The 72,089-nt window shown below is 46.6% G+C and overlaps 2 protein-coding genes across 2 annotated transcripts; one reads left to right on the plus strand and one right to left on the minus strand.

Annotated features, from left to right (window-relative positions):
* Positions 1-43,701: 43,701 nt before the first annotated feature.
* LOC309569151 (uncharacterized protein) lies at positions 43,702-48,798 on the plus strand (the record flags this gene model as incomplete). The annotated part of the gene is made up of 3 exons (XM_082274912.1): positions 43,702-44,609; positions 45,087-45,469; positions 47,868-48,798. Exons 1-3 carry the CDS (start codon positions 43,824-43,826, stop codon positions 48,796-48,798), a joined length of 2,100 nt encoding a protein of 699 aa, XP_082131038.1. The 5' UTR covers positions 43,702-43,823.
* Positions 48,799-53,714: 4,916 nt separating this feature from the next.
* Positions 53,715-55,513, minus strand: LOC309569245 (uncharacterized protein; the record flags this gene model as incomplete). The annotated part of the gene is made up of 2 exons (XM_082274997.1): positions 53,715-54,791; positions 55,361-55,513. The coding sequence occupies 2 exons, from the start codon at positions 55,511-55,513 to the stop codon at positions 53,715-53,717; spliced, it is 1,230 nt and encodes a 409-aa protein (XP_082131123.1).
* Between the last annotated feature and the right edge of the window lie 16,576 nt (positions 55,514-72,089).

Raw genomic sequence — 72,089 nt, forward strand, 5'->3', positions numbered from 1 at the left:
TCCCAGGAGTTTGTTGTTAAGGTCTGGGCCTGTCAAGAGGACATAGTTTAAGGAGATACCCTTGTATTTGGCACTAGAGTCAAACACTACTCTAATTTGACCTGGCTTTTTAGGATGGTACACTCCGAATATAGGGAGATACCAACACTCTTCAGAGTCATTAGGGGTGGGAGCCACCTCGGCATGACCGTTCTCAAAGATCTTCCCCATGAAAGAAAAGCAATGTTCCTTCATCTCTGGCTTTCTTTGTAAATTACGTTTAAGGGAAGCAGTACGTTGTTGTAACGCTTGTTCTTTGTTATTGGGTAAGCGTTGTCTCTGTGGTCTGAAGGGAAGAGGTGCAACCCAGCTGTTTGTGCTGTCTTTGACTAGACCTTGCTCCATTATTTCTAAGAAGAGTTTGTCTTCGATAGACATTGCCACACGATTGTCATCTTTAGTCCTCTGAAAGACTGTGCACCCTAAATGGTCTTGGTCACTGTCACAGGCAAAGTTGTCACTAGTGAAGCTTGTGAAGGGACAAGATGAGTGGGTGGCGTAGGCTGATTCCTTAACAAGGAAATGGTTGTGGCATGGCTGGAAAAGAGAGGGACGTCCATTCTCTAGGGTATTTGTGAGCATGCTGCTAACGGAGTTAGGTTTGTGCACGCTTCCTAGACAGACATCTCCTATGATGACCCATCCGAGGTCTAACTTCTGAGCATAAGGAGCGTTATTGGGACCATTAATCTGAGCTCTTGATTTGTGGGCTTGTAAGATATCTCTCCCAAGGAGTAGGATAATCTGAGCCTGAGGATCAAGTTCTGGTATCAGATGTGCTATGCGTTTCAAGTGTGGGTGATGAGCAGCTACATCTGGTGTAGGAATTTCAGATCTATGATCAGGGATCTGATTGCATTCGATAAGAGTTGGCAAAGACAAGCGAGATCGCCCATCGATGGACTCGATTTGGTAGCCGGATGCTCTCCTACCGGCAGTCTCCACTATTCCTGCACAAGTTTTTAAGGAGTAGGGAATGCTGGGGCCTTTAATGCCGAACATGGCAAAGAAAGTTGAGCTGGCTAATGACTTGTTACTTTGGTCATCCAGGATTACATAAAGCTTAATAGCCTTTTCTTTTTGGCCTGCTGGGTAGACTCTGACTAGGCAGATTTTGGAGCAGGACCTACCACTAGTGATGTCGCGAACCTAAAATTCGCCGTTCGCGAACGGCGAACGCGAACATCGGCAAATGTTCGCGAGCCGGGCGAACCGCCATAGACTTCAATAGGCAGGCGAATTTTAAAACACACAGGGACTCTTTCTGGCCACAATAGTGATGGAAAAGTTGTTTCAAGGGGACTAACACCTGGACTGTGGCATGCCGGAGGGGGATCCATGGCAAAACTCCCATGGAAAATTACGTAGTTGACGCAGAGTCGGGTTTTGATCCATAAAGGGCATAAATCACCTAACATTCCTAAATTGTTTGGAATAACGTGCTTTAAAACATCCAGTGTGTGAATACGATCAGGTATGATGTTTTTTCGGTCAAGTAGTGTAAGGGTTACGCCCGTCGTCCGCTTCACAGTGACAGACCAAACTCTGACAGACCAAACTCCCCGTTTAACAGTCAGTCAGTCCATTTGCACAACCGCAAACTCCCCATTTGCACAAGGTTGGATACCAAGCTAGCCATGTCCCGTTCCTTGTCCTCACTGACATCATTGAAGGTCTCTTCCTCCACCCAGCCACGTACAACACCAAGGGTCCCCGAAAGGTGAGAACAAGCCCCCTGGGACGCCTGCTGTGGCTGGTATTCCACCTCCTCAAAGCCACCTTCCTCCTCTGACTTCTCTTCTTCAGACTCCTCTCTCTGCGTTGCCACAGGTCCAGCAATTGACAACGACAAGGCTGCTTCTGGTGGTGATGGGGACCACAACTCTTCCTCTTCATGCTCATCTACAGCCTGATCCAGTACTCTTCGCAGGGCACGCTCCAGAAAAAACGCATATGGGATGAGGTCGATGATGTTGCCTTGGGTTCGACTGACCACCAGGTTTGTCACCTCCGCAAAAGGACGCATGAGCCTACAGCCATTGTTCATGAGCATTCAGTAACGCGGCCAAAAAATACCCAGCTCCGCAGAAAGAATGAAAGAAAATTAATGTTTTTTCTATGAAAAATTATCCCGCGGATCGCTTTTGGTCTGTTCACAATGAAGCAACGACCTTATCATCTGGGGTGTGCCAACACACTCCTAGAGGTGATCGCTTCATTGTGATACGCAAGCCCCTTCACCACGACAAGGTAACGATCACAAAGGGGAATTGACACATGTATGTGCCTTTTTTTTTGTTTTTTGTTTTTTTGCAGCCACAGTGTAGCACCAGAGACCAGAAAAATTAGGCATGTACACATGCATGAAAAAGTAGGTATTGTTGCAGCCGCTGCTTTAGCAGCGGCCTGAAAAATTGAGGTTTTCAAGGCAGAAAGTGCACTAAAACATTGCGGCTTGAACCGTAGTTGGTGGCGGAGACGTCACGTAAGTCATCCGGCATGCAGAGAATGATTAAGCAGCGTGTGGACCATTTTTAGCCCAAGGCATCTCAGTCATCACCAGGCCTTTTTTAGTCAAATGCATCCCCCACTGTCAGTCCCTTCGGGATCCATGCCTCATTCATCTTAATAAACGTGAGGTAATCAAGACTTTTTTGACCTAGGCGACTTCTCTTCTCAGTGACAATACCTCCTGCTGCGCTGAAGGTCCTTTCTGACAGCACACTTGAAGCGGGGCAGGCCAGAAGTTCAATGGCAAATTGGGATAGCTCAGGCCACAGGTCAAGCCTGCACACCCAGTAGTCAAGGGGTTCATCGCTCCTCAGAGTGTCAATATCTGCAGTTAAGGCAAGGTAGTCTGCTACCTGTCAGTCGAGTCGTTGTCAGGGTACCAATAGCAGGAGGTCTCTAGGACCCAGTATCCGTCAGAATAGGAGAAGGGCTCTAGGACCCAGCAACTCTGTCAGCCCATTATCTGGGCCTTTATAAGGAAGCCAGCCCTTCTCTAAGTGCTGTTTGATCTTCAGCTTCTACCAACATCCTGTTTCCTGTTTCCTGTGATTTCTGGTTCCTTACTCGGCTTGTTACACCTCCATCTCCAGCTTGCTTCCTGACTTTGACCTCGGCTTGTTTAACGGATCTCCTCTGCCTGCTACCTGTCCAGACCTTGGCTACCACTTGACCTTGTCTCCTCCGCTACCCACCTGGCATTGAACCTTGGCTTGAATCAACCACCCTCTGTCTCAGTGATCCCAAGTACCTGCTTCATCTCACAGGTGCCACCTGCCTGCAGTAACCCCGCAGCACCACAGCGGTATTCCTGAACCCTTTTCTGCAAGCAACTCTGCAGGCGACCTGTGCGACTTTGGGCCTAACTCCTCCTGTCTCATCTCCAGGGGAGTTTGGCACTTAGCTGCAAGGGAAGCCCTCTCTCCATTGGCCTCCAGCACTTGATACCTGATAGTATCAAACAGCCAGGATGTCTGAGGCCGAGAGAGGTGCTTCTGCACTTGAAACCCTATGTCAGCAGATGGCGGCTCTGACACAAGCAGTCAAAAATCTGCAGGAAGGTTACTTCCAACTTGAGGGGAGGTTCCATGCCCTCACAGGTTCCATGACTTTCACCGAATCCAACCAAGCCTCTAGCCCCGCCTCTACACCAGCGTCCTCCACATCAGCTATTGCCGCTCCACCCGCTGTGGTACTGCCTCCTCCAGAGCCCAGAGTTCCCACTCCTGAGCGTTTTTCAGGGGACCGGCGGAGGTTCAGAGGTTTCAGGAATGCCTGCGAACTTTACTTTGCCCTGCAACCTAGGACCTTCGCTTCAGAAACTGTCCGAGTGGGGTTCATCATCTCCCTTCTATCTGATGAACCACAATCCTGGGCCCATAACCTCCTAGAACGAAAGGATGAGGTGCTGAACTCAGTCTCCATGTTTTTTGAAGCCATGGCTACTTTATATGATGACCCACAGAAAACTGTCACCGCAGAGTCTGCCCTTCACTCCCTGGTGCAGGGAAGACGACCAGTAGAGGATTACATTGGGGAGTTCCGTAGATGGGCAGCTGATACCGGATGGAATGATGCAGCTTTGAAGTATCAATTCCGTTTAGGCCTATCCGAAACAATCAAGGATGAGCTGGCCAGGTCTGAAGCTCCCGCCACGCTAGAGACTCTGATCCAAACTTCCATCCAGCTAGATAGGCGTCTGCGGGAGCGACGCTTTGAGCGTTCTCAGACCTTTCGGCCAACCTGGGTACTGCCCAAGGTCCCGGCTCCAACACTTCCTGCTGCTGCTCCTCTAAATACCTCCAATATAGAACCAATGCAGATTGGTCTGCTTCGACCCGCTTTAACCCCAGAAGAAAGAGGACGCAGGAGGCAAAACAATCTCTGTCTCTACTGTGGAGCATCAGGACACTACCTTCGCAACTGTTCGATTCGGCCAAGTAAGTCCAGGCACCTGTACCCTACATATCTTCAGCTGTCTGGATCACTATCTACTCACATTATTCTCCCCATCTCTCTGCAGGTGGCTGGAAGGGAGGTCAAACTGCGGGCAATAATTGACTCTGGAGCTTGCAGCTGCTTCCTGGACATCAACCTGGCTAAAGACCTGCACATTCCTCTGACTACCAAGGATCAAAGACTAGAGATACACCTAGCTGATGGAAGTCAACCTAGTTCAGGACCTGTTACCCAAGAAACAGTCCCTATTCTCACAACCACAGACACAGGGCACCAGGAACTTCTCTCTTTTGATGTGATCAGTTCTCCAATTTTTCCAGCTATTCTTGGAATCCCGTGGCTACAAGCCCACAACCCATCAGTGGACTGGTCCCGAGGGGAGGTCACCTTCTCATCCAGCTACTGCCGCCAGCATTGCGGTATCTCCACGCTAACCAACCCCCATACCTGCCTGACCATACAACCAGCAACAGATACCAGTCTAGTAGTCCCTTCAGTCTACCATGACTACCTTGACGTCTTCGACAAAAAGAAAGCCGAAACCTTGCCTCCACACCGATCATATGACTGTCCTATTGAATTGCTCCCTGGAGCGGAAATTCCCTTCGGGCGCATCTTCCCTTTGTCCGAGGTGGAATTGGAGGCTCTCAGACAATACATAGATGAGAACCTAGCCAAAGGTTTCATTCGTCCCTCTTCCTCACCTGCTGGCGCAGGCATCTTCTTTGTTGAAAAAAAAGACCACTCCCTCAGACCCTGCATCGACTACCGGGAGCTCAACAAAATTACCATCAAGAATAGGTACCCTCTTCCCCTCGTTCCGGAGTTGTTCCAGAGGTTTCGAGCGGCCCGGGTATTTACAAAACTGGACTTAAGAGGGGCTTATAATCTAGTTCGCATCAGAGAGGGGGACGAGTGGAAAACGGCCTTTAGAACACGCTTTGGCCACTTCGAATACCTCGTAATGCCATTTGGGTTATGCAACGCCCCCGCAACATTTCAACACCTGGTCAATGATATATTCCGAGAATACCTTGACTTATTTCTGATCGTCTACCTGGATGATATCCTGATCTTCTCCCCCTCTCTCGAGCTCCACCGAATCCACGTCAAGAAGGTATTGAGTACCCTCCGCAGGCACGGTTTGTATGCCAAGGCCGAGAAATGCGATTTTGAAAAACAATCTATTCAATTTTTGGGCCTCGTAATCTCCGTTGGGGGAATCTCTATGGATCCCCAGAAGGTCACAGCAATCCTAGACTGGCCTGCACCTACAGACCGAAAGGGAGTCCAAAGATTCGTAGGCTTTGCCAATTTCTACCGGAGATTTATTAAGGACTTCTCCACCATCATCGCCCCAATTACTCAACTCACACGTCTCCACACCCGTTTCCTCTGGAATCAGGAAGCCCAAGTAGCCTTTGAAAAACTCAAAACCTTGTTTACCTCTGCTCCGGTGCTGCAACACCCGGACCCAGCGCTCCCTTTCGTTCTTGAAGTAGATGCTTCTGAAGTGGCGACGGGAGCCGTGCTTTCTCAGCGGATGGGCCCAAAAGCTCTATTACACCCAGTAGCCTTCTGCTCTAAGAAATTAAACCAGGCTGAGAGAAACTACGACGTAGGTGACCGAGAGCTTCTGGCTATTAAAGTGGCCTTTGAAGAGTGGAGATATCTATTGGAGGGCGCCAATCACCCGATCATGATTTTTACGGACCACAAAAACTTAGAGTATCTGAGGTCCGCCAAACGTCTAAGACCCCGACAAGCTAGATGGGCATTATTCTTCTCACGATTTAACTTCCATTTAACCTATAGACCAGGATCCAAGAACGGTAAGGCAGACGCCTTGTCCCGGATGTTCCCTGAATCCACAGAACCTGCTCCACCAAGCACTATTCTTTCGGCCCAGAACTTTTTATTGATTCAACCCAGCTTGAAATCAGTCATTGAACGAGCCTCTGCTTCATGCCCTGAATCTGAGCAGGTCTCGTTAAGGAAACAAGATGGATTACTCTGGCACCAAGGTAAGGTCTTCGTGCCTCAGGAGGCAAGGCTTCAGGTCTTCAAGACGTACCACGACCACCAGTTAGCCGGCCACTTTGGAGTTCGTAAAACAAGTGAGCTCATCCAAAGGTCCTTCTGGTGGCCCAACCTTAGTCGAGACTGTAGAGCCTATGTTAAATCCTGCTCTGTGTGCCTACGTAGCAAGGGTGACAAGACAAGGCCCTGGGGACTACTGAGACCCTTACCTATTCCTAACCGTCCATGGGAAGGTATCTCGATGGATTTTATTGTGGAGCTTCCGCCCTCGGAGGGTTTTACTGCCATTATGGTAGTGGTGGATCGCCTGTCAAAGATGGCCCATTTTCTACCCTTGGTAGGCACTCCTTCAGCAACTGAGACTGCCCACATTTTCCTCAAGGAAATTGTGAGACTCCACGGCTTTCCCGGAAGCATTGTTTCTGATCGGGGGGTACAATTTACCTCCAAGTTTTGGAGAGCTCTGTGTAACGCCCTGAAAATAGAACTTTGCCTCTCATCAGCATACCATCCTCAGAGCAATGGACAAACAGAGCGTACGAATCAAACCTTGGAGCAGTACCTCCGCTGTTTCTCAGCCTTTTCACAGGATGACTGGGCCTCGTTACTTCCATTTGCGGAGTTTGCTTATAACAATTCACTACACTCAGCCACAAACCAGTCTCCATTCTGGGCCAACTATGGATTCCACCCACTTGCCTTGCCTGACACTATATTCGAATCTGCAGTACCTGCGGTCCAGGACAGACTTGCTTTTATACAGCAAAACTATCAAACCCTGCAAGAATGCATACTGAAGGCTCAAACCGACTACAAAAAATTTTTTGACAAGAAACGCAGGGGGAATCCCTCCTTTAAAATTGGGGATGAGGTATGGCTGTCTACGGCCAATCTGAAACTGCCTTGCCCATCGAAGAAGCTAGGGCCTAAATACATTGGTCCGTTTCCAATTAAACGAGAGGTAAACCCAGTGGCTTTTGAATTATCCCTGCCGGATTCTTATAGGATTCACCCAGTTTTTCATGCCTCTCTCCTAAAAACGGCCATTCCAGATCCATTTCCTGGGAGAGTGGAACTTCCTCCACCATCAGTAACTGTTGGTGAAGAAACAGAATATGAGGTGGAGTCAATATTGGATTGCAGGAAACAAGGCAGGCAAATCCAATATCTGATCAAATGGAAGGGGTATCCACTCGAAGAAAGCTCTTGGGAACCAAAGATCAACATCCATGCCCCTAGACTCCTTCGGGAATTTCATGCCAGATATCCAAGGAAGATGGCTCGGTTGGGCATCCGGAGGCTGCCCATTGGGGGGGGGCACTGTCAGGGTACCAATAGCAGGAGGTCTCTAGGACCCAGTATCCGTCAGAATAGGAGAAGGGCTCTAGGACCCAGCAACTCTGTCAGCCCATTATCTGGGCCTTTATAAGGAAGCCAGCCCTTCTCTAAGTGCTGTTTGATCTTCAGCTTCTACCAACATCCTGTTTCCTGTTTCCTGTGATTTCTGGTTCCTTACTCGGCTTGTTACACCTCCATCTCCAGCTTGCTTCCTGACTTTGACCTCGGCTTGTTTAACGGATCTCCTCTGCCTGCTACCTGTCCAGACCTTGGCTACCACTTGACCTTGTCTCCTCCGCTACCCACCTGGCATTGAACCTTGGCTTGAATCAACCACCCTCTGTCTCAGTGATCCCAAGTACCTGCTTCATCTCACAGGTGCCACCTGCCTGCAGTAACCCCGCAGCACCACAGCGGTATTCCTGAACCCTTTTCTGCAAGCAACTCTGCAGGCGACCTGTGCGACTTTGGGCCTAACTCCTCCTGTCTCATCTCCAGGGGAGTTTGGCACTTAGCTGCAAGGGAAGCCCTCTCTCCATTGGCCTCCAGCACTTGATACCTGATAGTCGTTCTCTGAGGGTGGACCCCGAAGGGCTGTGGCGATGCGTAGGACTAAAAAAGCTCCGCATGTCCTCCATCAACAAGACATCTGTAAAGCGTCCTGTCCTTGCCGGCATGGTTGTGGTGGTAGGAGGAGGATTACTTTCACCTCTTCCCCTGTTGGATTCCCGTTGTGCTGTGACATCACCCTTATATGCTGTGTAAAGCATACTTTTCAACTTATTTTGTAGCTGCTGCATCCTTTGCGCCTGCCGGTAATTAGGTAACATATCAGAGACTTTCTGCTTATACCGGGGGTCTAGTAGCATGGCCACCCAGTACAGGTCGTTCTCCTTCAGCCTTTTTATACGAGGGTCCCTCAACAGGCATGACAGCATGAAAGACCCCATTTGCACAAGGTTGGATGCTGAGCTACTCATGTCCAATTCCTCGTCCTCACTGATGTCATTGAAGGTGTGTTCTTCCCCCCAGCCACGTACAACAACACGGGTACCAGATAGGTGACAACGAGCACCCTGGGATGCCTGCTGTGGTTGGTGTTCCTCCTCTGACTCCTCTTCCTCAGACTCCTCTTCCAGTGTTGCCGCAGGTCCAGCAAGCGATGGTAAGGCTGTTTCTGGTGGTGGTGATGGTGACCACAACTCTTCCTCTTCACGCTCATCTACGGCCTGATCCAGCACTCTTCGCAGGGCACGCTCCAGGAAAAAAACATATGGGATGATGTCACTGATGGTGCCTTTGGTGCGACTGACTAGGTTTGTCACCTCCTCAAAAGGACGCATGAGCCTACAGGCATTGCGCATGAGCGTCCAGTAACGTGGCAAAAAAATACCCAGCTCCGCAGAGGCTGTCCTAGCACCCCGGTCATACAAATACTCGTTGACCGCTTTTTCTTGTTGGAGCAGGCGGTCGAACATTAGCAGTGTTGAATTCCAACGTGTCGGGCTGTCGCAAATCAAGCGCCTCACTGGCATGTTGTTTCGCCGCTGAATATCTGCAAAGTGCGCCATGGCCGTGTAGGGACGCCTGAAATGGCCACACACCTTCCTGGCCTGCTTGAGGACGTCCTGTAAGCCTGGGTACTTCTGCACAAAGCGTTGCACAATCAGATTCAACACATGTGCCATGCACGGCACATGTGTCAACTTGCCCAAATTCAATGCCGCCAACAAATTGCTTCCGTTGTCACACACCACTTTGACGATCTCCAGTTGGTGCGGGGTCAGCCACTGATCCACCTGTGCGTTCAGGGCGGACAGTAGTGCTGGTCCGGTGTGACTCTCTGCTTTCAGGCAAGTCAACCCCAAGACAGCGTGACACTGTCGTATCCGGCATGTGGAATAGCCCCTGGGGAGCTGGGGGGGTGCAGTTGGTGTGGAGCAAGACGCAACAGCAGAAGAGGACTCAGCCGAGGAGGTTAACAAAGAGGATGGAGTAGGAGGAGTAGAGGAGGTGGCAGCAGGCCTGCCTGCAAGTCGTGGCGGTGTCACCAACTCCTCTGCAGCAGAGCCACGCATTCCATGCTTGGCAGCCGCCAGCAGGTTTACCCAATGCGCAGTGTAAGTGATATACCTGCCCTGACCGTGCTTTGCAGACCAGCTATCAGTGGTCAGATGGACCCTTGCCCCAACACTGTGTGCCAGACGTGACATGATTTCCTTTTCCACAATAGAGTACAGGTTGGGGATTGCCTTTTGTGAAAAATAATTTCGGCCGGGTACCTTCCACTGCGGTGTCCCAATAGCGACAAATTTTTGAAGGCCTCAGACTCCACCAGCTTGTATGGTAAAAGCTGGCGGGCTAAGAGTTCCGACAAGCCAGCTGTCAGACGCCGGGCAAGGGGGTGACTCTGTGAGATTGGCTTCTTACGCTCAAACATTTCCTTGACAGACACCTGACTGTGGGCAGATGAGCAGGAACTGCTGAAGGTGAGAGGCGGAGGGGCGGGTTGTTGATAGGGGGCATGGAGGACAGCAGTGGTTGACGTGGCTGAAGATGCTGGACCAGGAGGAGGATGGTGGCTTTCAGTTTGTGTGCTGCTTTTACTCATGTGTTGATCCCATAGGCGTTTGTGATGTGAGATCATGTGCCTTCGCAAAGCAGTTGTACCTAGGTGGGTGCTGGACTTCCCACGACTGAGTTTCTTTTGGCACAGGTTACAAATGGCATCGCTGATATCAGAGGCAGACACACAAAAAAATGCCACACTGCTGAGCTTTGCAAGGACGGCATTCTGGTGGTGGCAACAGCTTGCGTTGATTGGCGTGTTGTCTGGCTGACCCCGGGTGCCGAATCTACATGCTGTCTGACTGCGCCACTAGCTCCTTGCGATGACCTCCTCCCCCTGCTTCCAACTCGTCTCCTCCTCCTCTCTGTCTCCCCATCTGAACTTTCCCCCTCTTCTTCTCCTCTTCGAGCAGGCACCCAGGTGACATCCACAGACACATCGTCATCATCAGCCGCTTCACTTGACAACTCAGCAAAGGCAGCAGCAGCAGGTACAACATCATCATCATCATCACAATGTACGTCCATGTGTATAATGCTGCCTGACTGAGACATATCCCCGTTATCTACATCCTCTGGCACTAATAGTTGCGCATCACTTATTTCTTCCAACTGATGTGAAAATAACTCCTCTGATGGATCAAGTGAAGCGGCTGTGGTGCTAGTGTTGGTGGTGGTGCCGGCGGGCTGGCGAGTGGTAAATTAAGAGGTGCCCGAAGCTGAGCTGGAGGAGGATGGTGCATTAAGGTTCCGAGCGGAAGCTGTAGACGATTGGGTGTCCTGTGTAAGCCAGTCAACTATGTCCTCAGAATTTTTTGAGTTCAGGGTCTGTGGTGGCCTCTGAACACTGGGCATTATTCTACGGCCTAAGGAAATCACAGCACCACGACCACGATGGCCCTTGCGGGGTGGCCTGCCTCTGCCTGTCATTTTTTTTTTTTAATGTGTTGTACTATGAGTGCAAGGTGCTGTGCCACCCTATAGGAGTGTTGGGCAGTGGGTACAGTACACTCTGTGGGCCTGACAGTCACTGGCACCCAGGCAACTGCAATTATAAAAAAATATATATTTTTTTACTTTGCAAGCTGCTGTGCCACCTTATATATCAGTGGTGGGTGGGCAGTGGCACAGTACACTCTCTGTGGACCTGACAGTCACTGGCACCCAGGCAACTGCAATTATAAACAAAATAACGGAATTTTTGTAAAATCTTACCTGTAAAATTCCTTTCTCTGAGTCCTCCGACAGTCGCCGCCTCTTCATATTCGTCACATATGGGGTATTAGACTTTGCTCCGAAGGAGTAGCTAGGCAACAGAATATGTTAACAATAAAGCTTTAACATATCCCACCCTCAAGGGGTGGTCCCCTCAGTCAATACCCTCCTACTTCCTGCAACCATATCTCAGTTTTAGTGGAATAGCAGTAGAGTATACATTCAAACCCCAAAAGAGGGGCGGGGGCGGCGACTGTCGGAGGACTCAGAGAAAGGAATTTTACAGGTAAGATTTTACAAAAATTCCGTTTTCTCTTACGTCCTCCGACAGTCGCCGCCTCTTCATATTCGTCACATATGGGGACGTCCCAAAGCAGTGCAAACATGAGGGGTGGGAAACGCATCCGCGCCGAAAGGCAACGCAGTCTCCACATCAAAGAAAGGAACCTTACCAAAGGAAGGAAACCAGCTGGGCAACAGCAAAAATAAGTGCTCAACAGGAGCAACAACCCAGGAAAAGACAAAAAACCCAGGGGATACAAAAAACAATCCCAACAGCCAGGAGTCCCCAACAAGGGACCCTAGGGAACAGCCGCACTAAGAACCTTGCGGCCAAAGGAAGCATCCGCCGATGCCTGAACATCTACTTTGTAGAATTTTGTGAAAGTGTGCACGGTCGACCAAGTCGCCGCCTTACACACCTGGGCTACAGAAGCCCCATGACGGCAGGCCCAAGACGTACTCAGAGATCTAGTAGAGTGCGCCTTCACAGGCACAGGGGGAACCTTCCCCTGCAAGGCATAGGCCTGTTCAATGGTCTGCCTGATCCATTTGGCGATGGTAGAGGCCGAAGCCGCCATGCCCTTCCGAGGACCCTCTGGAAGAACAAACAAGGAGTCCGTCTTACGAAAAGACTCAGTCGATTTAAGGTAAACCCTTATCGCCCGAACAACATCCAGAGAGTGCAATCTCACCTCCTTTGGATGTTTAGGCTTCGTGCACAACGAAGGCAAAACAATATCCTCGTTAAGATGGAATTCCGAAACTCGTTTCGGCAGAAAAGAAGGATTAGGTCGCAAGACCACCTTATCCAAATGAACAACCAGGTACGGAGACTTGCAGGACAAAGCCGCCAGTTCCGACACTCTGCGAGCCGAAGTGATCGCCACCAAAAAGGCGACCTTTTTGGACAACATAGACAACGAGATCTCCCTGATCTGTTCAAAAGGAGCACGTTGTAACACAGATAGAACGAGATTCAAGTCCCAAGGGGGCAAAGGATCCCTCCTAGGAGGAACCAGATGCCGCACACCCTGAATAAAGGTGCCAACCAAGGAGTTGGAAGCCACGGGACGTTGAAACAGAACGGCCAGCGCAGACACCTGACCCTTTATCGTAGCCAGCGCCAAACGCTGATCGATACCCGTCTGAAGGAAAGACAGCACACGGGAAACCGAGTACGTGCGGGGTGAAAACCCCCTGGACTCACACCAGGCAAAATAGGCCTTCCAAGTACGGTAATAAACCTTCCCCGAGGAAGACTTCCTCGCGTTGATCAAAGTATGAACGACCTCTGGAGAGAGACCCTTCTCCTTCAGGACCTCGGTCTCAACAGCCAGGCCGTCAAAGCCAGCGACTGTAAAGCAGGATGGTAAATCGGTCCTTGAGACAGTAGATCGTCTCGAAGAGGCAGACGCCAAGGGGCGTCGACCGCCAGATTCACGAGGTCTGCGTACCAGGACCGGCGAGGCCAGTCCGGTGCCACAAGAATCACCGTGCTGCGTTCCGAGTGTAACCTGCGAAGGAACCTGGACAGCAACTGAATCGGTGGAAACGCGTACATCAGCCTGTACTGATGCCACGGGGCCACTAACGCGTCCGACGCGTCTGCCCGAGGGTCGCGCGTCCTTGCCACGAACCTCTTCACCTTGTAGTTGAGGCGAGACGCGAACAGGTCCACATCTGGAAGACCCCACTTCGCGCACAACATCTGGAAGACAGCCGGGTGGAGAGACCATTCCCCCTGATCCAGGGTCTGGCGACTCAGATAGTCCGCCTGCCAGTTCTCCACTCCCGGAATGTGAACCGCCGTTATCGCCGGGACATGAGTCTCGGCCCAAGATAGAATGTCGGCCACTTCTCGAGCCGCTCGGGCACTCCTGGTGCCCCCTTGGTGGTTGATGTAGGCCACCGCCGTGGCATTGTCCGTCTGCACCCGAACCGGGCAGCCCTGCAGCCGGTCCGTCCAGCGATGAAGACAGAGCCTTATCGCACGCAATTCCAGAATGTTGATCGGGAGGAAAGACTCCCCCTCCGACCAGGTCCCCTGGGCGGACAGAACGCCCAGAACACCACCCCAGCCCGACAGGCTGGCATCCGTGGTGATTACCGTCCACGAGATCGGACGAAACGACTTGCCCCCGGACACCAACGGGGACTGGAGCCACCACAGAAGGTTTTCCCTGGTGCGATGACTCAACGAGATCTGAAGATCCAGAGATTGAGGTCGCCCGTCCCACCTGGACAGGATCTCCGCTTGGAGACCCCGCGTGTGAAACTGCGCGAAAGGAATCGCCTCGAAGGCCGAGACCATCAATCCCAGACATCTCATACACGTCCGCAGAGACGAGTGCGGAACGTCCCTGAGGGACCCGACTTCCTCCTGAAGAGTCCTGAGTTTGTCCTCCGGCAGGAAGACCTTCGCCTGCACCGAGTCCAGTATCATTCCCAGATAGGGGAGACGAACCGACGGACTCAGTGTCGACTTTGGAACATTTATCGTCCAACCAAACTCCTGCAGAGTTTGCATTGTGACAGACAGGTCCTCCTCCAGACCCTGACTGGTCGCAGACCGAACCAGAATGTCGTCCAGATACCCCAGGACAGAAATGCCCTGGGCCCTCAATAATGCCAGAACCGGTGCAAGCACCTTGGTGAAGACCCGCGGAGCCGAGGCGAGACCAAAGGGCAACGCCACGAACTGGTAGTGATCCTCCGCAATGGCAAATCGAAGGTATCTCTGATGACCCTCGAATATGGGGATGTGAAGGTACGCATCCTTCAAATCGATGGAGGCCATGAATTCCCCCGGAACGAGGGCAGCCACCACCGAGCGCAGGGATTCCATGCGGAACTTGCGAACCCGCACAGAGCGGTTCAGAGCCTTCAAGTCCAGAATCGGACGAACCTTGCCCTCCTTCCTGGGCACGGTGAACAGATTGGAATAAAACCCCCGAAATCTGTCCCGATGAGGCACCGGAACCACCACTCCCTGAGCCCTTAGGTCCCGCACCGCCAGGTGCAGATCCCGCAGGCGCTCTGGAGACAGTTGAAGATTTGAGGGAAAAAATCTGCTCTCCGGCCGAGAGAGAAACTCGATCTTGTAACCAGATCGAACGATTTCCAGAACCCATCTGTCCCGCACACGGGCCAACCAGGGCTGAAGAAAACCGAGCAAGCGTCCCCCCACCCCAAAACTGGGTGAGGGCGCCCCTTCAGGCCGAACTGTTATGGGCTGCAGGTCCGGATTGGCCGGACTTCTGTTTCCCAGACCAGGGCTTCTTCTGAGAGCCTTGGCCTTTGAACGGTTTGCCCTTGTAGTGCGGCCGAAAGGCACGAAAGGACCCCTGAGGGGGCCGAAAATTAGCATGCTTCTTCCCAGAAGCCCCCTTAGCCTTGGGGAAATGGGGCAAGAGAGTGCTCTTACCCCCGGTGATCCCCTTAATCAACACATCCAGGGACTCCCCAAAAAGGCGAGACCCATCATAAGGCAGATTGGCTAAGGTCTTACGGGAAGATTGGTCCACCGACCAACATTTCAACCAAACCAGGCGGCGAGACAACACCGCCACGCTGTGCACACGTGCAGCCAACGGAATCAGGTCCAGGTCCGCATCACACAGATACATGACACCCTGGTGGATCTGATCCACCATATCCAGGGTCGCCGCCGAGGCCGAATCGGCCACTAGGACGCGCCTAAGCATCTGCGTCCAACTTGCGATCGCCTGGGCCGCCATGAGAGAAGCAAACAGAGCCTTAAGCATAGAACCCGTAACAGAATAAGTATGACGGGCAAGAGACTCCAGTCTCCTATCCGTGGCATCACGGAAAACAGGGGAACCCTCTGCAGGAATCGCAGTGGCTTTGTTCAAAACCGCAATTGCATGATCCACTGGTGGAGGCACACACCACCGTTCATCAGTGGCAGGCGAGAAAGGATGACGCAGCTTGAATTTACTTGGTACCGCAAAAGGCTTGCGCAGATCGCGCCATTGATCCTTAACAGCGCGCTGAAAATCAGCATTGCAGGGAAAAACCTGCGGCGTCCTGCGTTTCCTCTGCGTCCCATAAGCCGCCAAGGCAGCGGGGGGACACACTTCGTCCTGCAAACGTAGCGTCTGCTTAATGGAAGCAATCAACTCATCCATGATTGCAAGCTCTTCAGGCGAGCCAGGGGGAGAATTATCAACCCCCTCAACTTCAGCCTCTACCTCAGACCCCACTAGATCAAGAGAGGAGCGGGACCCCGATAAGGAGGTCCCTGCCAGAACAGCCCCATCACCTTCACCCTCAGAATCAGAGGACAGAGCAACTCTGGGCCGTTTAGTAGATTGAGCAGCCACCAGCATTTGCACCTGGGCAGCAAGGCCAGCCACAATAGTGGCTAAATCCCCCCCTGGGGGGGAAACAGCGGTCCCCTGGCTTTCCACCAATACTGTAGGAAACTTGCCCTCCTGAGAATCCATTGCCCCTGTAATGCCAGACAACCAAGGGTTAACTGCCCCCTTTTAGCAAGCGCGGCAAGCGCAGCCCACCGCACCACACTCAGGCACAATGAGACCCCCACAGGGAATATACAAACTGAATACAGGCAATGGATAGCAAGAACAGAAGGATAAAACCTGAGGAGACCCCGCTGCTGCTGCTGCCTCGATCGGTGTTCCTGGAAAGAGGAAGTGATGCTGCCAGGGCGCTCTATGTAAGCCTATGGAGGCTACAAGAAAATGGCCGCCGTGCATGTAAACCATGCGGCCGGAGCGGGCGCCGGTAAAATGGCGTCGTTTGGCGCCGAAAACGCCGCTCCACAGTGCATAAAAAACACACACATTACATCCCAATATAAGGATACATGTTAGATCGCCGCAGCGATCGCTGTATATGCCCAAACATGCCAAGAAAAAACATGCCCCACAGCACACAGCTTCTCACACTGCCCAGCCTGACACACACAGTGTCATACAGCTCCCCCCCCCCCCCTTGCAGCCCACAGCATGCAGCCGAGAGATAGGGAGACAAAGCAGTGTGATTAAAGGCAGGTTACACAGTCCCAGACTGAGACCCCCCCAGACAGACAGGTCCCCACATAAATACACTTACCTCACATGGCGTGGGGAACCCGCACAGGCGAACAAACCGCTGCACATGAGGCAGGGAGAGTCGCAATTCAAGACGCACACAATGGAGGTTAAGAAACCGCACAGCGTCCGGTGAGGTAGCCACCTCACCAATCATCCCTGCACCGAACAGGGATGGGTCGTTCACTGTGCCAGGAGCGTTACCTGGCTGAACGCTCGATGGCAGACTGGGAAGCCACTGACCCACGACCTGCGACCAGGGGGATCAGCCCGAGACCCAGTCCGCATGATCCTCTTCGTCCGAAGAACTAACTAATGCTGACAAAAATAACAGCTAAGTAAAGATAGAGAGAAAACTCAAACAAAATATTAAAAAGAAGAAAGAGTCTGGGACAGAAAGTCCCAGCACAGAGAGAGCCAGCCACTCCTGACAAGCTAGACATTAAAACTGAGATATGGTTGCAGGAAGTAGGAGGGTATTGACTGAGGGGACCACCCCTTGAGGGTGGGATATGTTAAAGCTTTATTGTTAACATATTCTGTTGCCTAGCTACTCCTTCGGAGCAAAGTCTAATACCCCATATGTGACGAATATGAAGAGGCGGCGACTGTCGGAGGACGTAAGAGAAATATATTTTTTTACTTTGCAAGCTGCTGTGCCACCTTATATATCAGTGGTGGGTGGGCAGTGGCACAGTACACTCTCTGTGGACCTGACAGTCACTGGCACCCAGGCAACTGCAATTATTAACAAAATATATATTTTTTTACTTTGCAAGCTGCTGTGCCACCTTATATATCAGTGGTGGGTGGGCAGTGGCACAGTACACTCTCTGTGGACCTGACAGTCACTGGCACCCAGGCAACTGCAATTATAAAAAAAATATATATTTTTTTACTTTGCAAGCTGCTGTGCCACCTTATATATCAGTGGTGGGTGGGCAGTGGCACAGTACACTCTCTGTGGACCTGACAGTCACTGGCACCCAGGCAACTGCAATTATAAAAAAATATATATATTTTTTTACTTTGCAAGCTGCTGTGCCACCTTATATATCACTATCAGTGGTGGGTGGGCATGCAGTGGCACTGCAATGGGCACAGTACACTCTGTGGACCTGACAGTCACTGGCAGCCCAGGCAACTGCAATAATAAAAAATGTTTTTTTTTTTCAATTTGCAACAAGATGCTGTGCCACCGTATATATATCAGTGGTGGGCAGTGCACTGCAGTGGGTACAGTGCACTCTGTGGACCTGACACAGCACTCACTGCAATTATGACAGAGGAAAAAAAAATATTTTTTAAAATGCAAGGTACTGTGCCTGTGCCACCCGAAATGAGTGTGGTGTGCACACAGTACAGTCTGTGGTGGGTCTGTGGCCTCTCACACACAGCGGGCAGGCAACTGCAGTGTACAATAGATATATATATATATATATATATATATATATATATATATATATATATATATATATATATATATATATAAAAAGGAAAAACTCAATTACCAGCCCTTAAAGGGGCTTTTGGGGACACTAGATATATGAAGAAAAAACTCAATTACCAGCCCTTGGGGACACTAGATATATATATATATATATATATATATATATATATATATATATATATATATATATATATTAGGGCTGAACGATAGTCGATGTGATATCGACTATCGTTCTGCAGGCACAGGCGATATTCATATCGCCGAAGCCACGATATTCAGGCATTAGGCAGAGCAGGGAGAAGTCCGGACTCGGGGGGAGGAGGAGGACTTACAGTGACTGCGTCTGCCCCACACTTCCCTCCCAGCTCTGCCTCTAGTATCCAGCCGACCATTACTCCGCCCTTCTCCGCCCATTGTCTCTCCTGGCTGCATCGGGGGCGGGATCAGGCTGTAATGTTTTTCAATGGAGAGACAATGGGCGGAGTAATGGTCGGCTGTTGACAAAGAGGGAGGGCTGGAGTACGGGGCGGATTGCATGGCGGCGGAACAGTGTTTGCAGCAGGAGAGGGGAGAGATGTCCTGAGCATGGTGGAGGAGCACTGCGGGACAAAGGCTGCTACCGACAGCCCGCTTCCTCTACACTCTGGCTCCGACAGCAGCGTCATCCTGTATACAATTATATTACTGCCAGAAGTAAGAGCAGCCAAACACAGAACGATGTGTGCAAGCCATCCCCACACTATTCACACATCACCTTGGCCAGCAACAACACAATGCTAACCCGCACTGAACTCGTAGCATAGCAATCTGTACGCAGCCTTGCCTTACGGAGAACCTCTGACCAATCAGTAGCTACGTTCGGACGTGCCCGCGTGATTTGAACTTAGTCTGGCGGAAGTGTGGAAGGAGTGGGCGGGGATGTTAGGGATTCGGGGGAAATAATGATAATAATTGGAACACGGAGGAATATTGAGATAATCTTATAGTTCCTGATTGTCATCGTTCCAGCAGGTGAGTGGTCACGTGTCACGGTGCGGCGGGATGGCGGTGTGTGCTGCGGCTGAGCGGAGGCGCCTGCTGTACAGGAGATGTGACTGGCATTTGTACGGTGTATTCACCCCCCAGCTGATCATTGTATACAGTATATACACTGAGCGAAGATATACTCTTCATAGCACCACACAGGCTCCTCTTTAGAGTCTTCCCAGCCAATCAGTGTGCTCCTTACAAAGGCTGCTACCGACAGCCCGCTTCCTCTACACTCTGGCTCCGACACAAGGCTCGGGCGGGAGAAGTTCTAGGAGTGTGGTGGATCCCCTGGCAGAAAGCTGAGCTCTGCTAACTGATCCCTCCTCCGGAGACTGTCTGGAGAAATATCGCGATATATATTGTTAAAAACGAAATATCGCAATATACTTTTTTCCCCAATATCGTGCAGCCCTAATATATATATATATATAAAAAAAAATTACACAAATACCAGCCCTTAGAAGGGCTTTTTGGGGTGCTGTCAGGATGCTGTCCTTACAGCAGTAGTGGACCAAGAACACTGCAAGACCAGGAACACTGACTAACTGTCCCTAGCTTAACAGCAGCAGCAGCAGCTCTCGCTGCTCTCACTAACACACACTGCTTCAGCATGATCTAAGATGGATGCTGCCCTTGCTTATTTATAGGAGGTGGGAGGGTGTGGGAGGGAGGTATGCTGATTGGCTGGAAATGTGCCTGCTGACTGTGAAGTTCAGGGTCAAAGTTTGCTTCAATGATGTATTATAGGGGGCGGACCGAACATCGCATATGTTCGCCCGCAGCGGCGAACGCGAACATGCTAAGTTCGCCGGGAACTGTCCGCCGGCGAACAGTTCGGTACACCTCTACCTACCACATATGGCTCCTTTGCAGATCTCTGTACATTGTGAAGTGACCTCTGGTGTAGTTGTGGTGGTGTGCTCCTCCTCCCCGTGCTCACTAGTGCTGAGGGTGTGTTGTAAAGTCCATGGAGCTGGCCCAGGATGTAACCTTGTGTTGTGATCTGAGCTGTCACATTCTGTGCATTTCAAACTGACCTTACAGTCCTTGGCGAGATAGGATGTTGAAGAGCAGCACCTGTAGCAGATGTGGTTCTCCTTGAGGAAGGCTTTGCGGTCCTGCAGGGTTTTCTCTCTGAAGGCTTTGCATTTTAGTAGAGGATGTGGCTTCCGATGCAAGGGACACTGCTTACCAGGATCGTTGACCTTTGTCTCTGAGTTAGAGAAGTTGGCAGACCTGTGAAAGGAACCTGGAGGAGACACGTTAGTTTTGTGTACTGCTACTGGAGGTTTGCGAGGATTAAGTCCCACAGGAGCAGCACACAACAGCGTAAAATCAAAACTTGGATCATTTCTTTTTTTAGCTTGCTGGCACACAAAGTCCACAAAAACAGAAAAAGGAGGGAATGGAACATCATGCTGTCTTTTATATCGGGATCCGTGTGTGATCCACTGCTCTTGCAAGTTATAGGGTAACTTTTGCACAATGGGGTTGACACCTCTGGCTGTGTCAAGGAACGCAAGTCCTTGTAAGTCTCCCTCGGATTTAGCTACTTGAAGTTCCATTAGCAAGTCACTTAACTCTCTAAGTTTATGGTAGGCTTTGCTAGGTATTCTGGGAAAGTTATCAAGTCTTTTGAATAATGCATTTTCTACTACTTCTGCTGAACCATAACACTCATCAAGTCTATCCCAGATTATTCTAAGACCAGTGTCTGGGTAGTTTTTATTTATTGTCCTGATTCGCCTGGCGTGCTCGGCAGACTCATTTCCAAGCCATTTGATCAGGAGGTCTATCTCTTCGCTGCAAGATAGCCCTAAGTCTCTGATAGTGTTTTGAAAGGTGACCGCCAGGCTCTGTAGTTTTCAGGGCGGTCATTAAACTTTTCATGTCCTTTGGTGACTAACTTGCGTCGTGCAAAGAACCTTGTAAAGTCTATGGTGGCTTGGTTAGCCTGCTGTGTGTTGTCATGGTAAGATGGCTGTGTGTAGTCATACCTTTTGCTGTCACCAAGCTGGCCTCTGATGTACCGTTCTGGCTTGGATGTTGGTTCTGGAGGGCGATTAGAAGGCGATTCTATTATCTCATTTATGGGAAGTCTGTCGTAGGAGACGTCACTTTGTGCGGATTTCTCCCGTTTGCAGGCTTGGGGCTTGTCGCTGACTTGCGGCGGTACCGTGGAGTGTCTTTGGCTTGTCTCTTTGACGTCATCTTTGACACTGCTTGTTTTAAAGTGTTGATTGATATAATCTGAAGTTTCTTGTAGAGAATTTGAAGTTTCAGCTGCTGGATCGAGAATATTGCTGCGTCTGCTGCGTTCACTTCTCGGGTATACAGCTAATTCTAAGGAGTCTGCTTCAGCTATGGCTGCTGCTACTTCCTTCTCTACAGTCAGTTTCTCTAGGGCTACTTCTAGGAGGGCCTCTTCTGCGTCTTTTTTTATCCTCACTTTCTCCTGTTTAATCTGCATTTCCTGCTCAGCAAAGGCTGCTCGCGCCTTGGCGGCTTCAGCTTTCGCACGTGCTATGGCGAGTGCACTGCTTGAGGAGGAAGATCTAGAGGAGCCGGAAACTCGGGACCTTGTCTTGAGTGATGATGTCTGGCTATGTGACATGATGCTTGCGGGAATGCTTGACTGTGTAGAGACTGCTGTGTTGCATATGCAGGTGACTGCGCTGGCAGAGTAGCAGGCCTCTGTATAGTCTCTGTCCTAAATCCCACTTGCTGGATAGCCGCTGTTTCACTGTTCTGTTCTCACTACACGTATGCCCCAGGCGTGTGCAGCTCAACATACAGCTAAACCTTTAATCCTGCAATAACCAGTCCTTTTGTAACTTAAGGCTTTATTCCAGAGATAGAATAGTGGTCACATGAACAGGTTACAAGTCAGAATGGATATGCAAATAGGATTGTGAATATGAGGTGAAACTGTAAATAAACATATAAAGGCATATAATCAGTATACAAACATAAACAATATATGCATTGAGTATATAACCAACAGTTCATAGGCATACCAGCGATGCTTCAAAGGGGGGTTCAGGAATCTTCCCACAGCAACCTCAGATGCTGTCTGCTCCTTCCTGAGGTAAATCTTAAAATGGAGATTCTCCTCAGAGAGGGGTGGAACTAATATCCAGCAATAGAGTACAGGAAGTACCATAAAGTACTGTACAACAGTCTATGTCACAGTGGCATCTTGTGGACAAGATTGGTATTACAAGTTCCAATAGCATTAATTATTTCCTTATGCTGGAGGCATGACATGCATCATCTTTAGAAGAGGCTTCCTTCTGGGACGACAGCCATGCAGACCAATTTGATGCAGTGTGTGGCGTATGGTCTGAGCACTGACCGGCTGACCCCCCCACCCCTTCAACCTCTGCAGCAATGCTGGCAGTAATCATCCGTTTATTTCCCAAAGACAACCTCTGGATATGACACTGAGCACGTGCACTCAACTTCTTTGGTTGACCATGGCGAGGCCTGTTCTGAGTGGAACCTGTCTTGTTATACCGCTGTATGGTCTTGGCCACTGTGCTGCAGCTCAGTTTCAGGGTCTTGGCAATATTCTTATAGACTAGGCCATCTTTATGTAGAGCAGCAATTCTTTGCCATAAGGTGCCATGTTGAACTTCCAGTGACCAGTATAAGAGAGTAAGAGCGATAACACCAAATTTAACACACCTGCTCCTCATTCACACCTGAGACCTTGTAACACTAACGAGTCACGTGACACCGGGGAGGGAAAATTGCTAATTGGGCCCAATTTGGACATTTTCACTTAGTGGTGTTTTCACTTTTGTTGCCAGCGGTTTAGACATTACTGGCTGTGTGTTGAGTTATTTTTAGGGGACAACAAATTTACACTGTTATACAAGCTGTACACTCACTACTTTACATTGTAGCAAAGTGTCATTTTTCAGTATTGTCACATGAAAAGATAAAATTAAATTTTTACAAAAAATGTGAGGGGTGAGATACTGTACATGCAGGCATCACCATTGATATAGGATAGAGGAGTGGAAATCTACCCAATCTCCCAACCTGTTGAATGTTATTAGTAGACTGAACATACAAGCTCAGTACGAACTGTTATTAGCATATAAAAACTGACAATTTAAAAAAAAAAAATGGCAAGCATGGTTAACTGCTTGCCGACCGCCGCAAGTAGATTTACTGCGGCGGTCAGCCCCTGCCAGGCAGAGTGACGTTAATTAACGTCACTAGCCTGGGAGGGTCTGGGGAGCGAGCGCGCGCCCGCGGAGGCGCGCTCCCGCTCCCGCGCGGTCACGCACCCCCCCGCGCGTGTGACCAGCGGACCCGATGTCCGCCGGCCACTCGGCGATCGTCGGGGGAAGAGGGAGAATGTCAGGCAGCTTGTGTAAACAAGCTGCCTGTCATTCTCATTGCTGTAAAGACACTGATTACTCGGATCTAGTATGTAGATCCGTTGATCAGTGTCCTTACAGCTAGAGCCACAGCCAATCACAGTAAGAATCACGCCCCTAGGGACACACACAGCCCCTCCCTCCCAAATAAAGTTAACCCCTTCACTGCCAGTGTATTTTTACAGTAACAGTGCATATGTATAGCACTGATTACTGTAGAAATGTCACTGGTAACCCCAAAAGTGTCAAAAATGTCAGTCAAGGGTCCGATCTGTCCGCCGCAATGTCGCAGTACCGCAAAAAAAATCGCAGATCGCCGCCATTACGCGTTAAAAAAAAAAACAACAAAAATGACAAAAATCTTTCCCTTTGTTAGTAAACGCGATAACTTTTGCGCAAACCAATCAAAATACGCTTTTTGCGTTTTTTTTTACCAAACATAGGTAGCATAAAACAAATTGGCCAAAAATGTTAAAAAATTTTGATTTTTACATTTTTTTTTTGGGGAATTTCATATAAAAAAATGTGAAAAATATTGCTATTTTTGCAAAATTGTCGCTCTTTTTTTGTTTATAGCGCGTGATCAAAAAATCGCACAGGTGATCAAATACCCCCAAAAGAAAGCTCTGTTTGTGGGAAAAAAAGGACGTCAAATTCGTTTAGGTACAGCGTCGCACGACCGCGCAATTGTCCATTAAATTCACGCAGTGCCGAATCGCAAAATACCCCCTGGTCTTTTAGCAGGAAAATCCTCCGGGGCTTAAGTGGTTAAACAACCTAAGAGCTTTTAATTATTTAAAGAACTGTGATATATGAATCTCCACAAATTTAAATGTCATTTGTATTCCCTGCCTCCACCCTGGTAATCCCAAGTCCTTGGTAACCAAGCTCCACTTACAGTTGGCTCCCACCCGGGGTAAGCCGATAAAGCCGATAAAGCCGATAAAGGTTATCAATTTATAGCGATTACTCTGTATCCTTGTCATTTTATTATTATTATTATACAGGATTTATATAACAGTTTGCGCAGCGCTTTACAATGTGAGGGATTTTACTATATGGTCTTAATTGCTTGTTGAATTCTGACCTATGCAATGTGATAAGCAGTAACAAAATAACTGTAGTCATTGGAATTTGTGAATAGAAAACCTTATAAAAAGTTTAAAGTTAAAAAAAAAAGAAATAGGATAGAGGCTTAACATCTTTTTCAACAATTATTGCCAAACTTGCAGATTCGCTACAGTCAAAGGGGATGACCCACATACAGCACACCAACTAGCCACCAGCTGACCCAACTGGAACACATCAAAAACACATAAAGAACGCACCAGAATGCATAAAAAACATGCATGCAGAAACACCTCCAGAACACAATATAGTGGTGCGAACCAGGCCTGATACTTTGAGTGGTGAATTAATAAAGTTGTAAAGTCAGGAAGGGGTTTTATCTTAAGACAATCTACGCTTTAAGATAAAAAGCCTTCTGTGTGTAGCAGCCTCCCCAGCACACCCTAATACTTACCTGAGCCCCCTCTCTGTCCAGCGATGTCCACAAGTCCCTTGGCCGCCCAGGACTCTCCCTCCTGATTGGCACTGCGACATTGGCTCCCGCGGCTGTCAATAAAAGTCAGTGAGCCAGTCAGGAGAGAGAGAGGGGGCGGGCGGAACGGCAGCTCCATGTCTGAATGGACACACGGAGCAGCAGCTCAGCTCGGGTGCACCCATAGCAAGCTGCTTGCCGTGGGGGCACTTAACAGGAGGGAGGTGCAGGAGCAGGGAAGAGGGACCTGAGTTTTTTTAAACCTAAATTTGCTGGGTATATAGCAATATTGAATAAAGATGTTTAAACTTGTGATTTTTGAGATTCCTAATATACATTTATTCTGGAGTTTATCAATCCACCAACTCCGCAGTTGGGAACACAGTAGTAACAGTGGTGACATTTTGAAAAGCTTATGCTCGATAGGGCAATAGCCAACTGAGTTATCAGATGAAGATTTCTTTGCACTAAGTGCAAAAGTACCCACGTGGGGATCAGTGATGGAAGTAACTGCGTTTAAGTAAACGGCGTTTCTTTACGCAGTTACTTTTGAGGGTAACGAGTAATCTATCTGATTACTCGTTCCCTCCCTGTAACGCCGTTGCCGTTACTTTCGGCTGCGTTACTGCAATTACATCTACTGCCACCAGATGGCAGTAGATGTAATTGTAATTCCCCCTCTCCTCTATGACCGCTGTCTGCGGTACAGGAAGTAGAAGAGGAGGAGACTCAGACAAGGAGACTCGAGAGAATCGGCAGATGATGATGGCTGCAGAGGGGCGGAGATGATGGCTGCGGAGGCGGAGATGACGGGGAGATGCACTGCTCTGGCAGAAACTGCCTGGCTACATATCCATGGAGGGTCCTGCAAACTACGGAGATGACTACAGCGGGCGGAGGCAGATCGTTTTTAATGCTACGGAGCTGCGGTGTGGAGTAGGGGAGATGCACTGCTCTGGGCCTGTTTAGTAGTGGGATGGGAGTTAGTTGCTGGATGGTGGAAGGCAACCCCCAACTCCTGATGTTTGCAGGACCCTGCATGGATATGTAGCCACTAGCCAGGCAAGTTCTGCCAGAGCAGTGCATCTCCCCGTACTCCACACCGCAGCTCCGTAGCATGAAAAACGATCTGCCTCCGCCCGCTGTAGTCATCTCCATAGTTTTCAGAACCCTCCATGGATATGTAGCCAGGCAGGTTCTGCCAGAGCAGTGCATCTCCCCGTCATCTCCGCCTCCGCAGCCATCATCTCCGCCCCTCTGCAGCCATCATCTCATAATGGGTTAATCATGTCAAGGTATATCGCGCTCGGCGCTCGGCTTGTTCGATGGAAATCCTGCGCATGCGCATTTGCGGCAGGCAGACCGCTTCTCTCTGGGAGATCGATTTTCACGCTACACCGGTTCACACTAGGTCGCTCCGACTTCGGGGGCGACCTGAGAGGCAGAGAGCACAGCGCGCCAGCCCCAGGAGGAGGACGGAGCCAGACGGACCCGGACAGTGTGCCAGTGCCTGCCAGGCCACACCACCTCCAGCAGCCAGCTCAGCACAGCAGGTACCAAAAAAAAAACCTCACAGTCAGTCAGGACTCAGACCCCCACCACCGCCACCACCAGTGTGTCACACCGCCACCACCAGTGTGCCACACCGCCACCACCAGTGTTCCACACCGCCACCACCAGTGTTCCACACCGCCACCACCACCAGTGTGCCACACCGCCACCAGTGTGCCACACTGCCACCACCAGTGTGCCACACTGCCACCACTCGTGTGCCACACCACCAACAGCCAGCCACTCCAGGCAGCAGGTACCAAAAAACAAAACAAAATACAGTTACTCACAGTTAGGAGGACTCAGACCGCCACACCGCCACCACTATTAAAGATCTCATAGAACGTAATTGCATTATAGAATAGTAAAAAAAGTCGCAGTTACTTTGCTGAGTAACTAATTACTTTTTCAATGTGGTAACTGAGTCAGTAACTCAATTACTTTTTGGGAGAAGTAATTTGTAACTGTAACTAATTACTTTTTTAAAGTAAGATGACCAACACTGGTGGGGATAGTGCAATGTGAATCATATATACGTTAAGAAAAATCTTAGATTCATAGGCCTTAAGATTTCTAAACATTTTGCTAAAACTGGCAATCAGCTTGACCTACAAGACTCATGTGGGGTTTTCAGTAAAAGTCACTACCAACAATTTACTGAAATAGAACTGTCAGGGTCCGGACTAGCAGCAGGTGACTGCACTGGAGGTGGATCCTCTGTGTCAGTGAGGGATTGGCGTGGACCGTACCAGGGGACCGGTTCTAAGTTACTACCGGTTTTCACCAGAGCCCGCCGCAAGGCGGGATGGACTTGCTGCGGCGGTAGCAACCAGGTCGTGTCCTCCGGTAACGGCTCAACCTCAAAGACAGCTGATTCAGGCGCGGTACAGAAGGACAAGGCAAAGGCAAGGTCAGACGGAGCAAAAGGTCAAGGCAGGCGGCAAGGTTCGTAGTCAGGGGCAACAGCAGAAGGTCAGATACACAGGCAGGGAACGATATTTACGTTTTTATAGGGTTTGGACTGATTGGACCAGGCACCAATTAGTGGTGCACTGGCCCTTTAAATTTCAGTGCAGCGGCGCGCGCGCGCCCTAGGGAGCGGTGCCGCACGCGCCGGGAGGAGGACGGAACCCGGCGTGCGCCGGGAGGCAGAGATGGCGGGACCCGGCGGGTAAGTGCCTCAGCTGCGGGGGAACAGCGCTCACGGTTGGGGATGATGACCGGAGCGCTGCAGCCTGCGGAACGCCTCGAGTGCTCCGGGGAAGCCAAGGGACCCGGAGCACTCGGCGTTACAGTACCCCCCCCTTAGGTCTCCCCCTCTTTTTGGAGCCCAGGTACCTGTGGATGAGCTCCTTGTCGAGAATATTGGACTCGGGCTCCCATGACCTCTCCTCAGGACCACAATTATCCCAGTCAACCAGAAAAAATCTTTTACCGCTGACAACCTTGGAGGCGAGGATCTCTTTCACTGAGAAGACGTCAGAGGACCCAGAGACAGGAGCAGAAGCGGTGACCTTGGGGGAAAATCGGTTAAGAATGAGGGGTTTGAGAAGGGATACATGAAAGGAGTTAGGAATACGGAGAGAGGGAGGAAGATGGAGTTTGTACGAGACAGCATTAATTTGGCTTTTGACTTTAAAAGGCCCGAGATAACGTGGACCCAGTTTGTAGCTGGGGATCCGAAACCGGATGTATTTGGCAGAGAGCCACACTCTGTCCCCAGGGGAAAAAACAGGAGGAGTTCTTCTTTTTTTATCTGCATGTTTCTTCATGCGAGAGGCGGCCAGGGTGAGCGACTCTTGAGTCTCTTTCCAGATGGAGGAGAAGTCCAGGGTCAGATCATCAACGGCAGGAACTCCAGAAGAGGTGGGAATGGGGAGGGGCGGCAACGGGTGACGGCCGTACACCACAAAAAACAGAGATTTGGTGGATGACTCAGAGTCTCTAAAGTTATAGGAAAATTCGGCCCAGGGCAACAGGTCGACCCAATCATCCTGACGGGAGGAGACGAAGTGTCGCAGATAGTCACCAAGGATCTGGTTAACCCTCTCTACTTGTCCATTGGACTGAGGGTGGTAGGCAGAAGAAAAGTTCAATTTGATCTTTAATTGGGTGCAGAGAGCTCTCCAAAACTTTGAGATAAACTGGACGCCTCTATCGGAGACGATGTGTGTTGGAAGACCATGGAGGCGAAAAATGTGTAAAAAGAATTGCTTCGCCAGCTGTGGCGCAGAAGGGAGACCAGGAAGCGGGACAAAATGTGCCATTTTAGAAAACCTGTCGACAATCACCCATATGACTGTGTTGCCATGGGATACAGGAAGATCCGTGACGAAGTCCATTGCTATGTGGGACCAAGGCTGTTCAGGCACTGGCAGAGGGAGAAGAAGACCTGCAGGCTTCTGGCGGGGAGTTTTATCACATGCGCAGACAGTACAGGCCCGAACGAACTCCGTTACATCTTTCTCAAAGGAAGGCCACCAATAGTGTCTGGCAATTAGTTGAGTCGTCTTTTTAATTCCAGCGTGACCCGCCAGGTGAGAGGAGTGACCCCATTTGAGAGTCCGTAGGCGAAGATGGGAGGAACAAATGTTTTCCCTGGAGGAACTGGTACCAGTGAAGCAGGGGCAGTTGAAATTAGACACTCAGGAGGAATGATGTGTTGAGGAACGGTTTCATCCTCGGAGGCATCGGTGGAGCGTGATAGCGCATCCGCCCTAATGTTCTTATCAGCAGGACGAAAATGGATTTGGAAGGTGAATCGGGCAAAGAACAATGACCACCTGGCCTGGCGTGGATTAAGGCGCTGGGCAGACTGAAGGTACGAGAGTTTTTTGTGGTCAGTATAGATGGTGATCGGATGAGGGGATCCTTCCAGAAGGTGTCTCCATTCTTCCAGTGCCAACTTAATGGCTAGTAGTTCACGATCTCCGATAGCATAGTTCTTTTCAGGAGAGGAAAAAGTTTTTGAGAAGAAGCCACAGGTGACGTTTTTCCCTTTTGCAGATTTTTGAAGAAGAACCGCTCCGGCTCCAACAGAGGAGGCATCTACCTCCAGGAAGAATGGTTTCAGCGGATCGGGCCTATTCAAGACTGGAGCGGAGGCGAAGGCGGCTTTAAGGCGAGTAAAGGCTTCTTCAGCTTGGGGAGGCCAGGATTTCAGATTCGCTTCTTTCTTGGTTAGGGTCACAATAGGCGCCACGATAGTGGAGAAGTGGGGAACAAACTGGAGGTAATAGTTGGCGAATCCAAGGAAGCGCTGAATAGAGCGAAGGCCTGAGGGGCGTGGCCAATCCAAGACTGCAGAGAGTTTGTCGGGGTCCATTTGAAGACCTTGTCCAGAAACTAGGTATCCCAGAAACAGCAGGCAGCTACGTTCAAAAAGACATTTTTCCATTTTGGCGTAAAGATGGTTGACACGAAGGCGCTGGAGCACTTGACGAACATGGCGACGGTGTTCCTCCAGGGTGGAGGAGAAGATTAGAATGTCGTCGAGACCACTACACAAGTATACAACATGTCCCGGAAGATCTCGTTGAAAAGGTCTTGAAAGACTGCAGGAGCGTTGCACAGGCCGAACGGCATGAGGAGATACTCAAAGTGGCCATCTCTGGTATTAAAAGCGGTTTTCCACTCATCTCCATCACGGATTCTGATGAGATTATAAGCGCCCCTGAGGTCAAGCTTAGTGAAGACCCTTGCTCCGCGCAGACAGTCAAAGAGTTCCGAGATGAGAGGCAAAGGGTAGCGATTTTTTACCGTGATTTTGTTAAGACCGCGGTAGTCAATACATGGGCGTAGTGACCCATCTTTTTTGGCAACAAAGGAAAATCCTTCTCTGGCAGGAGAAGAGGATTTCCTGATAAAACCTTTCTTAAGGTTCTCCTGAACGTATTCTGACATGGCCTTGGTTTCAGGGATGGAAAGAGGGTAAATCCTGCCACGGGGTGGCGTGGCACCAGGAAGCAAATCAATAGGACAATCATAGGGTCTATGTGGTGGTAAGACCTCCGCCTGTTTCTTGCAAAAGACGTCAGTGAAGTCCTGATAAGCCTTAGGAAGGCCGAGCAATGGTGAGGAGACGGAGACTTGTCTAGTAGGTACCGACTTGAGGCAACGAGTGTGGCAGGTAGGCCCCCATGATTTAATGTCCCCAGAGGTCCAGTCGAGGGTAGGAGAGTGGCGCTGGAGCCAGGGCAGGCCAAGAAGGACGTCAGAGGTGCAATTCGGTAGAACAAAAAATTCAATGGTCTCTTGGTGGAGGACTCCTATGGTCATGAGCACAGGTTCTGTGCAATAACGCACGGTACAGTTTAGATTCTCACCGTTAACTGTAGTAATGAAGAAAGGCTTGACGAGACGGATCACAGGGATGCTTAAGCGGTTTATGAAGGAGGCTTTAATGAAGTTTCCTGCAGAACCAGAGTCCAAGAAGGCCTCTGCAGGGAAGGAGACTTTAGCGGCAGAAGAAATCCGTACTGGAACAATCAAGCGTGGAGAGGAAGACTTTACACCCAGCGACGCCTCTCCCACGTTCACTAGGTGCGAGCGTTTCCCTGACGCTGTGGACGAACTGGACAGTCCTTTAAGAAGTGTTCGGAACTCCCACAGTATAAGCATAAATTCTCACTCCTCCGGCGAGACCTTTCTTGCTGGGTCAGGCGAGCCCGATCCACTTGCATGGCCTCTTCGGCGGAAGGCACAGTAACCGGCTGCAAAGGTTGCTGGAAGAGAGGTGCCAGGCGTGGAAATCGCCTGTTGCGAACCAGATTATTTTCTTGGCGAAGTTCCTGACGTCTTTCAATGAAACGCATATCTATGCGAGTAGCCAGCTGGATGAGTTCCGTCAGGGAGTCAGGTATCTCTCGTGCGGCCAGAGAATCCTTGATATGGCTGGATAAACCTTTTTTAAAAGTTGCGCAGAGGGCGTCGTTGTTCCAAGTCAGTTCGGAGGCCAGTGTGCGAAATTGTATGGCATATTCGCCTACTGTAGCGTCTCCTTGGACGAGGTTTAGCAAGGCTGTTTCTGCTGACGAGGCACGGGCAGGTTCCTCGAAGACACTGCGGACTTCAGAAACGAAGGACTGGACGGAGGCAGTGGCAGGATCGTTGCGGTCCCAGAGCGGCGTGGCCCAGGCCAAGGCCTTCCCGGACAATAAGCTGACCATGAAGGCCACCTTAGATCGTTGTCACGGAACCATGAACCAAACGTACAACAACAGATAAGTGAAAATAAGAAGGCTTTATTGAAAATCAAGCTGTAAAGCAAAAGTCCAAACGGATGGTGAAACCGAAGCAGAGTCCTTGCGAAGCCAGAGGTCAGGAACCAGGAGGGTAGTCAGACGAAGCCGGGATCAGGAACCAGCAGGGTAGTCAGACGAAGCCAGGATCAGGAACCAGCAGGGTAGTCAGACGAAACCAGGATCAGGAACCAGCAGCAGCAGCAGTCTTAGAAGCATGTGAACACAGGAGGACCAAGCAGGGAACTGAAGCCACAGACCACCTATATATATGAGCTAGGCATCCAGCTCCTCCCAGTGGGAAGGAGGAGCCGCAGGGTGGGAGGCTACAAGAAACCCAGAAACCAAGATGGCCGCCAGCACATGTCAAACGAAGGAGAACAGCAAGAAGGTAAGACCATGACAATCGTTCCGTAGGAAACTGGTCGGCCAACATCTCCAGGTGCAGGGAACATTGGGACAAGAATCCCCGGCACATCTTAGAATCCCCATCAAACTTGTCCGGGAGAGACAAACGGATTCTAGCGGAGGTGGCGGCCACCAGCTGCGAAGGTGGAGCTTGGCAGAAGCAGGCGGCTGCTGCCGTGCGGGAAGAAGCTGCTGCAGCATGGCGGTCAACTGTGCCAACTGTTGGCCTTGCTGAGCAATCTGCTGGGACTGCTGGGCAACCACGGTAGAGATGTCAGCGAGCGTAGGCAGGGGCACATCAGCGGGATCCATGGCCGGATCTACTGTCAGGGTCCGGACTAGCGGCAGGTGACTGCACTGGAGGTGGATCCTCTGTGTCAGTGAGGGATTGGCGTGGACCGTACCAGGGGACCGGTTCTAAGTTACTACCGGTTTTCACCAGAGCCCGCCGCAAGGCGGGATGGACTTGCTGCGGCGGTAGCAACCAGGTTGTATCCTCCGGTAACGGCTCAACCTCAAAGACAGCTGATTCAGGCGCGGTACAGAAGGACAAGGCAAAGGCAAGGTCAGACGGAGCAAAAGGTCAAGGCAGGCGGCAAGGTTCGTAGTCAGGGGCAACAGCAGAAGGTCAGATACACAGGCAGGGAACGATACACCAAAAGCTTTCTCAAGGCACCAAAGGCAACAAGATCCGGCAAGGACAGGAAGGGGAAGTGGGTTTTTATAGGGTTTGGACTGATTGGACCAGGCACCAATTAGTAGTGCACTGGCCCTTTAAATTTCAGTGCAGCGGCGCGCGCACGCCCTAGGGAGCGGGGCCGCGCGCGCCGGGAGGAGGACGGAACCCGGCGTGCGCCAGGAGGCAGAGATGGCGGGACCCGACGGGTAAGTGCCTCAGCTGCGGGGGAACAGCGCTCACGGTCAGGGATGATGACCGTAGCGCTGCAGCCTGCGGAACGCCTCGAGTGCTCCGGGGAAGCCAAGGGACCCGGAGCACTCGGCGTTACAGAACTATGGTCAAACAATGAAATCAGACACGATTGCCCATACAAGTATACACTATAATGTCAAAAGTATTGGGACACCTGGCTTTACACACACATGAACTTTAATGGCATCCCAGTCTTAGTCAGTAGGGTTTAATATGGAAGTGGCCCACCCTTTGCAGCTATAACAGCTTCAACTCTTCTGGGAAGGCTGTCCACAAGGTTTAGGAGATTGTCTATGGGAATGTTTGATCATTCTTCCAGAAGCACATTTATGAAGTCAGGCACTAGTGTTGGACGAGAAGGCCTGGCTCACAGTCTACACTCTAATTCAGGCATGTCCAACCTGCGGCCCGGAACCGCAGGCAATGCAGCCCACTGCCCCCTGACAATTTTTTTTTTTTTTTGCTTGGGAGGAAGGAAGGCGGGTCAGGGGCACAGCCACAGCAGCTTCCAACTAACTGTAGGCAGAGGCTGCCTCGGAAGGGATCATCCTCTAGTTGTGTTAAATTAGTGGCAGTGCAGGAAGGGCGCGGTAGCGTTTTATTACACATATACCTTAACTATAGTATATATTTTATATGCGGCCCGAGAAAATTTTTCTACACTCAATGTGGCCCAGAGAAGCCAAAAGGTTGGACACCCATGCTCTAATTCATCCCAAAGGTGTTCTATCAGGTTGAGGTCAGGACTCTGTGCAGGCCAGTTAAGTTCCTCCGCCCCAAACTCGCTCATCCATGTCTTTATGGACCTTGCTTTGTGCACTGGTGCGCAGTCATGTTGGAACAGGAAGGGGCCATCCCCAAACTGTTCTCACAAAAGTTGGGAGCATGAAATTGTCCAAAATGTCTTCGTATGCTGATGCCTTCACTGGAACTAAGGGGCCAAGCCCATCCCCTGAAAAACAACCCCACACTATAATCCCCCCTCCACCAAATGGTTTAGACCAGTGCACAAAGCAAGCTCCATGAAGACATGGATGAGCGAGTTTGGGGTGGAGAAACTTGACTGGCCTGCACATAGTCCTGACCTCAAACCGAAAGAACACCTTTGGGATGAATTTGAGAGGAGACCGCGAGCCAGGCCTTCTCATCCAACATCAGTGCCTGACCTTACAAATGCTCTTCTGGAAGAATGGTCAAACATTCCCATAGACACACTCCTAAATCTTGTGGACAGCCTTCCCAGAAGAGTTGATGCTGTTATAGCTGCAAATGGTGGGCCAACTTAATATTGAACCCTACGGACGAAGACTGGGATGCCATTAAAATTCATGTGTGTGTAAAGGCAGGCGTCCCAATACTTTTGACAATATAGTGTACATGCTGAGTCTTTTTTCATTTACCCAGCATGTTGATAGGAAAAAAAACAAACACAAAAAGATTCCAGCATCAACACAAGCAATGCTGGTGCAGGGATCTCTCCTGTTGTGTCTTTTGGCGCTTTTCCACTGCATAGAACCGTACCGGCTCGGCACGCTTTTGTGCTTTTCCACTGCTGGTACCGCATGGTATAGGGTCGGAACGGTTCGGTACGGTACGGTATAGGTTTGCTTTTCCACTGCATGGAACCGAACGGTACGGCCCTGAAAAACAGTACCTACTCGATTGTGGTTCCAAGCGTACCGTACCGGTACTAAAATCCACAACCCCTCCCATGCAGCCTGATTGGTCCTCACTACAAGGCAGTGATTGGTTAATAATCATCACTGTCATTGTTTATGCGACACCACTGCAGGGAGAAGCGTGTGTTGAGAGGCCATAGGATTGTGAGTAGATACGTTTTTATAGAAGAGGTTCATGTTCTTTTGTGAGAGTGTGGGGAGGGCGCACCATGTACCATCACTCAGGGGCACTGGCCTTAAAAAGTAGTAGCAGGTAATAAAACACCTCCTGTGTTCCAGCACACAGCAAAAGCCTGAAATGGCATTGTAGTGAGAAATGTGTTAACCCCCCCAATGACCTGTCTGCTGTGTTATGTTCCAGGCTCAGCATTCTTCATCAAATGTGCTACAGCAAAAGTGACATAAAAATAAAGATACCCTATTGCTGACAAATGTTTCTCTGCCTGCTAAAAAAGAAGAAATGGCTCCTAGAAATGGCTCATGCAAAGGTCCCCCAAAATAAATAGCAGACCCCTTTTTTTTTTTTAATGAAGCCATCATAGAAATGTAATTTATTGGCCAATTAAACACTTTTTTTGTAAATGTCAGTCATTGCTCCTTTGCTGAATGTAATTTTTGCATTGGTACCAGTGCTCTGCCCCCATGCTATTTTTTTTTTTTTAAACCCCTTTGACTAGTAACCCATAAAATTAACATTTTAGTTCAATGGGGTCTTGACATCCATTCCCCTGTGCAATTCCCTTAACCCTGCTGGAACTGTACTGAACAGGTTAAAGATCTCAGGGTTGTGTTCTGTCAGACTGTACTGTCACACTGTACTCCACTGTCACACTGTACTGTCACACTGTATTCCACTGTAACACTGTATTCCACTGTCACACTGTACTGTCACACTGTACTCCACTGTCTCACTGTACTGTCACACTGTACTCACTGTACTGTACTGTCACACTGTACTCCACTGTCACACTGTATTCCACTGTCACACTGTACTGTCACACTGTACTCACTGTACTGTCACACTGTACTCCACTGTCACACTGTACTCCACTGTCTCACTGTACTGTCACACTGTACTCCACTGTCACACTGTACTGTCACACTGTATTCCACTGTCACACTGTACTGTCACACTGTATTTATAACAATTTTCACTGCTGCCATGGCTTGTGTCTAATCCCCAGATTGCCAACAGATTCGCTGCCAGACCAGAAGTGAGCCCAAAAGATGTCTGAAAATTGGTCAATGGAGGAGGTGCAGACATTCCTTTCATTGTTAGCTGAGGAGCGGATACAACGAGAGCTGGATGGGGCGACCAGGAATGAAAAGGTGTTTCTGGAACTTGCTCAGCTGCTGGCCACAGACGACTACCACCGCACCTCTAAGCAGTGCAGGGACAAATTAAAAAAATTAAAAAGTGTTTATAGAACTGTAAAGGACCACAACAGCCAGAGTGGTTCAAACCAAAAAAAATGGAAATGGTTTGAGCAAATGGACACTATTTACGGTAGTAGACCGGCGAGCAATGGAAGGGAGGGTGCCCTGGACTCATCCGCGGTGTTGTTGGAGAACACAGAAGATGGTAAGTGATCACAGTTGACCGTCTGCTGTAAAGCTTGCTTTTCCTGTGTGTGTGTATATATATATATATATATATATATATATATATATATATATACAGTGGGTACGGAAAGTATTCAGACCCCCTTAAATTTTTCACTCTTTGTTATATTGCAGCCATTTGCTAAAATCATTTAGGTTCATTCTTCTTCCTCATGAATGTACACATAGCACCCCATACTGACAGAAAAACACAGAATTGTTGACATTGTTGCAGATTTATTAAAAAAGAAAAACTGAAATATCACATGGTCCTAAGTATTCAGACCCTCTGCTGTGACACTCATATATTTAACTCAGGTGCTTTCCATTTCTTCTGATCATCCTTGAGATGGTTCTACACCTTCATTTGAGTCCAGTTGTGTTTGATTATACTGATTGGACTTGATTAGGAAAGCCACACACCTGTCCATATAAGACCTTCCAGATCACAATGCATGTCAGAGCAAATGAGAATCATGAGGTCAAAGGAACTGCCTGAAGAGCTCAGAGACAGAATTGTGGCAAGGCACAGATCTGGCCAAGGTTACAAAAAGATTTCTGCTGCACTTAAGGTTCCTAAGAGCACAGTGGCCTCCATAATCCTCAAATGGAAGACGTTTGGGATGACCAGAACCCTTCCTAGAGCTGGCCGTCCGGCCAAACTAAGCTATTGAGGGAGAAGAGCCTTGGTGAGAGAGGTAAAGAAGAACCCAAAGATCACTGTGGCTGAGCTCCAGAGACGCAGTCAGGAGATGGGAGAAAGTTGTAGAAAGTCAACCATCACTGCAGCCCTCCACCAGTCGGGGCTTTATGGCAGAGTGGCCCGACGGAAGCCTCTCCTCAGTGTAAGACACATGAAAGCCCGCATGGAGTTTGCTAAAAAACACCTGAAGGACTCCAAGATGGTGAGAAATAAGATTCTCTGGTCTGATGAGACCAAAATAGAACTTTTTGGCCTTAATTCTAAGCGGTATGTGTGGAGAAAACCAGGCACTGCTCATCACCTGTCCAATACAGTCCCAACAGTGAAGCATGGTGGTGGCAGCATCATGCTGTGGGGGTGTTTTTCAGCTGCAGGGACAGGACGACTGGTTGCAATCGAGGGAAAGATGAATGCGGCCAAGTACAGGGATATCCTGGACAAAAACCTTCTCCAGAGTGCTCTGGACCTCAGACTGGGCCGAAGGTTTACCTTCCAACAAGACAATGACCCTAAGCACACAGCTAAAATAACGAAGGAGTGGCTTCACAACAACTCCGTGACTGTTCTTGAATGGCCCAGCCAGAGCCCTGACTTAAACCCAATTGAGCATCTCTGGAGAGACCTAAAAATGGCTGTCCACCAACGTTTACCATCCAACCTGACAGAACTGGAGAGGATCTGCAAGGAGGAATGGCAGAGGATCCCCAAATCCAGGTGTGAAAGACTTGTTGCATCTTTCCCAAAAAGACTCCTGGCTGTATTAGATCAAAAGGGGGCTTCTACTAAATACTGAGCAAAGGGTCTGAATACTTAGGACCATGTGATATTTCAGTTTTTCTTTTTTAATAAATCTGCAACAATGTCAACAATTCTGTGTTTTTCTGTCAGTATGGGGTGCTATGTGTACATTCATGAGGAAGAAGAATGAACTTAAATGATTTTAGCAAATGGCTGCAATATAACAAAGAGTGAAAAATTTAAGGGGGTCTGAATACTTTCCGTACCCACTGTATATATATATATATATATATATATATATATATATATATATATATATATAAAATGTGTATTTATGATTTTGTTTTTTCTTTCAGATTTGTTAACTATTGATTCTTCTGCGCTTTCACCGTGGAATGAGGACTCATCTTCACAAGTGGGTGCAGCAGTGTCGCCACCAGCACGGACACCAACACCTTCAACCTCCGTCAACAGCGCAGCATCAGAGCGTGTTGTCTCAGGTATAATATATATATGTTCACACACACACACATCTATTGATTTTTTTTCTAAAACAACACTTTAATTTTTCTTCTTTTTTGTCCAGGCAAGAGGAAACATGTCATGCGCATTCTCGGCGGCGGGGCTGTTCCTGGCGTCCGCTGTCCAGGAAGCCCCGTGAGGCGGAGCACCAGCTGTGGACAATGGGACCAAATCAAGGTAATATTTAAATCCACACACCTCCTTTGCAATCCTCACATCCTTCTGACCACGCTGGTCGATCCTCATATGTGCTACCCGCTGCCCAAGACCATACAGGTAATTGGCTATTCTTTATATATTATGACAGGACACACTGGATTTCATCTACGATGACCCAGATGCCCTGCAAATCTTTTGGAGATCTTTAGTGACTCCTAAACTAACTAACATATTCCCTATATGCTATATTTCTCCCCTTAGTTGGTCCATATTGTCTACTTCCTGGTGTCTCAGCCGTTTGTTTTGGGACTTCAGGTTCCCACACCGGCTAGGAGACAGGAGACCTACAATAAGATCCTTTCCATGATACAATCCATTATACTGGTAATTTTTTGACCCATGGGATACATAAATATCTAGGACGGTGGACTTACATGTGTGGCAGACCAGCTTGTTTTTAATCACCCTACAGGCTCCATGTTTTATCACAAGACTAACCATGTAAGTGTTTGTTTTCCAACTACATTAACAACTAGGCAAGCTACTTTTTAATAATATGTGGATTACAAGACATTATATGTATATGAATGATGTATATGTTAATAGAATACCTCTATTATGTTCAATGGCATAATTATAATACTGTTGTTTTTGTTTATTAGAACACTTCTCCGTTTTGAAACCACCCCTGAAGAAGGGAACTAATTTCCCGAAATATATTGGGTACTGGTTAGAGTCATCTCACGGATATGGTTGTATTCTTGATGATCACACATTGCCTGTAATGTTTTTCTTCTTAATGTCTACATCAATTTATTTATCACCTTAATAAATGTTATAATTTTCTGCATTGATCTTTGAATCATTTATAAATTTGTGCCTGAAAAATCCCAAACCTAGGGGAATATTCCTTTGTTACTGTATTCAGGGATGTGCTGCCACGCAGCTTTAACTGTCTAGCAGTTGTTATTACATGTTATGTTATGCTATGATATTGGTATCTTCCTAGCACCCCTGCTGTTTCTGGCTAGATGGTTTCTGCCATCTCCATTTTCCTGCTGTAACTGCCATTTTGTTTAGTTGTTATGAGGAGACTGCAGAGTGTGGAAGCTGTGTAACTTCATTGTAAATTTACCTATGGAAAAGCCTCTATGTTTATGTCTTTGCTAACTTGAAGCATAAAGAAGCATTGGAGAACACCTCTGGAGTCTTTATTCATTGAGTAAACTATCTGTTAAAGCCATCATTCAACCTGCTGCACACACTTAGAGACTGGGTATCTACAAGAGGGTCACAGGTACAATCGATGCTGAGACAGAACAGTAAATTTACAGGAGTACACAGCTTCAAAAAGTAAATTTCCAGGAATACACAGCTTCAGAGAGTACAGTTCCAAAAAGTACTTGAAGTAAATGTCCACGGTAATATACAGCTTCAGAACTGTAAGTACCAAACTTGTCTGTGAGTCACCAGAAGCATTACTCTGCATATGAAACCAGCCACCTATTACTGCTTCATTACTGTTACAGCCTTCTGAGGTGATCCAGTTTGAACTAGTTCCAGCACTAGCCACTATTGTAAAAAAAAATACCTCAGCCAGCCTGCTTAATAACAGAAGTCACTACTTACAGAGCTGAGCTCTGGCAGATTTCTAACAAGACACCAGAAATACAGTACTTATTATGTCTGACAGAGATCTCACAGAGTTACCTGCATTTAGTCAAGATAAAGCAGACTCCTTACTTCATTCTGCTCGTCCTGTCAGAGCCCCTCATCCATCCTTGAAGGCAAGGGAGGTTTATGAAGCAAGTAAGGAAGAAACCTCTAGTAACCTGACTGCATTATGGGAAAAGACTTTAAGTTGTATAACAGCCACTAATGTAACTAGCAACAATTCTGAGCAATTGAACACTGCTCTCTCAAGGGTTAAGAAGGCATTTGAGAATTATAAAAGACTTTCTGAGAAGTACTATTCCCTATTGTCACATTCCAACATAGAGGAAGCTGCATTGGAATTAAAGGACTTTACTTCTAATGACCAGCAGAGGCATAGCACATATCTTGAAGCAAAGGCACAGATAGAAGGGAGATTGGCACAGCTATATGAGACTATATCCTGTAACTCTGCTTCTTCCAGACACTCAGGAAAATCTTCTAGGTCTGCCCGCTCATATCATAAATCTTCTTCTAAGTCATTGCGGTCCTGCTCTATAAGGTCAATACTGAGCGACCAAATACTCAAAGCTCGCCAAAAGGTTGCAGTAGCCCAGGTTCAAGCCGCCTGCTCTGAAAAAGAAGCAGCCATCAAGGCAGAAGCTAAATGCAAGGAAGCAGAAGCTAAATGCAAGGAAGCAGAAGCTAAACGCATTCAGGCAAGAATACAAGCAGAAACAGAGGCTCAGCTAGAAATTCTTCAGAAGAATAGAGAAAAGGAAGTAGCTTTAGCAGAGTTATCTGTCTTGGAACAAGCCCTATTGGAAGAAGAAGGAGCAGCTTGTACCAGCTTGGCTGCTTTTCAAGACCCTGTTGAAAGGACCCTACAGTTTGTCTTAACTCAGAACCACGACAATACAGTCCCACCTACAGTTGGAGATTCTTCTCATAATCATCCAGCAAGTGGATCAGAAGGCAATGTGTCGCCAAAGCAAGCTGGTCAACTAGACACACCTACTAACAGAGACCCACCACAACTACCGCACGTCACAAAATCAAGTGAATCAACCTACGCAGCTCATGTGCCACCACAACCCTATGTGCATAGAGATTACAAGGGCACAGCAGAAGACTACAGAATGAACTCTATACCCCCTTTGATACAGCTCTCTTTGACTTCAAATGCTCAGAGACCTTCAGTCGACAGACATTTACCTAAATTAAACCCATCTGCAACACCTTTCTCTCTACCTACCAGCCAACATCAGATACCAACCATGGTCCAAGACGGCACACCATCAGTAGACCCTGTGGCTATAAAAACTGAAAGCACTGACATTACAGAGTTCAGTAAGTATATGATTCGACGAGAGTTGATTACAACTGGACTGTCTGGATTTGATGACCGCCCAGAGAACTACAGGAGTTGGAGATCTACATTTAAGGCGGTAACCAAGAACTTGGACATTGAACCTCAAGCAGAACTTGACTTACTAATAAAGTGGTTGGGGCGTCAATCTTCAGAACAAGTAAAGAGACTTAAATCTGTCTACATTTATAACTTTAAAGCAGGCCTTGATGCTGCCTGGGAACGTCTAGAACAAGACTATGGGAGCCCCGAAGTCATTGAATCTGCCTTATTCCAGAGACTAAACGACTTTCCTAAAATCTCTGTTAAGGACAATCATAAGCTTAGAGAGTTAGGTGACCTCCTCCAAGAACTTGAAATTGCTAAGTTAGATCCTAGTTTACCAGGTCTTAGCTATTTAGACACTGCTCAGGGGGTAAATCCTATTGTAGCAAAGTTGCCTAGTTATCTTCAGGGAAAGTGGACTAGTGAAGGATCTAAGTATAAGTATGAACATCATGTTTCCTTCCCTCCCTTTTCTTATTTTTCAGAGTTCGTGCGGAAGGTTGCAAGATCCAAGAATGACCCAAGCTTCTTCTATCCAGATACAACCACCATTCCTTTAAGTACTTCAAGGGGTATTGCCACCAACAGTAAATTCAAGGATTTAAGGCATCCTATTGCCGTGAGGAAGACTGCAATAGCATCCAACGTCTTAGCTACAGACATTAAAGCTAGCAATCTTAATCAACAGTGTCCTATTCATAATGCGCCACACTCTCTCTCCAAATGTCGTGCATTTAAGGACAAGCCTATTGAAGAACGCAAGTCATTTCTCAAAGAGCATAATATCTGTTTTAAGTGTTGTGCATCCTCCGATCATTTAGCTAGAGACTGTAAGATCGCCATCAGATGTTCTCTCTGCAACAGTGACAAACATGTGGACGCTCTTCATTCAGATCTGTTCAAAAGGAAACCTTCACTCGGCAGCAACCCCAAGACTACATCAGATGATGGCGGGGAGAGAACTGAGCAATATGCCGACCCCGTAACCACAAGGTGTACAGAGGTATGTGGAGAAGGGCTTCATAGCAAGTCTTGTAGCAAGCTATGTCTTGTAAGAGTTTTTCCTGAAGGATGTCCACAAAAATCCATAAAAATGTATGCCATACTCGATGATCAGAGCAATCGCTCATTGGCCAGTACAGAATTCTTTGACCTATTCAACATTCAAGGAGAGACCTGGTCCTATACCTTGCAGACATGTGCAGGAAAGGTCAATACTTCTGGAAGAAGATCCCATGGCTTCGTAGTTGCATCAGAATATGAGGACACAGAGTTTCCTCTTCCAACTCTAATCGAATGTGATCAGCTACCGAACAACAGAGAAGAAATCCCCACACCAGAGGTTGCACGTCATCACCCTCATTTGAGTCACATTGCTAACTACATTCCACCACTTAACAAGGATGTTAAGATTTTGATTCTACTAGGGAGAGACATTCCTAGAGTTCATAAAATAAGAGAGTTATGTAACGGTCCAGATGATGCTCCTCAGGCCCAGAAACTCGATCTTGGATGGGTGATAATAGGAGAAGTCTGCTTAGACCAATCTCATAAGCTCTTGGATGTAGCTTCCTACAAAACTAATGTTACCTATCGATTGATGAAATGTCCATTGCACTACTATGTGAAGGAAAGACTTGATTTCAAAAACGAAGTTCCATATCAAGCACTCCAAAGCATTAACTGCAAGCTCACTTCTCAAAAGGACTTTGGTGATTCAGTGTACCAAACTACTCGTGATGACAACAAGATTGCCCTTTCAGTCGAAGACAAGGAGTTCATCAAGATTATGGATGAAGAGTTCTTCAAGGACAATTCCAACAGTTGGGTAGCTCCATTACCCTTCCGAGTACCAAGGCTTACTCTCCCTAACAATCGAGAACAAGCTTTAACCAGATTTGCTGCACTTAAGAAAACTCTCCGTAACAAACCTGAGATGCAAGAGCACTTTCTAGCATTCATGCAGAAAATTTTAGATAACCATCATGCTGAGCCAGCACCAGACCTTAAGAAAGGTGAAGAATGCTGGTACCTTCCGTCCTTTGGAGTCTACCATCCTCGTAAACCGGGGCAAATCAGAATAGTCTTTGACTCAAGCGCTCAGTTCCAGGGAACCTCTTTAAATAACGTTCTTCTAACTGGTCCAAATCTAACGAACAACCTTATAGGAGTGTTGATGCGGTTCAGGAAGGAACCAATTGCCGTGACAGCTGACGTCCAACAGATGTTCCACTGTTTCATAGTCAAAGAGGAACACAGAAATGATCTCAGGTTCTTGTGGCACCGCAACAATGACATTAATGATCAGGTGATAGATTATCGCATGAGAGTCCATGTCTTTGGAAATAGTCCATCTCCTGCCGTGGCGACTTATGGACTGAGAAAAACAGCGCAGGAAGGTGAAAAGGAATTCGGATCTGACACCAGGCAATTCGTTGAGAGAGATTTTTATGTAGACGATGGCCTGAAATCCTTCTCAACACCTGAAGAAGCCGTCAATTTGATAAAAAGGACCCAAAAGCTCCTGTTGACTGCTAATTTGAGGCTTCATAAGATCGCATCTAATAGCAGCGAAGTAATGAGGGCTTTCAATCCAGAAGATCACGCTAAGGATTTGAAGAATTTGGACTTGGGAGTAGATTCCCTGCCCATGCAAAGAAGTCTCGGTCTTCTCTGGAATGTAACTTCAGACACATTCACCTTTCAGGTCTCTGACGCTAAGAAGCCATTCACCAGACGTGCAGTCTTGTCAACTGTCAACAGCCTTTACGATCCCCTAGGCTTTGTGACTCCAGTTACCGTCCAAGGGAGATCCATACTTCGTCAGCTTACTGAAAGAGTGACAGATTGGGATGCCCCTCTGCCAGTAGACCTACTGCCTAAATGGGAGAACTGGAGAAACTCCTTGAAGGTACTGGAAGAACTTAATATCCCACGCTGCTATTCACCCACTTCAGTTTCAAGAAGTCTGAGGAAAGAGATTCACATCTTTTGTGATGCATCTACCGAAGCCATAGCGGCTGTGGCTTATCTCAAGATTATAGATCCGTCCGGGAGACCCCATGTCGGGTTTCTACTAGGAAGAGCCAAGTTAGCTCCAAAACCTGCTCACACTATTCCAAGATTAGAATTGTGTGGTGCGACCCTAGCTGTTGAAGTCGCAGAATTCCTGCAAAATGAAATGGATATTGAAATCGATCAGATTAAGTACTATACTGACAGCAAGGTAGTGCTTGGTTATATATGCAACAATGTGAGAAGGTTCTATGTGTATGTGGCCAACAGAGTAGAACGAATAAGGAAAAACAGTAGACCTGAACAATGGAACTATGTCCCGACTGGTTTGAATCCCGCAGACATTGCTACTAGGTCAGTGCCAGCAGTTGTCCTCACACAAACCATCTGGTTTTCAGGACCCAAGTTTTTAATGGACCAGTCTTCTACAAACTCAGAAGAAGATATTGATTTCCATCTGGAGGATCCAGATACTGACCCGGAAATCCGGCCTGAAGTTGTAGCATTGAGTTCCAACATCTGCTCAAGAAGAAATTTGGAGGTAAGACGTTTTGAACGTTTCTCCTCTTGGAAAAGGTTGGTGAAGACTATAGCAAGATTGATTCATATTGCACAGATTTTCCGCAAATCGAATCAGACATCTTCTTGCCATGGATGGCACACCTGTAAGGAGTCACCCAACGCATTCGAGTATGAGAGGGCTGAGCTGTTCATCATACGTCGTGTGCAAGAAGAAGTCTTTGTGGAAGAGATTAAGTGCTTAAGAGGCAATAGACCAGTTCCAAAATGTAGCCCACTATTCACACTGAACCCAGTGATCGACAACGAGGGCATGCTTCGAGTCGGTGGACGACTGAAAAGGTCAAACCTGCCAGGGAAGGAACAGAACCCCTTGATAATACCAAGAAACCACCATTTGGGAACATTGATTATACAGCATTACCATGAGAGAGTCAAACATCAAGGAAGACACTACACTGAAGGTGCAGTCAGAATTGCAGGGTTCTGGATAGTTGGAGGAAAAAGACAAATAGCCACGATCATTCACAACTGTGTTAAATGTCAGAAGTTACGGGGTAGACAGCAGTTTCAACAGATGGCTGACCTACCTGCAGACAGACTGAGTGAAGATACACCCTTTGCATATGTCGGAATGGATGTGTTTGGACCATGGACAGTAACGGCTAGAAGAAGTCGTGGTGGTCAAGTCAACAGCAAAAGATGGGCTGTAATGTTCACTTGCTTAACTGTAAGAGCTGTGCATATCGAAGTAATCGAGTCAATGGATACTTCGAGCTTTATCAATGCTCTAAGGAGATTTCTTGCTCTAAGAGGTCCCGTGAAGATGTTGAGATCAGATTGTGGAACTAACTTCATTGGTGCTTGCAAAGAGTTACAGATCGACCGACACCAAGTTGGAAATTATTTGAGTGATCTAGGCTGCATGTGGAAATTCAACCCACCACACGCTTCACACATGGGCGGAGCATGGGAACGTATGATTGGGATGGCAAGGCGCATACTGGATTCTATGTTGCTTGATGTGAGTTCTTCACGTCTTACCCATGAAGTACTTACTACATTCCTTGCTGAGGTCGCAGCAATAATCAACTCAAGACCGCTGACAGCTGTATCCACAGACCCAGAATGTCCAACTGTTTTAACTCCAGCTGCATTATTGAGCCGGAAAATTGGACAGATCCCAGCGCCAAAGAGCATCTTTGATGAAAAGGACATATATAAACGTCAATGGAGATATGCTCAATACCTTGCAGATTGTTTCTGGGACAGATGGAGGAGGGAATACCTCACACTTCTTCAAGGACGTAAAAAGTGGCAAACCCAGAAGCCTAACTTAAAGGAAGGGGACCTGGTTCTTCTAAAAGAAAAGCAAACCAATCGGATCCAGTGGCCAGTTGGAGTTATTTCAAAGGCCATTGCTAGTGATGATGGAAAGGTCCGAAGTGTGGAAGTCAGGATTGTAAAGGACGGGAGCCCAAAAACCTTCCTGAGACCAGTCACTGAGACAGTCCTAATTATGTCTGCTTCCAAAAATTCTGATTCAGTGTTATGTGAAGGAGTCACTTAGATCTCTAGCATAGTTAGCTTAGAGGAGAGGGCTACATAGCATTCTACTGTATGCAATGTTAATTGTATGTTTATGGAAAATAATTGTGTAGTGGTATCTCACGATACCAGGCGGGGAGTGTGCTGCCACGCAGCTTTAACTGTCTAGCAGTTGTTATTACATGTTATGTTATGCTATGATATTGGTATCTTCCTAGCACCCCTGCTGTTTCTGGCTAGATGGTTTCTCCCATCTCCATTTTCCTGCTGTAACTGCCATTTTGTTTAGTTGTTATGAGGAGACTGCAGAGTGTGGAAGCTGTGTAACTTCATTGTAAATTTACCTATGGAAAAGCCTCTATGTTTATGTCTTTGCTAACTTGAAGCATAAAGAAGCATTGGAGAACACCTCTGGAGTCTTTATTCATTGAGTAAACTATCTGTTAAAGCCATCATTCAACCTGCTGCACACACTTAGAGACTGGGTATCTACAAGAGGGTCACAGGTACAATCGATGCTGAGACAGAACAAGGGATGTGGCACATTCTTTTGGTCCACCTACCACGAGCAAACCTCTTTTCTTGATTAACCAGGTAGCAAATACCTTTCCCCGAAGCTCGTGATAGGTGCTCCTTTCTAGTTGAAACTTAATGTAATTTTGTCTGGTAATAATTAGCACATACTAATATTATTTAATACTCATACCTTTTTGTGTAATCTAGACATCCGACATTCTCTTCACTGTTGCAGTCTATTAGAAATGTCTGGTTTTATTGGGGATGACTGGAACACCTTAATGGCTGGTTACTTAGCCGAATATGAACACAAAGAGTTCGTTGAAACTGAACTAGCCTCTCTGTTGTTCCAGCTATCCAAACTGCTTGAAAAAAAATCAACATTTTTCTGGCATTGTAAATCCTTTCAGGATCATATCCTAGAGGGTGTCAGCCCATTTGGCCTAAGGATCCAGGTGTTTCCCTCGTTAGAGGACATAACGCCTGCTTTCAAGGCCAAGTGGGAGGACACCCTACAAACTTGTTCAGGAGCTCTAATGGGGCTCCTTATTGAGGAGTACTCATTAAGAGCCAAAAAATTGGACACGGACATTGCTCAAACCTGTGAAAAAATAAAAAAATTTAAAACTCACAAAACTTACATCGAACGTGAGAAAAAACTGAAGGATCATTTAGATACCTTTAACAAAAACATCTTAATGAAAAAACAAAAAATTTTTAACAGAAGCAAAACCATTTCCCAACAAGGTAGAGCATATCTATGGGCACAAAATAGAAACACAAATTTCAGTTTCAAAAAGGATAACTTCTCTATGCCTACTCAAAAAGACATATCTACTAGCAAAACGGTCAAAACAAGTGACCGCACCAAGCGTCCATATCAGGACGAGCTAGCTTTTCAACAGCAAACAAAAAAGTCAAACTTACCTTCCAATAAAAAAGAGAATATTTCCCTATTTCCTGCACACACTAAATCACGAGAAGCCTTACCCCCGACACTACAGCAATCTCAGGATCCAACTATTCCACCTCCCCCAATCAACACTTCCACTAATATTGATTTACAGGATTTTGCTTTTTTAGACCTGGTTCACCAGCGAGCACTTCATCTTACACCCACCACGAATGTCACACCCCCATCCCAAAATCCAACACCATCACTTTAGATCACGCCCCTTCCTTGGTGCAGGACTTTTCTATCATTAATTTATCTCACTATACCCTCACTCAAGCAGAAACAGAGATCCTTAAAATGGGTCTCAGCTTCTGCCCCACATCAAATACAAACAAATTCGAGGTCATAAAAGACCTACATTTGTTTGCACGAAAATTAAATCTCAAACTGTTATTTCATAAAGAAAACACCAAAAATATATCAAAAGACCCTGCCCTAGATATTCTAATCTCCCTGCTAGAGGAAAATGAAAACTTAATTGACCGTGTCGATATTGACTCACTATTGTCAGGCGTAACTTCTGACACAATAAAGGACAACAAAAGTACTACAAGTTTAAAAAAGAAATCAGATATTTATCCCCCCATCCAAAACCAAAACATCAATACATTTCTGAAGATTGTCACTAGTGAAATTGAGAAAATGAAAATTGACTGCACCCCCCATGCCAATATTTCCCCCTTACATCGGGAAGCTATCAATAAACTCTCTGACAATAAAAAAAATAGTTATTAAACAGGCTGATAAGGGGGGCAATATTGTCATAATGGATGATACACAGTATGTTCAGATGTGTACCCAGATCCTCAATAACATCAACTGGTACAGACGCATCACCCCCACCATTGTGGCTAAATTCTATCAGGAGTTCTACCTCTTAACAGACCAAGCCTATTTGAATAACATCATTACCAAGCATACGTGGGATTTTATTCGTACCAAATTCCCTAAAATACCAACGTTCTATGGACTTCCCAAAGTCCATAAGAACCCCACTAACCCCCCTGGTAGACCCATCATATCAGGGAGAGGGTCTATATCTGAAAATGCCAGTTGCTTGGTGGATAATTATTTGCAACCTTTCGTACAGGATTTACCATCCTTCACGAAGGACACGATTCATTTTTTGAGCAAGGTTGAGGGCGTTCCTATTTCTTCCATGGCAACACTTGTCACCATTGACGTTGAAGCTTTATATAGCTCCATACCCCATGAAAAAGGTATGGCCGCTATCCAACATATTATTTCGCAGAAGGTACCGAATGATGCTTATAGTGAATTTATACTTAGCCTCTTACGGTTTATTCTTACACATAATATCTTTATGTTCAATGGCTCCCACTACCTCCAGGTACAAGGCGTGGCGATGGGCACTTGTTGTGCCCCATCCTACGCCAATCTGTACCTGGGGGAGTGGGAGACATCCTTCCTAGATGATGAGGCCATGTCGATATATACGGACCACATTCTCATGTGGACCCGTTATATAGATGACGTGTTCCTCATCTGGGAGGGTCCCCTTGAACTATTATACACTTGCCTGGAAAGAATGAACAGGAACGAGTTCAACCTGCTCTTCACAATGAATCTGGACCCTAACCGCGTGACGTTTTTGGACGTTGAGATTTTTAGAGGAGAAGATGGTACCCTGCACAGTGGACTTTACCGTAAGCCCACGGCAGGGAATACCATCCTCCATGGCTCTAGCTTCCACCCTGAGCCACTAATCCGATCGATACCAACAAGCCAATATCTTCGCTTAAGGCGTAATTGCAGCGACCTGCAAACTTTCCAACTCGCTGCAAACGATCTACGTGAAAGATTGACACGAAGAGGGTACTCAAATATGTCTCTCAAAAAGGCATACAAGAGGGCCCTCTTAAGTGATAGACGGGAACTTCTTAATCCTTCCGAGGATAAGAAAACCAATGACAGTAATAACATGAGGATAATCACCCCTTATATGTACCAACATAATAAGATCAAAAAAATAGTGACCAAACACTGGCACTTATTAACTTCCGATCCTATTTTAGGACAATTCCTTTCCAACACACCAGGTTTTACCTACAAAAGAGCTCCGGCCCTCCGTGACAAGCTTGTCCGGAGCGAATTTAACAGTAGTGATATGACATGTTGCAAATATAAGGGTACCTATATATGTGGTTCATGCCACTATTGTGGCTTTATGTTGACACAAAAATTTCCCAGTCTACCGAATGGTCAAGTTTTTAAAGCGCGACACTTTGCAAACTGTTGCACGATCGGGGTCATTTATATACTCCTATGTACATGCGGATGCTTCTACATAGGAAAAACAAAACAGGAGTTTTGGCGACGCGCTTACCGTCACATTCTTAGCATGCGCAAGCCAGACCCTGAACTCCCTCTTGGACGCCACGTGAGTCTGGTCCATGGAGGCAAATTCCCTAGGATAAAATTCCTAATTTTGGATCGTGTCCACCCTAGCCCCAGGGGAGGAGACTGGAACAAAAGTCTCCTCCAGCTGGAGTTGAGGTGGATACATTCCCTAAAAGCCACTGAACCCCCAGGTTTGAATGGAACCCTGTCATTCAAGCCATTTCTGGAGGGTTTCACTTCAGGTGGAATGGAAAAGGATAAATAGATGCATTATACATCTGTCTGTATTTTATATGATGCATATCTTTCCATATATATGTACCTCCCCTCTAACACTCAATGTCGATTATGTCTACCATTATACCATCTTGTTTACACAGATTTATAAAGGAGTAATTAACCATAGGCTGTGTCCCCCTACATGTAAATGTCCACCGCACTTAATCTTTACATAGATTTTATTTTCAAGTCTATGATAATTCCCATTCTAAATAATTATCCCTTTTCCCTTTAACATCATTTGGGTTATATTTGGCGAGGTAATCACCACAATGCCATAATAGTTTTATAATCCTTATCTATTATTCAATATATCCGTTCTCTCTGTCTTCCTGGTTTCTATGGTAACCCTGGCACGGGTGAGACAGACCGCCGTATTGGCGCTCGCTGTCTCTGGTCGGCCCTGCCCATTGCAGTTCTCTGCAGACATGGGCGGGCCCGGCCACTCGTAAACCGGATGTGGTTATCCGCTTCCGGTTACGTGACCCGTGCCGGTGGAACGCGGACGCCATTTCCGTTTCTGCCGGCGCGATGACGCATGTCATGCGCATTCTCGGCGGCGGGGCTGTTCATGGCGTCCGCTGTCCAGGAAGCCCCGTGAGGCGGAGCACCAGCTGTGGACAATGGGACCAAATCAAGGTAATATTTAAATCCACACACCTCCTTTGCAATCCTCACATCCTTCTGACCACGCTGGTCGATCCTCATATGTGCTACCCGCTGCCCAAGACCATACAGGTAATTGGCTATTCTTTATATATTATGACAGGACACACTGGATTTCATCTACGATGACCCAGATGCCCTGCAAATCTTTTGGAGATCTTTAGTGACTCCTAAACTAACTAACATATTCCCTATATGCTATATTTCTCCCCTTAGTTGGTCCATATTGTCTACTTCCTGGTGTCTCAGCCGTTTGTTTTGGGACTTCAGGTTCCCACACCGGCTAGGAGACAGGAGACCTACAATAAGATCCTTTCCATGATACAATCCATTATACTGGTCATTTTTTGACCCATGGGATACACAAATATCTAGGACGGTGGACTTACATGTGTGGCAGACCAGCTTGTTTTTAATCACCCTACAGGCTCCATGTTTTATCACAAGACTAACCATGTAAGTGTTTGTTTTCCAACTACATTAACAACTAGGCAAGCTACTTTTTAATAATATGTGGATTACAAGACATTATATGTATATGAATGATGTATATGTTAATAGAATACCTCTATTATGTTCAATGGCATAATTATAATACTGTTGTTTTTGTTTATTAGAACACTTCTCCGTTTTGAAACCACCCCTGAAGAAGGGAACTAATTTCCCGAAATATATTGGGTACTGGTTAGAGTCATCTCACGGATATGGTTGTATTCTTGATGATCACACATTGCCTGTAATGTTTTTCTTCTTAATGTCTACATCAATTTATTTATCACCTTAATAAATGTTATAATTTTCTGCATTGATCTTTGAATCATTTATAAATTTGTGCCTGAAAAATCCCAAACCTAGGGGAATATTCCTTTGTTACGGCAAGAGGAAACGGAGCCAGGAGCATGTTGCTATTTTAAAAGACATGCAGGTGGCTGATATTGAGCAGCAGGAGCTTAACCGGGTACAGAGGGAGCGCCATGTACAAATGGCAATTGAGGAGGCCCGGCTAGCAAGGGAACAGGAAGCGGCCTTAAGGATGCAGGAAAATTCTCAAATGGCTGCATTCAACCAAGCCTTCCTCAATGTCATGGGTATGCTTGCACAGGCGCTGAGTGGCCGGCGAGACCAGAATTCTCAACCCATGCAGTACATATTGCAAAAAAATACAAAAAAACAGTTTGCTACACCTTTTAGCGTTTTAATGTTTTATATTTTTATATTTTTGTACCTGGTTTTGTACAATAAAAATCCAAAACAGTGGACAAACATGTGTAGTTCATTGCTTTTAGATTCATTTAATATTTTATTTGAATGTACTGTAACAATTGCTACTGAAAGCATATTTACTATAAAAAAAGGAAAGCAAAACATTATACACGTGGCAGGAGGTGACCAAAAAAAAAAAAAAAAAATAGATGTATACATATAATATTTGCATGTAAATTCAACACAGTAGTACTTTATTTCTGCCCATTGATGTCTCACTTTTTTTTCCTTTTAAAACAAACTTTTTATTGTGGTATGGTGATTTGACAGTTCATCAGCACGGGAGGTGAGAAGGCTATCATCAGCACCGAGCATCGTTGCTGACCACACCACCTGCTACTGTACACATTCCTTCAGCTTACCAACTTGACATAGCAGGTATACAGTAGCAAGTGCTGTGGTCAGCAGCGATGCTCGGTGGTGATGATAGCCTTCTCACCTCCCGTGCTCATGATCGGTCAAATCACCATACCACAATAATTAAAGCACGTTAAAAAAAAAAAAAAAGGGAAGCAAGACATTATACTTGGTACTATTTTTGCTATAGCTTGACAGGAGTCAACTATTCAAGTAACGCATCAGAGCCTCACGTACATCCCTGCCCTCCTCCTCTACAGCCTGTGCCAGTGCCACTACAGGCTCTGGTACAGAAGGTGAATCCCATGAACTCTCATAGGCTTCTCCGTGACTCTCACAAAGGTTATGTAGTGCACAACATGTCTGGACCATAGATTTCACAAGGTCAACTGCACAGTCATTTCTTTTCATAAGGCAACGCCATCTTCCTTTTAATCTACCAAATGCATTTTCTACCACTACACGTGCTCTGGAGATTTTCATGTTGTACACCTGCTGTTCTGTTGTCAGCCGTCCAGTGTCACTGAATGGTTTTATGAGCCACTGCTGCAAGGGATAGGCAGAATCTCCTAGGATGTAGTAGCCAACATTCACACCACCAATGTTTCTAGTGTTAGCTGGTTTGTGTGTTCCACGAATTAACAGATCCCACAGTGTGGACAGTCTCAAAACCCGAGCATCATGCATGCTTCCAGGTAGCCCAGTAAAAACATTCCAGAAGAGTCCCTTTCCATCAACAACACCTTGAAGGATGATGGAGTGCCAGCCTTTACGGTTGAAATAGTCACAGTGATAGTCCTGTGGTGCTATGATGGGTATGTGAGATCCATCAATAGCACCAATGCACTGTGGAAGCCCCCACCTGTTCTCATTGTAGGCAGCTATTTCTTTAAACTTCTCCTGATCTGGAAAACAAATTTGTTCTGGTACCAACAAAATCTCTGCTGCTGCACAGAAATCATGGACACATCGACAAACAGTTGTTATGCTTACACCAAACAGATGTCCAACACTTCTGTACTCAGAGCCAGTTGCGAGCTTCCACAGTGCAATGGCTACTCTCTTCTTTAAAGGAACACAAACACGAAAGTTTGTGTCATGTCTTTCCATCACTGGACGCACTTTGTTGCACAAGTAGGCAAATGTTTCTTCTGACATTCGAAAGTTCTCCAGCCACTGAGTGTTTGTAAAATTGGGAACAATGACATCCCACCAATCAGAAGCTCGGTTTACAGTCCAAACAGAAGGTCTGTGGCGGCGACTTTGCAGCATAAGGATCTGAAATACACAGAATACTAATTTTAACAAATGATACCACACACACATATAACACACACACATACCACACACATATAACACACAAAATCCACATAACACACACATGCCACACACATACCACACACATATACCACACACACATACCACACACATACCACACACACATACCACACACACATAACACACACATACCACACACACACATAACACACACACACATACCACACACATATACCACACACACATACCACACACACATACCACACACACATACCACACACACATACCACACACACCACACACATATACTACACACACATACCACACACACATACCACACACACATACCACACACACATACCACACACACATACCACACACACACACACCACACACACATACCACACACACATACCACACACACATACCACACATACATACCACACACATACCACACACACATACCACACACACATACCACACACACATACCACACACATAACACACACATAACACACATAACACGGCACTTGCAGTGGAAAAGTGCCAAAAACAGTGCTAAAGCTTACCCTTGTGCGCCGCTGAGCAAACCTGTCGTCATCATCTTTACTTTGTTGTAGGAGTTCCCATACTCTCTTGTTTTTTTCTGCAGTATTTAGCTTTGCTGCCATCAGCCTCCTTTGTAAAAAGAGTCTTCGCCGAGTGGTGAAAAGAATCCACATGCCGAGAATCAGGAACACCATTCCCTCCATAGGCTCCATTGCTGTGTCTCCTTAAGATGATGTCACGGCAGTAGAGGCGGTGCAACTACAGAGTAATCCTGCCCACTACTTATCAGTACTATAAACAGTGGAAAAGCAAACCTATACTGTACCGTACCGAACCGTTCCGACACTATACCATGCGGTACCAGCAGTGGAAAAGCAAACCGGGCCAAGCAGGGCCGAGTAGAGCCGACCCGGTACGAGCCGGTACTTGCAGTGGAAAAGTGCCATTTGTGTTCTGACAGTGGGGACTCCCCTCCCTGCCAGATTACACAGATCAGCACTGCAACCATTGGCTGCAAGCACTGATCGAATGCTGTTTTTCCAGCATAACTGTTCAACAGGAAGTGGTCCTTAGACCAGCTTCTGTTGAACAGACAGTGGCACTCTACATATGTACTAAAAGCCGACCAGTTCATGGTGAACCGGCTAACTTTCGTTACGTGTATATCCAACCTAAAGTGATACTAAATACACACTGTTTACTATACATTGTCCCTTCCCTTTCTGTATGTGAATGATGGTACTGTAATTATTTTAATTAAAAAAAGCATTCCATGTAATTGATATACAGCTGTCAAATGACTTGCCTCTTTCCCAGCCTGTCTGCAGGGAAACATAACCAGGAGGAGTTTGTTTCTACTTCTCTGCTGCTGGTCATATGTTAAAAAAAGAAAAACCTTTGGGATAGTAAACATATATAAGCAATATCAATAAACTGTTTTAAATTATCATACAAATATATATTTGAAATCAAATCTTTTTTTTTTTTTTTGGCAATAACATGGTGTGGGTGGATTTCTGCCAGTCACAGGCTGTGTCACGCCCCTCCAGCCTGTGCCTTAGAATAGCAGGGAGGTGAAGCCTCCATCAATCAATATGTATCCTATTGTGTTTAGCAGGGTTAGTGGGTGTGCAGAAGGAAGGAGGGAGCGGGGCTGTCATTTACCACTGTGTATACGCCCACATGTGTGACTCTATAGTCACATGGGCTGCTCAGATGTGATAGGTAGGAAATGTTCAGCATAGAAACTGAAAGCTGAGCATGTGCAGAGCTGCCAACACTACTCGCAGGGGCACCGCCCCCCCCCCAAAAAAAAAAAAAAAAACAAGAAGAAAAAAGATTTACAAAAAAAAAACGACAATTTTTCGCCCACTAGGGGCACCGGACTGTGTGCTGGGTATGGGGGGGGGGTGGGGTTTTTGACCCCACCCTCGGCCAGCAGAGGTGCCATTGGCGCTCTTCAGGGAGTCATCGGGGCGCAGAGCAATGCGCCCCAACACTCCCCACTTTTATGATGTCCGGGCTGTGATTGGTCCAGACTCCAGCCTGGACCAATCACAGTAGGACATCATCTGGTCACGTGACACATGGGGCGGTGCACCGCCCTGGCGTCACGATCACTGCTTCCGCCTTCCGGGTTCCGTTCCTTCCTGCGGCTCAGTGTGTCGCAGCAGCCGGAGAGAGAAGATAGAAGATGTCCCGTCCGCTCAGAGCTCTCGCCAAGTCGCCGCGTGACCAGGAGGACCAGTCCAGGACCAGGAGGAGACGGAGACCAGGACTCGGAGTCGGATCGGGCGGCGGCGGGCCTTCTTGTTCGTGGACGGACGGCAGACCGCATTCGGATCCAGGCCTCGGGTCGGAAGAGAGAGACGAGTCCAGTCATGTGCAGCAGCAGCCCGGTAAGTCTTCAGTCCTCCTCCTCCTCAGGCCTCCGTCCACTCCACAAAAAAAATGCATGCCTTGCCATTGCCAATGCCATTGCCTGCCATCCATGATGAAGCACAGCACACTAGTCTGGTCTGGGCCCGGCCTGGGTAACTTGATAAATCTTGCACCGTGACCTGCCTGTACCTACCAGTTCTGGCCCGGCCTGGGTCCATCCATCCATCCATGATGATAATGATATCTGCTGCAGATATCATTATCATCATGGATGGATGGATGGACCCAGGCCAGGCCAGAACAGGTAGGTACAGGCAGGTCACGGTGCAAGATTTATCAAGTTACCCAGGCTGGGCCCAGACCAGAGTGTGCAGATATCATTATATATATCATCATCATGGATGGATGGATGATCCATCCATCCATGATGATATATATAATGATATCTGCACACTCTGGTCTGAGCCTGGCCTGGGATATTATTCTTGCACCCTGACGTGCCTGTACCTACCTGTTCTGGCCTGGCCTGGGTTCATCCATCCATCCATCCATGATGATAATGATATCTGCACACTCTGGTCTGGGCCCGGCCTGGGTAACTTGATAAATCTTGCACCATGACCTGCCTGTACCTACCTGTTCTGGCCTGGGCATGATGGATGGATGGACTGCACACAGACCAGAGTGTGCAGATATCATTATATATATCATCATGGATGGATGAAAGGGGCATGTACGCTGGTCACTGCATTGAAAGGGGGCCTGTACGCTTGTCACTACATTGAAAGGGGGCATGTACGCTTGTCACTGCATTGAAAGGGGGCATGTATACTGGTCACTACATTGAAAGGAGGCCTTTATGCTGGTCACTACATTGAAAGGGGGCCTGTACGCTTGTCACTGCATTGAAAGGGGGCATGTACGCTGGTCACTACATTGAAAGAGGGCCTGTACGCTTGTCACTACATTGAAAGGGGGCCTGTACGCTTGTCACTGCATTGAAAGGGGGCCTGTACGCTTGTCACTGCATTGAAAGGGGGCCTGTATGCTTGTAACTGCATTGAAAGGGGGCCTGTACGCTGGTCACTACATTGAAAGGGGGCATGTATGCTGGTCAATGCATTGAAAGGGGGCATGTACGCTGGTCACTACATTGAAAGGGGGCCTGTACTGTGGGATTAGTGCTAGGGAGTCTGTACTGTGGGGTTTGTGCTAGGGGGCCTGTACTGTGGGGTTTGTGCTAGGGGGCCTGTACTGTGGGGTTTGTGCTAGGGGATCTGTACTGTGGGATTAGTGCTAGGGGTCTGTACTGTGGGGTTTGTGCTAGGGGGTCTGTACTGTGGGGTTTGTGCTAGGGGGTCTGTACTGTGGGGTTTGTGCTAGGGGTCTGTACTGTGGGGTTTGTGCTAGGGGGTCTGTACTGTAGGGTTTGTGCTAGGGGGCCTGTACTGTGGGGTTTGTGCTAGGGGACCTGTACTGTGGGGTTTGTGCCACTCTCAGTCAGTGTATCCCATAATAGGGTGTCTCTCACAGTATATCCCATAATAGGGCCCCTGCTCCCTATTATGGGATATACTAGTACTGATGGACCCCTTAATATGTGATATATTGGGAGAATTTGTTCACGCAAGCAAAATACAGGGGGCAAAATGGGTGGAGTCTATAAGGGGTGGGGCTTCTGAGAAATGGGAGGGGTCAAAATAGAAGGGCGGGGTCTTGCGCCCCCCCCCCCCCCCCCCCATCTTAAAACTTCACCAGCTGCCACTGGTGACAATGTTGTTTCGTCTGTGGTGAAATTACTGCAGTGTTGTCATTCTTTTAGCTTCTGTTTCTGCTTACACGTTGAAACAGCTGATAGACCAATTGACGGAATTTTACTTAGGGAAATGATGTGAAAGCCTTTGGCCCCTTTCACACATACGGATCGTTTGTCTGTTTTTCACCCATTCGTTAACTGATGAAAAACAGACATCAATGCATTCCTATGGAAAAATGGATATACAGTAATCAATTTACATCCATTGTCATCCACTTCTGTGAACATCAGTTTTTTTGAGCAAAAGAAAGCCCTATTTTTCATCTGTTAAAAAAACTGATCGGATGAAAAACAGATGTAAACAGACAAAGGGCCTTGTTTTTGTAAAAAAAAATGGCTCTGGGATTGACAAAAGGGTGAAAAACTGATGTAAACTTCATCTCTTTTTATTTTGAAAAAAAGTGACTAAACTGATCAAATGAACGGTCTGCATGTGTGAAAGGGGCCTAACTCAGACTTTTAGGCCCCCTTTCACATGGGCTTTCTGATCCGGTCCGTCTGTCAGTTTTTCAGGTGGACCTGATCGGATGCTCCATGCATCCCTATGGAGCAGCAGATGTCAGCGGTGACATGTCCGCTGGCACCCGCTGCTATCCGATCCGTGAAATCCAGAAAGATGGAAACTCTATTTTCCATCCGTCGGGAGGATCAGATCAGATAGGATCGGATGAAAACGGACAGGTGGTCCGTTATCATCCGATCTCCCATAGAGGAGAGCTGGGATCTGACAGCTCTGTCTCTGCAAAGTAAGCGGAGATGGAGCTGTCATCTGCCTGCTCAGTAGAGATTGACGGATCGATTCCCACTGAGCAAAACGGAGTCCGCCGGGCGGAAAGCCTGTGTGAAAGGGGCCTAAGCCCCGTACACACGATCAGATTATTGAACGATCTTGCGTCCGATTTTTGTTGTATGCTAGTCTCATATGGAAAGTGAAGAGGTTACTTTCATACAAAAATGCACAACAGAATTCAACTTCAGAAGTGATGTCATGTGTTCTTTCGTTTCTGAGCATGCCTAGTCTTGCTCTTACGTTTTTTTTTTCCGGACTAAAACTGCACTTATTAACCACTTAAGCCCCGGAAGATTTTCCCCCTTCCTGACCAGGCCCTATTTTGCGATTCGGCATTGCGTGACTTTAACGGACAATTGCGCGGTCGTGCGATTCTGTACCCAAATGAAATTGATGTCCTTTTTTTCCCCACAAACAGAGCTTTCTTTTGGTGGTATTTGATCACCTGTGCAATTTTTTTGATCATGCGCTATAAACAAAAAAAAAGAGCGACAATTTTGCAAAAATAACAATATTTTTCACTTTTTTTTTATATAAAATTCCCCCCCAAAAATTTAAAAATCAAAATTTTTTTAACATTTTAGGCCAATTTTTTTTCTGCTACATATGTTTGGTAAAAAAAAAAAAAATCGCAAAAAGCGTATTTTGGTTGGTTTGCGCAAAAGTTATTGCGTTTACTAACTAAGGGAAAGATTTTTGTCATTTTTATTGTTTTTTTTTTTAACGAGTAATGGCGGCAATCTGCGTTTTTTTTTGCAGGACTGCGACATTGCGGTGGACAGATCGGACCCTTGACTGACATTTTTGACACTTTTGGGGGTACCAGTGACATTACTACAGCAATCAGTGCTATACATATGCACTGTTACTGTAAAAATGACACTGGCAGGGAAGGGGTAAACTTTATTGGAGAAGGAGGGTTTAAGTGTGTCCCTAGGGGGTGTGCTTCTAACTGTGATTGGATGTGGCTTTTCATGTAACAGCAGAGATCTACGATCCTACATAGCAGGACCGTATGATCTCTGCTGTTACACAGGCGAGAAAGACAGGCGGCTTTGTTTATATTAGCCGCCTGCCTTTCTCCCGGTGTAACCGACGATCACTCGCGCGGGGGGGGGGGGGGGGGGGTTCCGTGAGCGAGTGGGGGGGGGTCTGTGAGCGAGCGGGAGCGCGCCTCCAGCGGCACGCGCTCGCTCCCCAGAGCCTCACAGGCTAGCGACGTAGACCTACGTCACTTTGCCTGTGAGGGGCTGGCCGCCGACGTAAATCATCGTTAGGCAGTCGGCAAGTGGTTAAACGAAAATTGGACGTTGTGTTGACATACGATAAAAATTTTATAGCCTGCACATCCAGATTTTGTCGTCCGAAAATTCGTCGAAAGCACCATGCTAACTATCCAAAAAGCAGCAGATCTTTCGTCGGATGAAATTTTACTTCCGATTTTCGTATCGTGTGTACGGGCCTTTACACTTCAGCTCTGTCTAGCAGGGTGAAAGAGAGATCTAGCTTTTACGATTTAAAAAAAAAAAAAGTGTATTTCCTTTAAGACATATCACTTGCAAACTTGCTTGCTTTAAACACTACCAGAAGTTTTAGATAAACTTTAAATATTCTGTAATAAAAATTTTAAAAAGAAATAAAAATTGCAAAAAGTAATTTTGTGAAATGTTGTTGCTTTATAGTAAGGCATTTCGAAAACAAATTGTTTTAATAAGGGAATGTTAAGTACAGATTTGTGTTTTTAGTGGTTTTCATTTTAGTTGTTTAAACTTTAAAATGCAGAAATGTATCCATGAATAAGAGAACATGACAAAAAATGGAAGAAAAATACGGCTTTGCATTCAACATGATTTTATGCAAAATAGGTTTGCTGCATGGGTGCTAAGTTGCCTTGTAGCCCTGTGCACTGACTTTACGCAGGCAATATATAAATACAAGAAATAAAAACAATATGTAAATACAAGAAATAAAAAACCTTTTTTTGAGAAGATATATGACAGATGAGACCCACTTGTTATTGTCTGTGTTTGGTATTAACATTTTTAAGGACTTTTATTTGGTAGACTGCATTAAAAAAAAAAAAGACGCTCTATTTTTTATTCTAATTTGACAAATGTACAAAAAAAATAAAAATTTTCTTTTAAATTACTATTAATATTTTTTTAACGTTGTAGATATACTGTATATGACAATTACAGTAATAAACAGATGTACCCTACCACCTTCACACATCTACAATGCCATCTATAGGCTGAAGGATTATTTTGTCAATTAAACCTCCAGTGCATATCATTACTATATTATAGGTGACATGGTTACCTCATGATCGGGAGCCACTCTGACAGCTGGGATTCAGAGCCATTAGGCCCCTTTCACACGAAAAGTTAGAATTCAGCTTTTAGCTGCGGAAAGAGGAACTTATTTACTGCAGTTAAATGCAGACTATGCATCCCTATGGCCCCATTCACACACACTGCGTTTAGCAACATTTTCATAAGATACGGTTTTGTGCATTTAGGAAAAATAAAGTTGACAGCGTCCAGGAACGATGTACCGCAGCTATCTGTATATAAACTAGGAATCGACCGATTATCGGCAAAGGCGATATGCACTTTCCCCGGTATATCGTAATCGGCCACCAAGGTGACCGATATTGCCGATATTTCAGGAAAGTGCTGTACCGGAGTGATGCCTGCAGCTAGAGGGATCACCCCGGTACCGGCGTCCATAGCCGACGGTCGGCTGTCTTGTAATGACAACCGATACGGCTGTCATTACAAGGAGCAGGAGGGGACGCCACCTTCCGCGGCTCGCCCGGGTCTCCTGTCCCACCGCAAACATCCTGCATGGCGACCGAAGACCCGATCAAAGCCACATTCAGCTCTGATCGGGTCTCCATGTAAAAATCCGGAAGTGATGTCATGACATTACTTCCGGGTACTCGGCGCCAGATTAAAAAAAATGACAGCATTCAAAACAGCCAAACTTGGCGTTTTTAATGCTTTTAAGTGTAGAGGAGGGGGTTTTGGTCTTTTAGACCCCCAGATCCCTCCACAAGAGTACCTGTCAAGTAAAAAAAAAATAAAACATTTTTTTAAATGTATGAAAATATCGGCCGGTATCGATATGCATTGACCAAAATATCGGTATCCGCAACGAAAAACAGATATCGGTCGATCCCTAATATAAACACAGGTAATCGCAGTCAAAGAAAAAAATAAGTAAACAGTTACTATACAAAAACGCAGCTGCATGTAAACGCAAGTAATCACACATAATCGCAATGTACAATTGTGAATATTCTTTGTACCAGGAGTGTTGGAATTTCAAAATAACAAAACATGCTTTTACCAGCGCCACAACAACCGCCCGTGTGAAAGGGGACTTATGGTGTTGGCTGGTGGCTCAGAAAGGAAGAACTATTTTCTTTTGTTGCCAGTATTTGCTCTGTAATTATTTTAGGCTTGTTTTATAACACTCCAATAATGTGAGGATATACAGTAGGTACTGGTTATTGTACTATTTTATTTCTATTTTTTCTTTTTTGTATGTTGTTTTCTGTAAAATGACAAAACCTTTAATAAAAAGTTATTTGAAGAAAAAAAAAAAAAAAAAGGAAGAACGATAATCAACATATTCAATGTATGGGGCATTACGCTGAACAACATTAACCACTTCAGCCCCGGAAGGTTTTACCCAGTTAATGACCAGGCAATTTTTTGCGATTCGGCACTGCGTTGCTTTAACTGATAATTGTGTGGTCGTGCGATGCTGTACCCAAATACAATTGATGTCCTTTTTTCCCCACAATTAGAGCTTTTTGGTGGCAAGAAAAGAGTGCCAATTTTGAAAAAAAAAAAACACCAATATTTTCTACTTTCTGCTATAAAACTTTCCCAATAAATTTTTGTTTTAAAAAATCTAATTTATTTAGCAGTTTATGCCAATTTGTATTCTGTTACATATTTTTGGTAAAAAAAAAAATAATCCCAAAAAGTGTATAATAATTGGTTTGCGCAAAATTATAGCATTTACAAACTACGGGATAGATTTATGGACTTTTTATTTTTTCATTTTTTTATTAGTAATGATAGCTGTAACAGCACCCCGGACACAAAAGGGTTAAAACCGTTTAGGAGATCTTCCCCTTCCATAGCTACAGGCACAGCTACTTGCAGGACACCAAACTCCCGAACTGGAAACCAAGGATTGATGCAAACAGTGTAGCTGGAACCTTATGAATGCTGCATACAGCTGAATAGGAAAAACCATATGAAGGGTTTACACTCCTAGCAGTCAAACTGGAACAGCATACAATAAATCCCCCCAATAACGAGACAAGGCTCCGCGTTGAGGTTAAAACAGGAACAACATTTATTGGAAGAACACAGCACACTTTTATACAGAATTTGGAACATCCTTCCCCCAACAACCGCTTTCCCATTAGTCAATTGCACAGTACCTGCAGTTCCCCATAAGGTCCTCTCCAGCCATGCAAATGAGGGCTTGAAAATGAGTCAGCAGTGATTGGTCAGATAGCTTGACCAGAAGGACTGCCATGTGCAAGGAGACAGAAGCCCCCAGGGGGTAATCAATGTACACAATAGCCAGACACAGAACAATGGTTCCCTAACGAGCCCTCAATACACATTACTCTGAGTGTCACTACATCTCTTAGCAGACAGCAGGCAAGTTCATTAGCACACCCGACAATAGGTGAATGGAGAGCCACCTCAGATAGTCCGTCTCCTCATTGGACTTCCTGGAATGACCATATTAGGAGTGCACTTCCTGTGCCTTACAGTTTACAGGAATAAGGTTTAGCTTCCAGGATAGAGGCAAGACTCCATTAGCCACATGGTTAAAGAAACACAAAAAGACACAAAAAATGCATAACTCCCAGTCTACTGAACAGAACCCCCACATTCAATTTTCCCCCACCAGGCCATTTTTTGTGATTTGGCACTGCATTACTTTAACTGACAATTGCGTAGTCATGCGACGCTGTACCCAAATAAAATTTATTTCCCCCCCCCCCCCCCCCCCCACAAATAGAGCTTTCTTTTGGTGGTATTTGATCACCTCTGCAATTTTTATTTTTTGGGCTTTAAATAAAAAAAGAGCGTCAATTCTGAAAAAAAAAACTGCTATATAACATTTCCAATAAAAAAAAAAAAAAAAAAAAAAATCTAACTTTTTCATCATTTTAGGCCAATTTGTATTCTACTACATATTTTTGGTAAACAAAGATCCCAATAAGCATACTGTATATTGATTGGTTTGCGCAAAAGTTATCGCATCTACAAACTAGGGGAAAGATTTATGTCATTTTTATTATTTTTTACTAGTAATGGCGGTGATCAGCGATTTTTAGCGGGACTGTGACATTGCGGCAAACAGATCAGTGCTAAAACTATGCACTGTTACTGTAATAATGACACTGGCAGGGAAGGGGTTAACACCAGGGGGATCAAAGGGTTAAATGTGTCCCTGGGGAATGCTTTCTAACTGTGTGGGGGATGGGCTTGCTGCATGAACACAGAGACCTGTGTTCCTAAAAAAGTGGAACACAGGATCCCTGTGTTCATAACTGACAGAACAGCGGTCTGCTGTGTTTACAATGGCAGACCGCCGTTCTGTCTCCACGGGGAGCGATCGTGGGTGCCCGGCGGCAATCGCGTATGCCGTACCCACAAATTAGCCTCCCCTGTGGTGAATAGGCGTGCGTGTGCGCCCCCTCTAGCGGTCCTGCGAAGCAAAGTACAGGTGCGTCATTTAGGAGGACAGAGCCGACCTGCCGCAGTATATGTATGGCGGCTGGTCGGCAAGTGGTTAAAGGCTGTGACAATACAACATCAATATTATTCATAGTATATGGGATTTCCCTTCTTCCCTTGTTCCTAAGAAACAGTGAAATAAGGAGTAATTTATCTCCCATCAACGTGTGCTTTTAGCCACCCTACGTCACAACACTCCAAATGCCATTAAAAATGGATTTTAATGGTAACGCCAAAGAGTCATTAACATTTGGTATGAAACTATGCTAATGAGCTATTAATATTGATACACTAAGGAGTTTTGATTTAGGTTTTTGGCTTTACATCAGGCTGAATAAGATATGATTCCAGAGTAAGGTGGGGAGTGAGACAATCTCCACACTCTCATTAGAGGAGATGTATCACCACCACCAAATTCATTTTTCACACAATATATCGTTGGATGGATCACCTCTTAGCTGCAGATGGCGCTGTCTTGCACACTATATGGCCAATGGCATTTGGATATCCCTCCAAATGATTGAGTTCAGGGGTTTCTAGTTAAGCGTACTATTCAAGCTATCGAAGACAAACACATTTTCAACAATTGCGGGCTTCCAAGCATGTAGAAACAGTTTGGAGAAGGTCCTTTTCTGTTTCAGCATGACTGTGCCCCTGTATACAAAGCCAACTCTGGGAAGACATGATTTGAAGAGTTTGGTGTGGAGGAACTCAAGTTGTGTGCACAGAGCCCAGGCCTCAGCCTAAGGGTGGGTTCACACTGATGTGGCTGAGGGTCACAGCCGAGGGTCTGGTGCGAAGCAGGTCCAAGTTTTTGCCTGAATTCACACCTGAAACTGAGCCAAAGACACACAGGTCCCTTTTCCAAAGCTGACCGAGGCTGCACCGGAGCTGTGTAAACCGGCTCCATTAGGGAAACCCACATCCAATTCGCATCAGTGTGAACCCAGCCATACTCAACAGCTCTGGAATGAATTAAAATGCCGATTGGTCATCTCTTGCCTTGACTGCTGCAACTCCCTTATCATTGGCTTAAAGAGGAAGTAAACCCTCCTCTGAAAGTTGTACCTATAGGTAAGCCTATGATAAGGCTTACCTATAGGTACTGTAAATATCTCCTAAACATGTACCGTTTAGGAGATATTTACCTTACATGCAGCTAGTGACGTCACTGGCGCATGCGCTCTGAAGGAATGGCCGCTGGTGCCGTTCCTTCAGAGCCCCGTGCCGAGACCGTCGGCTCCCACGCGCGTGCGCGAGAGTGACGTCACCGTGGCTCCGGCCAATCAGATGGCCGGATGCCGTGATCCCGGGAGACGGGCAACTGAACATGTCGCCCGTCATAGAGGTAAGCGGGTGGCACGGTGGGGGCTCGTTCTAAGGTAAGTATTTCATAATGAGCTAGTATGCGATGCGATGTATACTAGCTCATTATGTGTTTCTCTTTCAGGGTGAAAAAAAAAAACAAGTTTGGGTTTACAGCCTCTTTAATATTATTGTGCCAAATACCTTTGTTACAGTGCCGCTGGGCACTTACGTGACCCGCCTTTAGCTCTCTTCCCCACTTCGAGCACTGCAGAGGGAGGGGCCGAAATCCCCCCATTGACAGCCGGGAGAAGAGGAGGAGAGCAGTGGAAGGTCAGGTGAGCGTCGAGCAGCACTGTAACTAAGGTATTTGGCACAATAATATTACAGAACACATTGTACATTAAATAATACTGTATTAGAGTGGATTATAGGATTTTACAACCACTAGGGCTTATTTTCGAAGTAGGGCTTATATTTCAGCTATCCTGGAAAATCACAGTAGGTCTTATTTTCAGGGAAGGTCTTATTTTCAAGGAAACGCGGTAATATCATGTAGCACTGCCCCCTTGAAGACTGGCTGGATTTCACACTTATGGGTCCCCCTGGGTTACCAATAGCAACTTTGATATTCACAGTCTATCATTTACTTCTTGGCTCAGTCAATCCCTCCAGGGGTATGTAGTTTTTTTTTTTATTTTATTTGATAAATTAGGGATGGGAGAAGGGAATAGTGGGATACTCCAGATTAACTATTCACAAAATGGAGGACTTCTATCTCTCAGTAAAGCCAGGCTGTTAATCCACCTTGCCACTTAGGTGGGTTTAGGATGAAGTCTCTTTCCAGATGACTTAATTAACTAAATTAGCTTCAGGACACTCCTAGTATCCTCTTTCTTGACTGCCAACACCTGTCCGCTGACTATTCTACTCTTGGGGGGGCCCCCCCTCAGGTCAGGCCCCTTGACACGATCCCCTGTACTCACAATACTATTTTTCTAGGGTCTCCAGTGTCTCCGCCTCAGTGAGCTCTCCTGGACCTCTCGTTTCAGCTCCATTCCTCTGGCCCTCAGGGCGACCCCCCCAGGAGGCACCAAAGACCCCGCAGCACATGTTATTGTGGCTTTTATACAGTATCCCAGAATGCACCGAGACAGCCTGTCTCTGCCAATCACCAGGACTGTATTAAAGCCTATATATCCATTGGTCAGGTTTCCCTCCACTGTCCAACATGCCTCCTTATTGGACCAGCGTGAAACACTCTCTAGACAGAATGAATCACATACTGAACACACTGAGCAGACCTCACTAACAGATCCTGATCTCTGGTAAGCAGAAAGCAATATAGGATTTACCTGCTGCTCCTCTGATAGGCAGACAGAGCCAAAAACTATACTCACTCACTAGCACCTACCTAGGAGGGTGCTACAATCACATCACACCATACCGCACAGACATCCATAGTTAACCCTAGTAAAGGACAGGTGCATGGCTTTACCATTGTACTATGTAGAATCCAACAATAAAAGAAAACAAAAAAAAAAGCAAAAAAAAAACAAGTAGATTTTTACGCAGAATTCAGGGCAGTTCAATATCAGCAACATTATGAAAGCATGGTGGTCCTCTTCGTCAAGGTGACAGACATTGGTGTAAATTCCGATATGGGATTTCAGTAAATCCTGCTTTAGAATCAAATTAATGAAGCAGACATGTGGGTGTTATGTAACTCAGATTAATTAGCTCTGCGCTGTAAACTTTTAAAGCAGAGGAAGATTAAAAAGAAACTACAGTGTATTTTCAGTGAGCACATGTTTTGAGATATTATTGCAGTGTTTATGGTAAAATAAGTTTTTGATGTGAGTTTTATAAACTGTTCTACAATGATATTGAATTAAATATACATTTTTATACTAAGCACTAGAGGGAGCTCTATATTTTACCTCTTTTCTTAAGGCCCGTACACACGTACCGATCGTCGGCAGACAAGCGTCGGCCGACGACCGATCTGCCGATTGTACGCTTGTTAGTATGATGCCTCCGACAGCCGTCAGCGCACATTCTGCCGACAAGAATCTGTCATGCAAGCATTAAAATTTTTGTATGCCGACACCAGAACGGCCGATTGTTCGCCAGTCAGTACAGAATTCGGCCGACAGACCGCAGATTTGCAAGACTGGGCATGCTCAGAAAAGAAAAAACACAGGGAAAGTTAACCATTACATGACATCACTTCTGCAGTCGGCTGTAGTCGGCGGACAAAATTCTTGTGCTGTCTTTGCACTTTTCAACAGACACCGACAGCCCGGGGACAAAAGACGGCCGATCGTTCGCCGACGATCGGTACGTGTGCACAGGGCTTTAACCGCTTGCCGACTGCTCACAGTATATTTACTGCGGCAGTCAGCCCCTCACAGGCAGAGTGACGTAGGTCCACGTCGCTCGCCTGTGAGGCTCTGGGGAGCGAGCGCGCGCCCGCGGGGGGCGCGCTCCCGCTCCGTCACAGACCCCCCCGCGCGTGTGACCAGCGGCCCCGATGTCCGCCGGTCACTCGGCGATCGGCGGGGGAGAGGGAGAATGTCAGGCAGCTTGTGTAAACAAGCCATCTGTCATTCTCCTCGCTGTAAAGACACTGATTACACGGATCTAGTATGTAGATCTGTTGATCAGTGTCTTTACAGCTCAAGCCACAGCCAATCACAGTAGAAAGCACGCCCCTAGGGATACACACAGTCCCTCCCTCCCAAATAAAGTTAACCCCTTCACTACCAGTGTATTTTTACAGTAACAGTGCATATGTATAGCACTGATTACTGTAGAAATGTCACTGGTAACCCCAAAAGTGTCAAAAATGTCAGTCAAGGGTCCGATCTGTCCGCCGCAATGTCGCAGTACCGCAAAAAAAATCGCAGATCGCCGCCATTACACGTTAAAAAAAAAAAACAACAAAAATGACAAAAATCTTTCCCTTTGTTAGTAAACGCGATAACTTTTGCGCAAACCAATCAAAATACGCTTTTTGCAATTTTTTTTACCAAACATAGGTAGCATAAAACAAATTGGCCGAAAATGTTAAAAAATTTTGATTTTTACATTTTTTTGGGGGAATTTCATTTAAAAAAATGTGAAAAATATTGTTATTTTTGCAAAATGTACGCTCTTTTTTTGTTTATAGCGCAAAAAGTAAAAATCGCACGGGTGATCAAATACCACCAAAAGAAAGCTCTGTTTGTGGGAAAAAAAGGACGTCAAATTCGTTTAGGTACAGCGTCGCACGACCGCGCAATTGTCCGTTAAAGTCACGCAGTGCCGAATCGCAAAATACCCCCTGGTCGTTTAGCAGGAAAATCCTCCGGGGCTTAAGTGGTTAAGGTGAAACAATGCTCATCTTGGCTCCAGCGATGCGGCGTCCTCAAGCTCCCCACCTGGCTGCTAACATCTTCTGATGGCTTCTGGGTCCCAATCGCTGGCCACTGTCTTTGGCCGGGCGGGGATGACATCACTCAGATTCGGCAATGCCAAATTTCTAAATTAAGCTGCGCAGCTCACATTACAAGGATGGACAGGCAGTTAAGTAACTTTAATGCAGAGGAGACAAGGCATGTCTCTTCTGCATTAAAAAACCTGCCTGTCCACCTTTTTTAATTAATTAACCTAAAGTTCTTCTTTACCAGGGAGGTGGGATGGACTGCTTAATCACGTGACCACTGTAATTGGCAGTTATAGTGGACACATGATTGGGAGCCCATCCCGGTGGCTCCTAGTCATTACTAGAGACCGGAAGCTGTCTATGATAGCTTTGTCATTGTGCTGGGAGCAGAGATTCCATCCGTGATTCAAATCGCCTAGGTGTGAATGGAGCCTTATGGGCCATACACACTATAAGATTTTCTGAAGACTTTTTCCTTCAGACTTACCAAAACCATATAATATGAGGTCAAACCTAAACACTTTCAATTTGTATGCAATCTGGCAGGCCCTTGCACTACATAGAAAAGGTAAATCTGAAGGAAAAAGTCTTCAGAAAATCTTATAGTGTGTATGGCCCTTAAGGAGATGGGGGAGTGAATTTCAGACTGTGTAGTCAGGTCTAAAGCTGGATACACACTATACAACTTTTGTTGTTAGATTTCCTTTAGATTTACCTTTAACTATGTAGTGCAAGGTCCTGCCTGATTGCATACCAATTAAAAGTGTTTAGATATGACCTCATATTTGGTTTTAGTTAATCTAAGGCTGGATACAATTTTCTTTAGATTTTTTCCTTAATGCCCTGTACACACTATCAGATTATCTGAAGACTTTTGTCTTCAGATTTACCTTTTCTATGTAGTGCAAGGGCCTGCCGGATTGCATACAAATTGAAAGTGTTTAGGTTTGACCTCATATTATATGGTTTTGGTAAGTCTGCAGACAAAAGTCTTCAGATAATCTGATAGTGTGTACAGGGCATTAGACTTACCAAAACCATATAAACACTTTCAATTTGTATGCAATCAGGAAGGCCCCTGCACTACATAGTTGAAGGTAAATCTAAAGGAAATCTACCAACAAAAGTTGTATAGTGTGTATCCAGCTTAAAGCCTCGTACACACGCAACGAATTTCCGCCGACCGGCCGTCCATCTTTTGTCCAGAGTGGTGTCCGTTGGTTGGAATGTGCTCTAGACTGCACATGAATTTTCCCACACTACAGAATTCTACTTCAGAAGTGATGTCATGTGTTGGATTGCTTTCTTTGTGTTCTTTCATCTCTAAGCATGCCTAGTCTTGCTCATAAGATTTTTCCCTGTCGAAATCTGTACTAACGAGACGAAAATCGGACGTGTTTTGACGGTCGACAAAAATGATATAGCCTGCACACCAGGATTTTTTCGGCCGAAAAGTCGGAGTCAGTTGTCGAAAGCACCATACTAACAATCCGAAAATCGGCAGATCGGTCGTCGGACGAAATTTCCCAGCCGAATTTCTACTCGTGTGTACGGGGCTTAAAGCTGGATGCACACTATACAATTTTCTTTCGATTTTTTCCTTTAGACTTACTAAAACCATATAATATTCTGTCAGACCTAAACACTTTCAATTTATATGCAATCAGGAAGGCCCTTGCACTACATAGTTGAAGGTAAATCTAAAGGAAATCTACCAACAAAAGTTGTATAGTGTGTATCCAGCTTAACCACT

This window comes from Pelophylax lessonae (genome assembly GCF_965119305.1).
Source record: "Pelophylax lessonae genome assembly, chromosome: 1".
Lineage (NCBI taxonomy): Eukaryota > Metazoa > Chordata > Amphibia > Anura > Ranidae > Pelophylax > Pelophylax lessonae.